The sequence below is a fragment of the Eleutherodactylus coqui genome, chromosome 3 (genome assembly GCF_035609145.1).
Source record: "Eleutherodactylus coqui strain aEleCoq1 chromosome 3, aEleCoq1.hap1, whole genome shotgun sequence".
Taxonomy (NCBI): Eukaryota; Metazoa; Chordata; class Amphibia; order Anura; family Eleutherodactylidae; genus Eleutherodactylus; species Eleutherodactylus coqui.
The window spans coordinates 173,049,283-173,121,371 of NC_089839.1; the positions used below are offsets into that span (position 1 = coordinate 173,049,283).

The 72,089-nt window shown below is 45.9% G+C and overlaps 1 protein-coding gene across 5 annotated transcripts; it reads left to right on the forward strand.

Moving 5' to 3' along the window:
- The first annotated feature begins 1,313 nt into the window (after positions 1-1,313).
- Positions 1,314-47,225, forward strand: CCDC66 (coiled-coil domain containing 66). 5 transcript variants are annotated; one of them, XM_066596546.1, is made up of 19 exons: positions 1,314-1,430; positions 8,749-8,813; positions 8,906-8,931; positions 9,008-9,419; positions 10,284-10,392; positions 15,212-15,303; positions 16,259-16,386; positions 19,983-20,141; positions 21,635-21,766; positions 22,364-22,578; positions 34,556-34,640; positions 36,338-36,499; positions 37,754-37,898; positions 39,763-39,900; positions 40,271-40,776; positions 41,976-42,016; positions 42,648-42,910; positions 44,533-44,660; positions 46,963-47,225. In XM_066596546.1, the coding sequence occupies exons 1-19, from the start codon at positions 1,420-1,422 to the stop codon at positions 47,014-47,016; spliced, it is 2,871 nt and encodes a 956-aa protein (XP_066452643.1). In that variant the 5' UTR covers positions 1,314-1,419; the 3' UTR covers positions 47,017-47,225. The 5 variants fall into 5 exon arrangements, with proteins under 5 accessions (XP_066452643.1, XP_066452644.1, XP_066452645.1 ...); XM_066596547.1 differs by having other exon boundaries at positions 41,979-42,016; XM_066596548.1 differs by having other exon boundaries at positions 40,271-40,767.
- The last annotated feature ends 24,864 nt before the right edge of the window (positions 47,226-72,089 follow it).

The window sequence follows — 72,089 nt, forward strand, 5'->3', positions numbered from 1 at the left end:
GAGAGACGCCGTATATTGGCCGGCGTGAATAGCCAGCCGATATACAGTCGTCTAAATGGGCCCTAAGAGTGTGGCGACATGAAAGCAAATATTTAAATAGAAAAGGAATTTTAGAGTGCAAAAACAGTAAAACATACAAAAACTGTATAAACTTGGTATCGCCTGAATCGTGCTGACCCAGAGAATAATGTTATCACGTTATTTATTTTACACACTGTGAAAATGAAATGCAAAAAACAAATGGCAGAATTTATTTTTTTTACCAAACCCCCTAAAAAAATTTAGCAATAGTTATATGTACCCAAAATAATGTAATTAAAAAATAAAACCTGTCCTGCAAAAAAACAAGCCTTTATATCGTTATGTTGACGGAAAAATTAATACATTACAGCTTTTGGAATGTGACAATGAAAAGAACTACAAAATGAGTTGGTCAGTAAGCCACAAACAGGCATTGTCACTAAGGAGAAAATTTAAATGAACTCAATATAATTCCTAAACATTCTGCACATCTCACACAAAAAGGAAAAAAAACCAAGACCTTATCCAAGTACTAAGGCCGCCTGCAGACGGGCGGAAATTCCGCGGCAGGATTTCCCGCGGAATTTCCGCCCTTGGAAGCTGCCATAGGATTGCGTTAGCAAACGCAATCCTAGGCAGACGGCCGCGTTTTGTCTGTGCGAAATCTCGCGCGGCAAACAAACCACAGCATGTTCTATTTCTCTGCGGGGCTCGCAAAGCCCCGCACAGAAACGTCACTGCCCGGCCGCCGGCTCTGGTCTGCGCATGCGCTGGCTGCCCGGCAAGCCGGCACATCAAACAGCCGGAGCCACGGGTGAGTACGCGCTGCTCTCTGCAGGCACTCGAGTCGGGTCCCGCGGCGAGAATCCTTGCAGCCGGATCCGACCCGCCCATCTGCAGGCGGCCCAAAGCAAAGAATACATTATGGATGCGGAAAGAAAAAAAAAAGAAAGAAATTCTGGTTCTTAAGAGCTTAAGAAATGCAGATTCTTTTCTCCATTTACTTTAACTGGAGAAAACCCCTGTAAATACATCGTGTTTTTTTTTACTGACAGAGCAGTGCGTGTTGCTGCCGCTCCGTCTTGTGTGGATGCGTTCTGTATCGTCGTCAAGCGAATACGTCACCTTCCAGAATCTCCCATAGAAGAACTTGCCCTTATCAAAGATGGCGCCGCTAAGATCAACAGCCGCTGGCGAGTAGCCAACCCGGCATGGGATCAGATTGCATTTCCCAACTGTCACCCTGCAAGTAACGCGAGCGCCGATTGGTCGTCCTGCGATCCAATAGCTCTGGGTGTGATTAAGCTGTGCCAGCAACCAACGTACACACTGGGAGTCCGGGAAGTGCTGATATTAGAATGTCTGCGGACTGAGGCTGCTGGAGTCGGGGAGCCGGCCATGAACCTGGGGTGAGCGTACAGCACCGCGTATATACCCGTATGGGCCCTGCTGCCCCTATAGAGGAGTGTTACAGTGGCAGCAGCTCCTTGTGTTTTACTGCATGCTGCCATTATAACAGCCTTCAGGTGGCACACAGGCTGGGGTGGAGGCTAGCTGACTGAGGCTGTGGGAGCCAATTGATATTTCACCATCCAGAAAACTATATCTTAGTTGCGCAGACGTCATGGCGGTAGATCCTGAGGCGGTTGCAGCATGTCTATGCGCCCATTACCAGCCAGTAATGTATCAAGTCTGCAGCCATTAGTTTTCCTGCAATCAGCATCTTTGCATAGGCTGCGTCGGAGTGACTTTCAGTAATGTGTTGGCGAGCTGTGGCGGGTAACGCATGGCGTCGCCCAATAGCTGCGGTAGATGGCATTCGCTAGAATGTAATTACACATCGCAGTACTGCTGGGCTGAACACCAATATTAGGGGTCCTGGAGACGCTGCGGAGCCGTAAACACTCGGTATGCTGCTGTATGGCGCACCGTCACGCAGTGTTTTACCGCTGTCAACCTGCCCGTGACCCTGCGTACGGCCACGTATGGCGGCAAAATTGATCTGCGCATGACTGCATAATCACGCACGTGCTCATGTGCAGCACCCCTGGCTTATATATCCCACACTGTCGCTTAGTGATGACGCGTATAGCTGCCGCCCATCCGCAATTGGTTCTCTTGCATATATGCGCGGCAAAATAGGACATGCCGCGTTCTATCTTGCGCTCGCGTATTATGCAATTCCGACACGCTAATGAGAGCGGAACTGTGTCAGGCAATGTAATTGATAGCCTGTGAGTTATAACACAGGGCCTGTGTAATACGCAATAATCATATGGCCGCGTGCGCAGGATAATCTGCAGCTACTTGCGGTGGACTAAGCCTGGGTTCACACAGGGCGGTTTTGCCACAGCAGATCCGCTTGCGGCAAAACCGCCCGCGGCCGCTAATCTCGGGATTAGCCAGCCATGTGGATGAGATTTCTCAGAAACCTCGTCCACACGGGACGGCTAATCCGCTGCGGTAAATCCGGTTGAAACCGCGGCTGCGGCAGCCGCGGTCTCCAAAGATTGAGCAGGTCTGTTTACCTTTCCTTTTTTGTTTATTTATGTTACGGCCGCGCTCTCCTCTATGGGAGCGCCGGCCGCAACGGAAAAGCATGCAGCCGAGCCGCTTCAAAGCCGCCGCGGCTTAAAACGCGGCGGTTCTCCCGGCGGCAATCTCGCGGTTTTTGCTGCGGCCAAACCGCGAGATTTCCGACGGGAATCCGCCCTGTGTGAACCCTGCCTTATTGGGCACTTGCTGCGGGTTTCAGCCTTTGCGTTACAAAAGTTGACATCTGCTGTCCCAATCCACGGCATAAATGGATTTGCTGCGGATTTAGAACCCATATATAATATACAATGCACGTTCCGTGCGCCATTTTTTTTGCTCTTTGAGGGTAAGATTTTTTAAAAATCTCAGCCACGTAATTTGTACCGTAAAGGCTGCAGATTTTCCACAAAATGTCGAGCCGGTATGAAAGCATCTCTAAGGTTCAGGCGGCTTCTCATCTGCGCTGGAACCTCCGTTTGGAGGCGCCATCGCAGATCCGGAGCAAAATAGGGGAAGAAAAATGTACTGCATGCAGCATTTTTTTCCCAATAAAATGACAGGCAGATGAGTGGAAACTGAACGGATCCCAGAAAAGTGTGGTGCTGTGCATTTTGTCATTCGTCCAGCGGATTCCCCTTTTCTGCTCCCCAACTGAACCCGCGCCACAGATGTGGAAGCCGCCTTCCACATCTGTATACAGAGACCAAGTCACCCCGCTGACACTAGGCGCATGGAAACACTGCTCCACTGATGTAACTGCCCACTCACGGAGCTTATTATACCTGCAATAGTCAGTGGGGGGTCCTAGGTGAAAAGCTCCCAATGTGATGTGAATGGGGCCTAAAGCAACACTGCGGCAGCTTCATTCTCCACATAGGTGGGGGTCCTAGAGATCGGACCACCACTGTGATGGGTATCCTAGTAATATTTCCATCACTTCTTAAAATGGAAATAACACTTAAAAAAGCGTTGTGGGGATAGTCTCCTGTAAAGTAGTGTTGTTACTGGAGGATACCTTTTGTTATACGATACGACCCCGGTAGCAGAGACAGCGAAGCATCTGCAGATACTGATCCTGAAGCTAGAAGAAGAAAGTGATAAGATGGGACTTCATGGATGGGCCGCGAATTACGGAGTTCTGTACACGTGCGCCAGCCGGCACTTCTGCGCACATCCGCAGCACAGAAAAGAGGAGACATGTACACAGGGTCCCCGGCCGCGGGCAGGTTCAGATTCTGCAGGGTTTCACATGCAGAATCCAACCTGCCATGAAGCCATAATGACCACTACCAACAAGGAAGTCCATATAAAGGTTAACAGCCAGGAAATCTAAGTGGTTAATAGTTTTGTATTCCTTGGGTTCGTCATCGATCATAGCGGCAGCTTGACGGATGAGATAAAGTGTTGATTAACAATGGGGCGTACGGTCATGGTGAGCATGGAGCCAATTTGGAAGTGCAAGGATGTCTCAATTGCCACCAAATGAAGGCTAATCACAGCAATCATCTTCCCAATTGCAATATATACTGTGAGACATGGACATTGGGGATAGCAGACAGAAGAAAAGCTTTCAAGCTCTGGTGTTGGTGAAAACATCTTTGAATCCCCTGGACAGCTAGGGTCACCAACAAAGCTGTCCTGGACCGCATCAGCCTGGAGGTGTCCATCGAAGGCAAGATCACCAGACAGAGTGACTTACTTTGGACACGTGAGGAGGGCAAATTCACTGGAAAAGAGATACTACTTGGAATGGCCAGTGGTAAAAGGAAACCGGAAGCAAAAGACACGTTGACTGGACACCATCATGAAGGCCACAAGAATGGACATCGGGAAACCAAAAGCAGCCATAGAGGATAGAGAAACATGGAGAGAACTGGCCTACAGAGCATCCACGAGTCAGACATGACTGAACGGATAACATTGGACCTTTTGTAATAGTGTTTAGATTAGTGCTGCTTTGTGAGTCTAAGGCCTTAGTCACACGGGCATTTTTTCGCGCGATTTGCGGATTGCATGACGGATGCGCATCCGCAAATCGCGTGACCGGGACCAAAAAAATCGCCCGAAAAATCTGCTCCTAGCCACGTTTCATTAGAAACGGGCCGGAGCTGTCCAGCGCATTGAATTCAATGGAGCCGGCAATACAGCCAGCTCCATTGAAAGCAATGGGTTGCCGGCGAGCACAGGATGAATTGTCGGGAAGGGCTTAAATATATAAGCCCTTCCCTGCAATTCATCCAGAAAAGTGTAAAAATAAAAAATATATATATACTCACCTGGTCCCGGCAGACGGAGTTCAGAGCGGCCGGCCTGCAGTGGGTGTGAAGGGGGTGTGAGTCAGACCTGCCCCCTGATTGGCTCAGCGCTTAAGCCCTTCCCGACAATTCATCCCGCGCACGCCGGCAGCCCATTGCTTTCAATGGAGCGGCTGTATTGCCGGCTCCATTGAATTCAATGGGCAAACATCGTTCTTCTCTGCCACAGCTGTTACAGCTGTGGGAGAGGAGAATGATTTGTCTTCTATATGTTCTCAATGGGGTCGGCGCTGCTGCCGCCGGCCCCATTGAGCGCATACAGAGAAGAATACAGGAATCGCAGATCGCAGATAGGTGCGATCTGCTATTTCTGTTCTATAATTTATCGGACGAGCGCATAAAAAGCGCTCATGTGTCCGATACCATTGCAAAGCAATGGTTTTAAAAAATCGCCGGACACATGCGCAAATCGCGGCTAAAAACGCCCGTCTGACTAAGGCCTCACAGAAAAAAAGAAGAAATTTGTATATGAAATTGGAGTTGTACAGTAATACAATGGGGCCTCCTAGACTTCTATAGGTGTCCTATTATGGCAACTTGTGTCATATGGCCGTTTGCATGAGGAAAGGGAGATGGGTGTTTCTCCAGTCCATTTGCCATTCTATGCTTTCAGTCAGAGGGCTCAGAGTTAATTTCCAACTGAGTAAGTGCAGTGATTATTCTAATGTCCGCAGTGCTAAGGACTAAGAAACGCCAAGAGTGGGAAGAGGTTAGTATTATAAGGGCTTGTTATTTTACCACATGGGGAGGGGGTTTTAGAGAATTGACTGATAATATGTAATCTCCAGAGAGCATACTGAGAGATCAGATTACAGTTGCCAATAGACGTCCATGGAGAGAGTAGGGTGGTGGTGGTGGTGGTGGTGGTGGTGGTGGTGGGGGGGGTTATAGCTTTCCATGACTTTGGACTGACAAATCAACAGTGAGCCATAGGACTAAACAAATGTCTGAAGCTAGGTAACTTAATGCACTAAAAATAATTGATGGGTTATTAAGCTGTCCGGACATGTTTGATGAATGTCAGCATCCTCCAATACTCATAAGTCTGTGGGAGGCTGCCATACTGGAAGAAGAAAATATAGTCAGCTCCATGGACTAAAGACAAATATGGTATTCAGGACAAAGCCGTGATCTGTTTATGTCCGCCATCCAAACACATGATGAATAATGTGACCAGATAGATAGGTCATCAATATTTTTATTTTTGGACAACCCCTTTATGTATTCTCCCAGAGAAGCTGATTAAGAGCAGGGGACTGATAGCTGCTGTCTTATTGGATGGATGCCAGGCACATTATACCTCATCCCTAACATTTTGGTTCTGTTTGTTAGGAACCTTTAGCTAAACCCTATATTGGGGTGTTATGGATAGCCTTGTTTAAAGTGTCTGTGACGTTTTATGATGTGCTGTTAAACTGTCTTCAGAAAATCCACTTCTGGTCGGCATTTCCCAATCTGGTCAGTATCATTGACTAATATGTAAAAAAATAAAGTTGCTTACAGCGAACAATAGAGTACATTTGCTGTTTGGTTAAATTCAGATAAAATAGGCTTAAACTGGTATTCCATCTTAAAACAATTATTGCATATTCATGCTGTATGCCATAAATGTCTGATGGATACGTATCCTGCCTCTCAATCTGCAGCTATCTTGTGAATGTGGGTTGTGTGATCTGCTTCGCCTGCTGATGCGGCCGTCGCATCCAAATGCATATGTGTATGACTTTTTCTATTCAAGACTGAGGGTTACAGGAAGAGCTGCAGCTAATGGCATATCTTGTGGCTTATGTCACAGTTGTCTATAGTGGGGATGCATCTTTAAGGCTTAGTGTCCATTTTAAAAGTGCTTGTTTCTGTATGTAGTGATAAAAATATAATATAATGCCGGATGCTCAGTGGATCAGGTTAGAGGTTCACTTAGAAAACTAGGACGTGTCTTTTCGTAGGCACTGTGACATTAAATTGGGATGTTTAATTAGTGTAATGGCTTGAAGCAAAACTATGCTGTACATCACATGCTTGAAATTTAATGAATTCTGCTTTTGTTGTTGACCTTTTCAGGACTGTATGTGGTTTAGACAAAGGCTGTGAAGGCACTGTGAGAGTTGTAGTTTTCCAGCCGCAAGGTGGAGACATCTGATGAGGAATTGGTGAATGTTCACAAGGCGGAATTCATTACGGAATATTTCATGTGAATTCCGCCTCAAAAAAAGTGTCAATCTGTGTCTTTTTGAAACCAAGTTTGGCGCAAATCTGCATGCAGAATTTGCACTGTCAATAGGCAAAATCTGTGTGCAGAATCTCGACTTGGAAACTAAAAATGGCGTTTCCCTGTGTGGATTTGTGCCGAAAACCATGTCAAAAAGATGCAGGTTTTTTGTGTGTGTGTGTGTTCCTTCTTTTTTTTAAGGCAGAACTCGCATTGGAAAATTCCTTGGTGAATTCTGCAGTGTAAATATATACCCTACTAGTACTTTTACACAGTCCGGTAGTCGCCTAAGTGATCGCTCAAAAGAGTGATGATTGGTGACCGTTGTCCCGTGTAAATACCTGACAGGGCATATGTGCAAGAATCGCTCACTTGTCAGTTGCTTGGTTTTCAGCTGTCCTAAAAACCAAGCAACTGTCGGCCGGTGTAAACAGGTGGTTGTTCATCTACTGCCTGTTTACTCTGAATGGAGGCTAGCGGGCGGCCGGCTGGAAGAGATCTCTGGAGCGCTCCGTCTCCATTCACTGAGTGATTATCTCTCATGGCTGAAAACACGGGAGTGATAATCCTTGGAAAGGCTGTTTGACGTTCAAGCGCCTGACTGTTGTGCTGTGCAAAACTCCCCTCAGGCCGGCTTCACAAGGGCGTATTTGCGCATGCAATATGCAGAGAATAGAACCCATTGCTTTCAATGAGTTCCTTCACATTTCTGTATTTTGCACATGCATTTCAGTCATTCAAAAAAAAAAAAAAAATAGAACATACCTTTTCTGCGTATTTTAGCACCAAAGGTTCTCATTGTTCTCATAAGTCAGTGGGGGGGGGGGGGGGGGTACGTAAATGCGTATGGAATACGCAAAGAGGTGCTTGAAACGCTGTGTAATTCTGCTAGGGAAAGAACACATCTGGAGCTAATTAGCCATTTTCATCATTGCGTCTTTGTTTGCTGTGCACAAATGAACATGCCTTGCGGGCGCAAAAAGTACAGTTAATTACGCTCATGCACGCAAAATACACAGCTCTCCGGTGCACACAAATACAGCTAGGGTTCACCAGTTTCTTCTTGCACTCCAAAAACATACTGAGATGTTAACAGGTTTCCTGTGAATTTGTCCTTTATGTCAGAGACCGTAGCCCTAGAATATTATATTGTGAGCCCCCCCTTGATAAATGCAAGTCAGTGCATTATGTATACAGCGCAGTAGGTGCTCTCTACTTCTTGCTGCAACGATGACCTCATCAATACCGGGGACATTCCAGGAAAAAGCAGCAATGCAGGACAGCAAACTCTGGTGCAAGAGCTGGTATTAAAACATCCAAAGATCTGTCTTTATTGGCTCACATATCATTAAAAGATAACAACGTTTCGGCTACCCACTGTAGCCTTTGTCAAGCTCCTGGAATGACATTTGGATTTGAATCCAGTCCTGGCGGGGCGTGAATCTAATACACGGGTGAGGGTGAAAAAGGCGAGTGCTGCAGCTTTCCTATTTCTTGTGGACCAATACCAGGGTATGTGACCTCTGTAGCCAGTTGTGGATCGCTTGAGATTAGCTGCAGGAACACGTCCCATTGTTGGGATGTCATCGCTGTAGTAGCATTACTATATCTAATATATAAACCTGTAAGAAGTAATTTATTTATGTCTCAATGTGCTTTATTTTGTAGAGATGGACTAATGCTTGAAACTCAGATTTTGAATGGCAAACCCAAGCTTATCGTGGCTCCCTATGGTAAGATATCTCATGACTTTAGAGTCTTACTTGGTTTCATTTCCTATTTCTATTAATAATTATATATACAAATTTTTTATTTTTTTTTACAGGGGTACAAGATAAGATGGCTAAACAGGTAACGTACTCTGAATCACCAATACCAATTTAATTCATATTTCCTGGCATTGCATTAACTGACTTTTCTATGACAGGCGGGTAACAAGGGAAGGACACACAAAACGTCTCTGAAAGGGAAGAATCCGGCTCAGGTCCTGCACGCGGTACAGAACAACAATGCCAAGACAGAGCAGCCGGTGCTGAAGGGCAGATCTGCAGTTGGAGCGTTGCCCCCTGGTAAACCTCCTGCCAATGTACTCAAGGAACTTGAAAACAAACACCATGACCAGAATGTGCAGCAAACACAGCTGGATCCTGGGCCAGCAAAGCCTGTGCCCAAAAAGATATCTAACATGCCAAGGCAGAGACAACAACAGAAGCCATCAATCTCTGCTGAGGAACTAAGGGAGAGTCTAGTATGTCTCACCCAGGAGCAGTTCCAAAAAATTCTAATGACCATCAATCAAGGTAGCAAACCAGTCACAACTGACCAGGCAGCTGACAACGGTAAGCCCAATTGTCTCTGTATGTCTAACTGTCTGTCGGGAAGATGGATTACTGCTTACTCATCTACTCACAGCCAACTGTCTTTAATTCTCGCCACTCACTATCTTGGGAATTATATAGTTAGTTTACGTGAATATTGCATGTAAATCTGGTACTTCCTGATAATCTGGCGCCAAATCTCAAAAAGATGGCCTCATCCATGTAAACGGGTCTAAGAAAATGCGCCAGTGTTCTCAGTTTTTTTTATTCTGCCCTGAAAATTTAAATGCATAATCTTCCAGGGCAGGAGATGTTCTAGGAAAAAAATAGATGCCAAGTCCCACCACAAAGCTGTTGCTGCATTAGACTTCCCTAACACACACTTTTTGTGCCTCTCCCCCCCCATCCCTCAAAAAAGCATCGAATATAAGGCTGAGCTCACACGACTGTATTGGAGTTAATATCATCCTATTGATTTCCAGCTGATGTCTGCCTGGTGTTAGGATGAAATCTACTTTCAGACGAGCGTGTTATGGGTGCACAAAAGACGAGTATCCCCCGTCTGACCACAGGTCACATGCAGTAGAGACCTGATGTTTCGCCTGGGACTTCACCATAACACGCTCGCTTGAACGTGGCCATAGAATATGGATATAAAATTTATTAACTTTTTATTTTTTTTTATTTTTAAGCATGGATATCGTTGGTATACATGCTTTTTTATCTTGATTCTGGTAGGACAGTATATGATAGTGCTAACTTTGTTCAAGGATATGTAGGTCTTCATGAGGCTTTTTACATCTTAATTATCTAAATTCTTACCTGATGTAAATATTATGTATTTTTTTATAGTATGTATTGTTTTTTTTTTTTTAAATATTTTAGATGAGGAAGATCGAGAAACAAAAGGGGAAAACATTGTAGAAAACGAAGAGGAGGTCAACAGTGGGCTAGCAGAGAAAAATGCTCTTCCTACCACTGAGCAGACCAATGCGTATGTATTTCTTGGTGCATTGTTCTTTAGAGTTGGTCAGACATACAGATTATTAATGATACAAACACGAACAATGGCTGTAAATGACTAGTTGTGACCATGGAGATATGCTGCATGGATCAGAACACTTGCCGTACCAGTTTTAAAACTTTTTTTACTTTGCGTTAAACAGTACAAGTGTAGCATTCCCTGTCGTTCTAGGACAGCGCATGTTGGCAGAGGCATAAACTGAAGTTCTTGAGCCCTAAAGCATAAGTGAAACTGTCTCACGTTTACAATGTGTCATTTTACTACTGCTGTTGTCTTAAATGGTAGAGAAGCCTTAAAGGGGTTCTGTCATTGGAAAACAAAAAAAATCAATACTTACCTATTCTAAGCCCTTCAGTCTTCTTACCGCATCTTCTCCCCACTGATCTTCTCCTGGCTCCCTAGGCTCACCTCCCCTCCAGCTGGCAGATTCTTCTTTTGGTGACAAAGCGTCCATTGCCGGCATTCTCCTTCCTGCAGGGCAATGTATGCTATGTCACTAGTGATGTAGCATTCATAGCCTGGCAGGGAGTGCCGACCTACTGCTGGGACTGCGCATGCGCAATGTCTCTGCAGTAGTATATGAACACTTGCGGCGAGACAACGCGCATGTGCAGTCTCAACAATAGATCGGCAGTCCTTGTTAAGCAGTTAAAGTTACATCACTAGTGACGTAACTTACACTAACCTGCAGAAAGAGGAATGCACAGAATGGACGCATTATAACAAGAAGAGGATCCATCCGGCTTGCGGTGAGGTGACCCAGGGGACTGATTAAGAACAGCGAGGAGAAGAAGACGGCCCATATAGAAATAGGTAAGATTTACTTATTTTTTTATGACCCAACCCCTTTAAGGCTCCGTTTACACAGCCTTTTTTTTGTGCAGGTTCTGCGCTGAAATACACATCAGTGACATTTTAGCATTCAATCGAATGCTATGGAAATCATAGTAGTTTATGTGGCACAAATTTTGAAATCCACTTTGCTGAGGGGGGGTGGAATGACATGTTCAATCTTGACTCTGTTTCTGTATCACGTGGCTGCATTCGAATTTACCCCATTGACTGATTAATTCTGCTTGCTGATTCGCATGCGACATCCGCAACATTCCAAAACGGCCTCGAATTTTGCTGCAGATAATCTGACGTTAATCGTGTTTTAATCCTTTAGACTCTTCAGGCATTAGGGCCTGAGTGTAAATGCTACCTTTACTTCCCTATGATGTTTTGATTAAATTGGAATCACACATTTAGTTTTTCATGCAGGTTTTTGAGCCAAATGAAGACAACACGAAGCAAAGTAAAGCCTGTAGATATGATACATTTTAATAGTTAACAAAAAGAAATTCTACAGCAAGCTTTCGAAAATACTTGGGTTTCTTTATTAGGCTTCTAATAGGATATACAGTGTTTCCCTGAAAATAAGACCTAGGTATCTGAAGAAGCATACTGTTATCTTCGGTCTAGAAGACACACCTCGGGTATAGCTAACAGGAAAAAAATACTTTTCATATGAAGTTGAACATCTAACATAGCAGAGGCGCTATCGTCATTAACTTTGGTGTTCTAATATAGAAGAGGGTGTTAACAGTAAACGGTCATCTCGAGTTAAACCTAGTATGTCCATTCAAATAATGGTGCAAGCACATAGGTTTACACTATACACAGCACTGTATATACACACAACGCACACAGCCCTGTAACATACACGCTTAATTGCAGCATACACAACTCTGCTACATGCACGTGCGCGCACACACCTACTGCAGCTGGCATGTTAACCCTTTGCAATCCAATTTTGGATTCGGGGTTTCCTAGGGGGTTTTCTCTTTCTGCCATTATACAATGGTACCACCTGCTGGCTAGAGCTAGTACTGCTGTATTGGACATGCTGGAGAGGCCTCCGACAACAGAGTGGCCAGTAATATACAGTAAGAATACCCTGCTGGACATTTTCTGACATCGGAAGCTGTACAGCCTTCAATCAGAATGTCTTCAGACGTCAGACAGTGGAGTGGAAAGTGTTAAACACTGATTTTAATAACCCCAAATCCCCATATACAAGTGTAGTAATACATGGACTCCCTCTAGCTGCTTCCTGCTCACATGGTTCTGACATCATCTAGGGTCCTGCTGCTACTTTAAGACCTTTTGGTCTTTGCTATTGTCTGTCCCTGTGTGTACAGAGGAGGACCCGCGGGAGATACGTGAGTGATCTCCTATGTTATCTGCTGGAGGGAGCTGATCGGGCAGGAGAGGAAGGACTGTGCAGTTGAGGTATGTATGGCTGCAGAGTTCTCCCGATGATCAGGCAGCGTACTGCATCAGCGCACTGCCGGATCATTAAGGTGCAGGCTCTTTTCGGCAAGATTTTATATTGCTGAAGACTGCATATTATAGTCAGAAAAATGCAGTGTATAATACACATAAAAGGGAACAGACATGGTTTGATTTAAATTGCACTTATAACAAGATGAGTAAATGCATAATTAGTCCACAGATAAGCATGTGAGAGTTTCATGGTCTCTAAATTTTAGTTTAGGGGCTTGGTGCCCCCACTATCTATGCACCAGATCTCCTGGCCCACCCTGCCATAAAACCCTGAGTAAAGGCCCTTTTACACGGGACGATTATCATTGAGTTCTTCAAATGCCCGTGGGGTTTTGAATGATAGTCGTCTCGTGTAAATGCATGCAGAGACTGAACGACTGAGTGAAGCCGTTCAGTTTCTGCATGCTGAAAATTAAACGACCAGCCGATCAGAACTGAACGGCTGCTGTTTACACTGTATGACTGCTTACAGTGAATGGAGGCGGGTGGGGGAGAACGCTCCCAGGCTGCTCCACCTCCATGCCGGCAGCGCTGTGAGCCATCCAGCAATACACGCTCCTGTGTGACAGGACAGGAGGGAGCGTCACCGAGACGCGCTGTTAGACATCATTAGCCCAACACTAGTCCTGTGTAAATGGGCCCTTATTTAGACCTGCGATTGAGCCTATCAAAGATGGTCAGAATTTATATTCCCAGATTATTCTGTCATTGGGATTTGAAGTTTCCTTTTACTATAACAACCTTCGTATGTTATGTCCTTGGCTACATAGAGTAAAACATATTAAGGTTATTCTAGAGCTGCTTCTTCAGATATATTCTATTAGAAGCCTGATTTAAGAAAACTTAGTAGTTTCAAAAGCTTACTGTAACATCATTATTTTTTTTTTTTGTTAACCATCATATTTACAAGATTACTTTTGTTTCTTACTGAGAGCACTGTACCAAACTTTAGTTTTTAGTTCTGTGTTGTACACTCATTGCCAATAAAATCAAGCACCTAGAAGTAGTTGTAGGAATCGAATGAAACTTTCTCCGTGTGATTGTAACGTTGATATAAGTAAGTGATTGCAATATCAGAGCAAACGGATCATTTGTTGCAGAAAATCGAACCCTTGTGGGGAGACTCTAGTACCCTGTTGTACAGCCTCTAGCTTGGATACAAGATGTGATAGGGGCAGGCATGGAGGCATACAGGTTTCGTATAGTATCCTGCAGCCTATCAGTCCACATTTGCTGTAATAGAACCTGTATATTTTGCAGACTTCTAGGCTGTCGAAGTTAGTCCCCCAGATGGTCCCATGCATATTCTATTAGCTATAAATCTGGTGGCTGGGCAGGCCATGGAAGTGTGTCAGGATTGTGGAGACATTTCTGTGCGCCCCTTGTGTGTGTGGCCAAGCTGTAATATGCCTCTTGGATGCCTTCACGAGAGACAACACATTTGCCTGCAGGATATTCTGAAGATATCGCTGAGCTGTCATTGTCCCTCGTACCACTACTAGGGGTGACCGACTGTCGTAAGCGATGGGGCCCCCCAGACCATCACACCAGCAGTGGGGGCAGTGTGCCATCTCACAGCAAAGGCAGGATTGAGGCGCTCAATCCTAGGTCTCCAGACACGAACACGCCTGTCATCGGTGCTCAAACTAAACCTGGACTCGTCGCTGAAGACAACCTGGTTCCAATCCATAGTTGGCAGTGCTGTCGTGAGCGACGAAACTGGACTCCTAAGTCGACAGTGTACGAGTGTGAAAGACAGTACGCATAATGGGTGTTGTGAGACCAAATGTCCTTCAGCCAAGCGCCTGGAAATGGTTCCACAGACACAGGCTGCGACCTGTCTCTGGATGGTGAACAATGAATCAGTTGGAGCATTTAGTACTTGTCAAACGATCCTCTTTACTAGTGGTATGTCGAGGGCCTCCTGAGCCCGGTCACCCTATGTGCATGCCCTTACGCATCCACTGGTCCCAACGCCTCCGAACAGTCAAGTCAGAATGGCCCGGTACCGGGCATTTTGCCAATACGACCATCCAGCTTCTCACATCCCAATAATACGGCCCTCTCAGACAGGTAACTGGGTAACGTCTCTTCTCTGCGTCGTAGAGGCGTCTAGTGGCCAACAAGCTCTACATAAGCGGAAGAAGAGGTCACTACACACAAGGAGCCTCTGAGAGCCTTATTATAGGCCAAGGGGGGAACCACTTTTAGGGCCTCAAGTGCCAAGACCGTTCATCTAATGATTTGCATATTTGCCTGAGATGTAACTGCATGCCGAGATTTGCAGCAAAACGACAACTTCTTCTAGGTGCTTGAGTGATTTATTTATTTTTTACAAAGAGTGTATTTGGAATGTGTGCTTTTGTAATACAATATGGCAAACATTACACTTGAACGTCGGGATACTTGGTTGCCCTCAACACTGTGTGACATAAAAAATGTTTTCTTCCAATCAACTTAGGCAGATAGTCAGCTTGTTGAGTGCGCTGGGAGAACGGGAGAGAGACAAGAGTCTGCAGGAAGCAAAGAAAGCCCAGTGGAGGAGAGAGCTGGGTATGTGCCCTGCACTGCTGATTGCTATGTTGCCTTTGTTGAGCTTTGTAAATGGCAAGACTTACTGCCAGCAGGAATTATCCGCTGACTGATTACATCTACAGCCAGGCAGTGCATATTACTTCATATGTTCCATCCCTACAGTCATAATTTGGTTTTATGTAAATAAGCTCAGCTGCTGAATACATTTAACTTCCAGCTGTTGAAATAAAGAAGTTTTACGTCCTATTCCCATAGATAATGCAAGGAATTGAGCTTACTAACTTGCTGCTGGGAATTGAAGACGACGTAATTACCTATGAAGCCTCGAGATCGTTTAACCCCCTGATTGAGTCACATGGGGCTGTCTTATTAAATATACAAAACCTGAGATTTCAATTACATAACCACATTTCTGCTGAGTTCTGTGGTAGCATCATTACATCTGCTTCAATTCGATCACAGTCCCTTCATAGGCTTAAGCCAATTAATTTTGCTACAATATGACAACTTTCAGTACTGTGTTTAGATTGTGAGAATAAAAAAATAAGTACATGCACAAGTACATTGCTTTTTTCGAAAAACAAGGAGCAAAGGTTAACATTAGCGATGAGCGAGTATACTCGCTAAGGCACTACTCGCTCGAGTAATGTGCCTTAGCCGAGTATCTCCCCGCGCGTCCCTAAAGATTCGGGTGCCGGCGGGGAGCTGCGGGGGAGAGCGGGGAGGAACGGAGGGGAGATCTCTCTCTCCCGCCCGCTCTCCCCTGCTCCCCGCCGCAACTCACCTGTCAGTTGCGGCGGCCCCGACTCTTTAGGGACGAGTAGGGAGATACTCCGCTAAGGCACATTACTCGAGCGAGTAGTGCCTTAGCGAGTATACTCGCTCATCCCTAGTTAACATACATTGGAAAGCTATTATATCCCTCTGTTTTTAGGTTTACAGTCAGTAGTTTTTGTATGTGTCTAATATATAGATGAACAAGTGGCTCTAAAGAAGAAGTTAAAGGAGGCTGAAAACGATGGAATTAACCTGAGGCATCGAGAAGCATACGGCAGAGAATCTTCTGTTTCAGAGAGGACACTCTCTTCTGATCTGCTAAAAGTAAATAATGCAACCATTTTTTATTACACATTGTTCAAAAAAAATTTAAAGGCACACGTAAGCACTACTGTATAACCCAAAGTCACAACCCACCCCTGCAGTGTTGGGTGAGCTCTGTTCGTTCCGCAGGAAAAGAGCATTACAGTTTTGGACAAGCAGGGCTTGTTTTACTTTAAATGGCTGTAGTTCTGGTCGCTACTAACATGCTTTTAATGTCATTTTAAAGTTAAGGTTCTTTGCTTCAGAGTGACACCAAAAGCATATTGATAGCACTTACAGAATCGGAGCTGCAGCCAATTTGCAGGGCAGTTAGGAATACTGAACTTACAGCTGTCACTTTTCAGTCAATGCAGAGCTGAAAGGAGGATAGGGGACTCTGCACCAGAGAAGACTTGCGATTTTCCTGTCTGTTCCCTCTCCCAGGGAAGGGGGAACATTAACTTTTATCACTACCTCCTTTCCCCAAACCAGAGAGCATATTCACTCTGTCACATATGAGGGTCTTTTTTTTTTCCCCAGAAAAGAAGTTTAAGGGGTTTTCCATGGAAATACTATTGATGACCTATGCTCAAAATAGGTCATCAATTGTTGATAGGCTGGGGACCATTGCTTGGGCCCCCCACCGAACAGCTATACGGGCACAAGCTGTCAACGCTGCAATAACACAGAGGTCGTAGCGGAAGCCTCCGCGCTGGTCTCCATGTGGTGGCTGGCACTTGAAACTGCAGTTACGGCTCTCGTTGAAATTAATGGGAGATGTGCCTACAGTTACAAGCGCTGGCCACTATAAGGAGGTCAGCACAGAGGCTTCCGCTCCGACTTCTGTGTATTTGAAGCTGAAGTCTATGCACTGACCTCTCATGTAGTGGCCGGCGTTTAACTGCAGGCACAGCTCCCATTGATTTCAGTGAGAGACGTGCCTACAGTTACAAGCGCCAGCCACTACATGAAGATCAGCGCCGATCGGTCGGGATCCCGAGTGACGGACCCTGGCCGACCAACTATTGATGACCTATCCTGATAGGTCATAAATAGTATTTTCCTGGAAAACCCCTTTAAATGATGAGGATTTTTTTTTCTCATCAACTTGCTACTCTAGACCTTTTAACCCTGCAGATGCTGCAGTCCTTGTTGACCATTGCATGTAAATGTTTTTACAGAAAAAAAATGGACAAACTTTCCCTCTTACATTTTAAATATTGAAAACCCCCAATAAAGGAAATATAATACTACCCATAATTGGTATTGCTACATCCATAACGACTCATACTATAAAATATTACCTTATTTATCTAGCATGGTAAACTTTGTGGGAAAAAAACAACAAGCAACATGCCAAAACAGCATGTACTGTTCATCTTGCTTTCCCAAAACAGAATTTAAAAAATACTCATATATATATATATACCTCAAAATGGTACCAATAAAACCTACCAGTTGTCCTACAGAAAACAAGTTCTCCAGTGAAAAAAATAAAAATGTTTTGCTTCTTGAATGTGGTGAAAGAAAAAAAATGTTTACATTGTGCAGAAGTAGTAAATTTGGTGTTTGTCAGAATCGTACTGATCCGTAGAATACAGTTAGAGAGACAGACACTGACCCCATTACAAGAGGTTTGCTATGTCACTCAGTAAAGTCTCAAGAGCATGGAGTATATTCCAGGACGCGGCCTGTTACACGAAGAGAGCTGGACAGGGTTAGAGTAGAAGGGCATGAAAAGGCGGTATCGGGACTGGAGGAGTCCTGCAAAATGACCACCAAGTAGGCTACTGGTCTCTACCGGTATGTATCTGAGAAAACTGAAAGGCTCCATGAGGGCCTTAAGTCCTGTAGTAGGACCTGAGCTCACAGACCAACGCTCGATTAGCACTTGCTTGAGAACACCTGAATTGGAGATCCGCTATTTGTGTCCCATTTTCTTTACAGATTAAAGCGAATGACAGATGTGAAAACATCTAGAGACACCATATTGAACATTTTGCTACTTGCAACATCATCCAGCATGACCAGTTGGCAGTTGCTCAGTTATAGTGTAGGGAGACATCATTGGAGTATTGGACTATTTACTCCATGCGAAAGTCAACGATACTCTAAATGCTGTTCGGTACCGGTATCTAATCTTCAGAACTTTACACTGGTGGAGTGGTCCCTGTGTTTTTCATGTGGTCGGTGTATAAGCAGTTACGAGATAACAAAGGAAGGCATTGATGCATTTTACGTGCCTTCCTGTTCCCCAGGCCTATAATCCATTTGAGAATCTCTGGGAAATTCTGTATCCGTGCCTCAAATGCCGCTAAGTAGCATCACAAGCTATCCAGGAGCTCACTGATGCGTTTATCCTTGTTTATGAGGAGATAAACCTAAAAATCTTTAAAGATGTTGTACAAGATCGGAAAAACGTTATTGCTTTCTTTCAGAAAAATTGCTATGCCAGTCCATAGCCTGTATCGGGTATGGCAGTTCAGCTTCATTGAAGTGACTGGGATTAGGCTAAAATACAATCCAAGTACTGTCTATGTCCTTTATACAGACTACAGCCTTTGTGTTGAGAAAGGTCTCTTGACCAAAGCGTCCACATATTAACATCTGCCTGTTTTATACTACCTGTACCAGTAAACTATGGTATTGCCTTGGCCTACTTCATCAGTGTCAATACACCATTCCAATAATTGCATCAGATATCTTGCATACTGTGAATTTATCTTCATGTTTCTTAAGTTACAATACCACACACAACCTGTGGACAAGCATGGCACAGTTTATAGAATAAAGTAGCCATGTTTTTCTAATCCTGAAGAGCCCCTTTAACATAATATAGTAACATAGGTCTTTTTGCCCTACATACTATGTCCATCCAGCTCCGCCTATTACCCCCTCAATGTTGATCCAGAGGAAGGCAAAAAAACAACCCATTGAGGTAGACGCCAATTATCCCCATTTAAGGGAAAATGAATTCCTTCCTGACTTCAATCTGGAAATTGGAATAAGCCCCGGATCCCCTAACCTTCAAAAAGGAACTTAAAAGGGGATTTCCATCACAGGCCATCATAGCCAAGATGGCAATACTGCTCTATCCTCAGCAGCCAGGCTGGCTGGGAGTAGGAAAACAGCTGAGCTATTCTGTTTTCTTAACTGTCTTTTTTTTGAATGGCAGTTAGAGAAAGAAGAATGCAGCACAGCATTTTGGGAATTTTGGAAATGGTGTAAGACGGCCCATTCTTGAGATAGGTGGGACCGGCATCTCTCAGAATTTTATGACCTATTCTGTGGATATGCTATAAAATACCACTTTAGTATTTGCTTGACCTTACGATTTAGATATATATTTTTCCTTTTTCTTTATATAACATGAACATATTTTCTAGTGCTGTCCATAGACTGTAAGGACTCCCTGTCCTTATCTTGGGTGGGCTCATAATTTGAATTCCCCGCCATAATAGCCTATCAGTCTAAGACACGTTTGGTTACTTGACCAGTGCAAAGTAATCTTTGTTTGGAACAGCACATGATATCTGCATATGTGTAAATCTACCATAGTTCGCTTGTGAACCAACTTACTATTCTGACATTGTAATAAATACTATTTGTTTTCCCAGAATACACCTTTCAATGATTACAGCACTCCAGACCAAGAAGATCCTATGCTAAAGACATCCACTGGTACAGAAACTAGCGAGTCCTCCCCATATGGAAGAGCTTCGTCTTTTAGCTCCCCTGAGCTTCCTGCTGCTATTCGTAGTGCATTTGTTTTAGGGGTAAGACAATGCCTTTTTAGATGGCAGGTTATGTAGAGTGATTTTTCGCTCAGTACCCTGTTGGGTCCCAAGTCAACAGTTGGCCTCCGTAAAGCCTCCCTTACTGACGGACCTCCTATTGAGACTTAGACTGTTTATATGTAGTGGGATGTAGAAGCTGCAGAAGACAAACTGTGCAAAATTCTTAATCAAACTCTTTTGCAAAAATGATTGACAGCCCTAAATACGTGCATTTAAATGGAAAAAAAAAAACTGATCTCCAAAGGTGTCTCTAACACTTAAGAAATGTATGGAACCCACCAAATAATATTTACCAATTTTCAGATATCTGTAAAGGAGTATTCCGTTTGTGAAGCGAATTTTCAAAAATTCCAGATATGAAAGGTGTTTGCGCCATGTTTATGCACAGCTGGTTATGGGTATAAATTGTTCAGCTGTTGCCTTCTTATGCTGTCCTCCATTTCTGATGTCTTCCCCACATTACTATTTTCCAGTAAGGCCCCCACATCCCTGCTGATATGCAGCCTGAAACTACATTTAGCACAATATCCTTCTCTGTACTTCCTCTCTGTGTGCGTCCCCACTAAGGGCTGCCCTCTTATTGGTTAACAATTCGGTCCCGAGAGTTGAATAGGAAAAAGCCGTCCCTGGTTGTTCTTAGAGAGCGAGCCCGACCTGTAACTCTGGATTGCCTACAGATCGTATCTAGTGACAACCTGTAAATAAACACTTCTGAAGTGCCGGAAGAAGGTGATGGTTTATAGAGCTACAGGCACAAAATTCAAAGCCGAACCACACTGCAAACTTTAATAACTTTTTTTGGTTAGCACTTATTTGACAGCAAGTTTTGCTGAACCGGAATACCCCTTTAAGTTGTTTGACTCTACTACAAAATGTTATCTAGTACTCAGCCAGTGTGTTGAATTTCTTTTTTTTTTTTTTTTTTTTTAATCCCTCACGTTTGCTGTTCTAATCTCAGGGTTTCCCCAACTTGGAGAGGGATATCACTAGAATGCTGTCTCTTGCTAATCAGTGAGGTCCGACTGTTTAGGTCTCCACCAGTCATATGATTGAAGACCCCTTTGAGAGTTTTCCTGCACAGAGCTGCTTTCGTCCAGGCACTGGAACCCAACTCTATTACGTTTACTTGGGCTTAGTTTGCAGGTCCTGTACAGGCTCAATCGCCATGTACCCTAATAGCATGCAATAAACAAAATTGCAATATAGAGGAGCAAAAGTGTTCATGTACAGACTAATGAGCAGCCAATTAACTCAACCCAAGGAGATCACAAGGTGTTCCAAGGTTGGGGCTTCCAGCGGTGACCTGTAATCTGTGAGGGAGCCTCACAGCAGTTGTTCAGTATCTCTGTCAAACCACCACAGGGCAAATTAAGCATAGTATTGTACCTGTTGAAATTGGGAACCAAACAACCCTTTTTAAAAAATATTTCACTTGAACCCCCATGATGAAGAATGTATATTTAATATTACAGGAAGCAGCTCCACTGGACCATCCTTTTAGTGCTGTAAAGCGTCAACAGCAAAAGAAATGGTTAGAAGAACTGAACAAGCAAAGGGAGGAAGATGCCATGCGTAAAATGGAAGAAAAGCAGAAGCTTCAAGAGGTATGTGAGATACGAATGAAATAATTTGTGACTGGCATAATAAGCATTCCAACTATTACCGCCATACAGTCTTCTACAGCCTGAAATTACACTACTGTGGATCACTCAAATTAACCCTTTGCAATCCAATTTTGGATTCAGGGTTTCCTAGGGGGCTTTCTCTTTTTGCCATTATACAATGGTGCCATCTGCTGGCTAGAGCCAGTACTGCGGTATGTGACATGCTGGAGAGGCCCCCAACAACAGAGCGGCCATTAATCTACAGTAAGAATACCCTGCCGGACGTCTTCCGACATCGGAGCTCTATCGCCTTCAATCAGAATGTCTTTAAACATCAGACAGTGGATTGGAAAGGGTTATGTCAGTTGGTTTTCTTTTTTCCCTCGGTGTATCTGCATGTTCTGGTCTTGTTCATGCAGCCTTGCCTCACAGTTTAGCTCACGCTTTTTATTTTCTAGGTTAAAAAAAGCCGCCTACAATTACCAGAGGTGGCACGATATAGCATTTTGCACCATGGAAACTGTAATATTATGTCTTGCGATGTTTCCAGTATACATGGTTATTGTATAGTTAGTGTCACTTCTTCATTTTATGCAGAACGTTCAGCAGGATCACTGGGCAATGCACTTTGATTCTTTTAAGAAACAAAAAAACTTCTGTCAGAATACTATGGTACTTCAGCAATTTGAAAATCCTCAAGCGACATCGGACCCGATGGAGAATATACCATCTCCTTCAAGTCATCGCCAACAGGAACAGTTTGAAACTATGAAAGCAGCTGAGCAAGAAAATGTTCAAAGTCAGAAAACTGGGTAGGCATGCTAAGTCTGTTCACTATGGGGAGCATTCAAGAGTTAAGTGTGGGTCATTCATGGCTAAGCATATTTTTACGGTTCTATAGACTCAGAATTAAAGGGATTTCAGCAAGCGCCCAATCAGCTGATTGGCTGGGGTCCTGAGCAGCGGATTCCAGCCGATCAACTATTGATGACCAATAAGGATAGGTCATCAGTAGCATTTTTACAGGAAAACCTCTTGAAAAGAAAATTACTGTAAAAATGCAAAACACTAAGTTTTATTGAAATGTGGTGTTGGCTAGTTAGACCTCCAAATAAGTTTGGGCTGTTGTTGGCAACAGAATTGCTGGATCTTCAAATACCTGTAGAGTCACTTACTATTGGTCACCAGCACTTTGTCCAGTGATTAGTTTGGTTTTTTTTTCTGCTGGTATGCTGGCCAACAGTAGAGTTTAATGAGGGATCTTTTGCCTCTTTGGATGTTTTCATTAGCGAAAAATTAAAAATCTATATAAAGAGATCCGTGTCAAGACGTGAAAAAAACACCTGTATATAATCCTGATGCAGTAACTGTATTAATGGATTCTACCCAGCCATCACCATGTGAATGAATGTTCACAACTGAATATATATGCCACAACTGAGATCAAGAAGATAAAGAGTAATGTCCCATTTAGACGTGACGACAGTCAGCTAAACAACTGCACGAGCGCTTATGGCACCGCTGGGTTGTTAGCACCTGTGCAGAGCGTTTAGACATCCTTGTTGGGTTCTAGCTGACTTTTCGCTTAGCGCTTCACATTCTATGTGAAGCGCTGAGCGAGGATTGTAAACAGCGAGGATTTTTATACTAGTTGAAAGTGAGTGACCAGCGAACTGTAAATGTCTAAGTGCACAGCAATAGTGCACTATTTAACGATTATTGCGCAAATTTGTTCGTTTGAACGGATTTTGTACGATAATCTTCCCGAGTAAATGGCCCTTAATGCATCAACAGTAAAGCTACTGATATATTCTCAAAAAGACAATCCAGAGTACAGAAACCAAATCTCTATCATCAACATTAGAGATGAGCGAACGCGTTCGTCCGAGCTTGATATTCGTGCGAATATTAGGGTGTTCGGGATGTTCGTTATTCGTAACGAACACCATGCGGTGTCCGGGTTACTTTCACTTCCTTCCCTGAGACGTTAGCGCGCTTTTCTGGCCAATTGAAAGACAGGGAAGGCATTACAACTTCCCCCTGCAACGTTTAAGCCCTATACCACCCCCCTGCTGTGAGTGGCTGGCGAGATCAGGTGTTCGCCTAATATAAAAGTCGGCCCCTCCCGCGGCTCGCCTCAGATGCCTGGTGAGTTAGATGAGGGACAGTGCTGTTTATACCGGAGCTGCTGTAGGGAAAGAATTGGTAGTTAGTGTAGGCTTCAAGACCCCCCAAAGGTCCTTATTAGGGCCACTGATAGCTGTGTGTTGGCTGCTGTTAGCAGTGGCATTTTTTTTTTCTCAAAATCGGCTCTGCAGAGCGTTGCACCTGGCATTAGGGACAGAAGTGCTGCATAGGCAGGGAGAGTGTTAGGAGTGAGTGTAGCCTTCAAGAACCTCAACGGTCCTTTCTAGGGCCATATTTATCCGTGTGCAGTACTGTCCAGGCTGCTGTTAGCTGTGCTGCATTTTTTTTGGGCTTCTCAAAATCGCCTCTGCAGAGCATTCCACCCTCCATTGATACTGCAGGGAAAGAATTGTATAGGCAGGGCCACAACACAGTTATTATTCATAGAATATACGCAGTGCTGCCTTTTGGTGGAAAAACAAGTGAAAACAAATCTATTTGTCCAGCCTCTGTCCGTCCTTACGGGCGGTGGACACGTGTGAGCTGCGTGAAAAGCATTGCTAAATCATACGCACCCAGCTACGCTTTACTGCTGGCTTCGCCATTTGCTTTCCTTAATTGGGAAAAAAAATACCTGCTCTGCCAGAGTTATAATAACTCTGCTACCCTCACGTTCTGTGACACATTAGCAGGGACACAGCACAGTTATTAAACTTCTCATGTTCATTGAATATACGCAGTGCTGCCTTTTGGTGGAAAAACAAGTGAAAACAAATCTATTTGTCCAGCCTCTGTCCGTCCTTACGGGCGGTGGACACGTGTGAGCTGCGTGAAAAGCATTGCTAAATCATACGCACCCAGCTACGCTTTACTGCTGGCTTCGCCATTTGCTTTCCTTAATTGGGAAAAAAAATACCTGCTCTGCCAGAGTTATAATAACTCTGCTACCCTCACGTTCTGTGACACATTAGCAGGGACACAGCACAGTTATTAAACTTCTCATGTTCATTGAATATACGCAGTGCTGCCTTTTGGTGGAAAAACAAGTGAAAACAAATCTATTTGTCCAGCCTCTGTCCGTCCTTATGGGCGGTGGACACGTGTGAGCTGCGTGAAAAGCATTGCTAAATCATACGCACCCAGCTACGCTTTACTGCTGGCTTCGCCATTTGCTTTCCTTAATTGGGAAAAAAAATACCTGCTCTGCCAGAGTTATAATAACTCTGCTACCCTCACGTTCTGTGACACATTAGCAGGGACACAGCACAGTTATTAAACTTAGATTATTCATTCACTAGAGGCAGTGGGGCCTTTCGTTTTCCAAAAAGGGAAAAAATTATATTTGGCCTGCAGTCTTGCGCCAATTTATTTCCTGCCTGTGAAATCAAATCACTGGTAATACAGCATGCTGAGGGGTAGGGGTAGGCCTAGAGGACGTGGACGCGGCCGAGGACGCGGAGGGCCAAGTCAGGGTGTGGGCACAGGCCGAGCTCCTGATCCCGGTGTGTCGCAGCCGACTGCTGCGCGATTAGGAGAGAGGCACGTTTCTGGCGTCCCCACATTCATCGCCCAATTAATGGGTCCACGCGGGAGACGGTTATTAGAAAATGAGCAGTGTGAGCAGGTCCTGTCCTGGATGGCAGAAAGTGCTTCGAGCAACCTATCATCAACACGCAGTTCTGCGCCGTCCACTGCTGCAAATCCGAATCCTCTGTCTGCTGCTCCTCCTTCCTCCCAGCCTCCTCACTCCACTACAATGACACCTGCTCAGGAGCGGGAACACTCCCAGGAACTGTTCTCGGGCCCCTGCTTAGATTGGGCAGCAGCGGTTCCTCTCCCACCAGAGGAGTTTATCGTCACTGATGCCCAACCATTCGAAAGTTCCCGGGGTCCGAGGGAAGAGGCTGGGGACTTCCGCCAACTGTCTCAACAACTTTCTGTGGGTGAGGAGGACGATGACGATCAGACACAGTTGTCTTGCAGTGAGGTAGTAGTAAGGGCAGTAAGTCCAAGGGAGCAGCGCACAGAGGATTCGGAGGAAGAGCAGCAGGACGATGAGGTGACTGACCCCACCTGGTGTGCAACGCTTACTCAGGAGGACAGGTCTTCAGAGGGGGAGTCAAGGGCATCAGCAGGGCAGGTTGCAAGAGGCAGTGCGGTGGCCAGGGCCAGGGGTAGAGGCAGGGCCAGACCGAATAATCCACCAAGTGTTTCCCAAAGCGCCCCCTCGCGCCATGCCACCCTGCAGAGGCCGAGGTGCTCTAAGGTCTGGCAGTTTTTCACAGAGACGCCTGACGACCGACGAACAGTGGTGTGCAACCTTTGTTGCGCAAAGCTCAGCCGGGGAGCCAACACCAACAGCCTCACCACCACCACCATGCGCAGACATATGATGGCCAAGCACCCCACAAGGTGGGACGAAGGCCGTTCACCGCCTCCGGTTTGCACCCCTGCCTCTCCCCCTGTGCCCCAACCTGCCACTGAGATGCAACCCCCCTCTCAGGACACAGGCACTACCGCCTCATGGCCTGCACCCACACCCTCATCTCCGCTGTCCTCGGCCCCATCCAGCAGTGTAGTTCAGCGCACCGTTCAGCCGTCGCTTGCGCAAGTGTTCGAGCGCAAGCGCAAGTACGCCGCCACGCACCCGCACGCTCAAACGTTAACCGTCCGCATAGCAAAATTCATCAGCCTTGAGATGCTGCCGTATAGGGTTGTGGAAACTGAGTCCTTCAAAAGTATCATGGAGGCGGCGGCCCCGCGCTACTCAGTTCCCAGTCGCCACTACTTTTCCCGATGTGCCGTCCCAGCCCTGCACGACCACGTCTCCCGCAACATTGTACGCGCCCTCACCAACGCGGTTACTGCCACGGTCCACTTAACTACGGACACGTGGACAAGCACAGGCGGGCAGGGCCACTACATCTCCCTGACGGCACATTGGGTGAATTTAGTGGAGGCTGGGACAGAGTCAGAGCCTGGGACCGCTCACGTCCTACCCACCCCCAGAATTGCGGGCCCCAGCTCGGTGCTGGTATCTGCGGAGGTGTATGCTTCCTCCACTAAAGCACCCTCCTCCTCCTCCTCCTCCTCCTCCTCCTCCTCCTCCTCTGTCTCGCAATCAAGATGTGTTAGCAGCAGCATGTCGCCAGCAGTCGGTGTCGCGCGGTGTGGCAGCACAGCGGTGGGCAAGCGTCAGCAGGCCGTGCTGAAACTACTCAGCTTAGGCGATAAGAGGCACACGGCCCACGAACTGCTGCAGGGTCTGACAGAGCAGACCGACCGCTGGCTTGCGCCGCTGAGCCTCCAACCGGGCATGGTCGTGTGTGACAACGGGCGTAACCTGGTGGCGGCTCTGCAGCTTGGCAGCCTCACGCACGTGCCATGCCTGGCCCACGTCTTTAATTTGGTGGTTCAGCGGTTTCTGAAAAGCTACCCACGCTTGTCAGACCTGCTCGTAAAGGCGCGCCGGCTCTGCGCACATTTCCGCAAGTCCCACACGGACGCTGCCACCCTGCGCACCCTGCAACATCACTTTAAGCTGCCAGTGCACCGACTGCTGTGCGACGTGCCCACACGGTGGAACTCTACGCTCCACATGTTGGCCAGGCTCTATGAACAACGTAGAGCTATAGTCGAATACCAACTCCAACATGGGCGGCGCAGTGGGAGTCAGCCTCCTCAATTCCTTTCAGAAGAGTGGGCCTGGTTGGCAGACATCTGCCATGTCCTTGGTAATTTTGAGGAGTCTACCCAGGTGGTGAGCGGCGATGCTACAATCATTAGCGTCACCATTCCTCTGCTATGCATCTTGAGAAATTCCCTGCAAACCATAAAGGCAGCTGCTTTGCGCTCGGAAACGGGGGCGGGGGAAGACAGTATGCCGCTGGATAGTCAGGGCACCCTCCTGTCTATTTCTCAGCGCGTACAGGAGGAGGAGGAGGAGCATGAGGAGGATGAGGAGGAGGGGGAAGAGACAGCTTGGGCCGCTGCTGACGGTACACCGGCTGATTGCCTGTCATCCTTTCAGCGTGTATGGCCTGAGGAGGAGGAGGAGGAGGAGGATCCTGAAAGTGATCTTCCTAGTGAAGACAGCCATGTGTTGCGTACAGGTACCCTGGCACACATGGCTGACTTCATGTTAGGATGCCTTTCTCGTGACCCTCGCGTTGCACGCATTCTGGCCACTACGGATTACTGGGTGTACACACTGCTCGATCCACAGTATAAGGAGAACCTGCCCACTCTGATTCCCGAAGAGGAAAGGGGTTCGAGAGTGTTGCTATACCACAGGACCCTTGCGGACAAGCTGATGGTAAAATTCCCAGCCGACAGCGCTAGTGGCAGAAGGCGCAGTACCGAGGGCAAGGTAGCAGGGGATGTGCGTAGATCGAGCAGCATGTACATCCCAGGCAGTGCAACAGTCTTTAAGGGCCTGGCCAGCTTTATGGCTCCCCACCAAGACTGTGTCACCGCTCCCCAGTCACGGCTGAGTCGGCGGGAGCACTGTAAAAGGATGGTGAGGGAGTACGTAGCGGATCGCACGACCATCCTTGGTGACGCCTCTGCCCCCTACAACTACTGGGTGTCGAAGCTGGACATGTGGCCTGAACTAGCGCTGTATGCCCTGGAGGTGCTTGCATGTCCTGCGGCTAGCGTGTTGTCGGAGAGGGTGTTTAGTGCGGCTGGGGGAATCATCACAGATAAGCGTAGCCGCTTGTCAACCGACAGTGCCGACAGGCTAACACTCATCAAGATGAACAAAGGCTGGATTTCCCCAGACTTCTGTTCTCCACCAGCGGACAGCAGCGATACGTAAGCAATACGTAGGCTGCACCCGCGGATGGAAGCTACGTTCTCTCTCACCATCCAAAACGGGGACATTTCTGCTTCATCAATCTGTGTCTAATATTCCTCCTCCTCCTCCTCCTGCTCCTCCTCCTGAAACCTCACGTAATCACGCTGAACGGGCAATTTTTCTTAGGGCCACAAGGCTCACTCAAATAATTTTTCAGAACAATTTTTATAAGTTTCAATGCGCTTAAAAGCATTGGAACTTTAACTTGAACCAATTTTTCGTTACACTGGGCTGCCTCCAGGCCTAGTTACCACTTAAGCCACATTAACCAAAGCGATTAATGGGTTTCACCTGCCCTCTTGGCTGGCCATGGCCAATTTTTGGGATGTACATTAGTACTGTTGATACAGCAATTTTTGTGGGCCCTCGCCTACAGTGTAATCAAATTAATTTTTAGGCCACCTGCATTACAGCTGACGTTACCTCAGCTGTGTTGGGCAATGCAATGGGATATTTTTATGTACCGCCGGTGGGTTCCAGGGAGCCACCCATGCTGTAGGTGCACACGGAGTTTTTAATACATGTGTCCACTTCTAAAGAACCCCAGTCTGACTGGGGCATGCAGTGTGGGCCGAAGCCCACCTGTATTACGCACGACATTACTACCTCAGCTGTGTTGGGCAATGCAATGGGATATTTCTATGTACCGCCGGTGGCTTCCTGGCACCCACCCAGGCAGTGGGTCCACAGGGAGTTTAACCTACATGTGTCCACTTGTAAAGAACCCCAGTCTGACTGGGGCATGCAGTGTGGGCCGAAACCCACCTGCATTAACCCTTTCCAGTCCACTGTGTGACCTGTGAAGACATTAGGGTTTAAGGCTGTACAGCTCCGTTGTTGGTAGACGTCCGTCGGGGTTCTCTTACTGTATATTGCCAGCCTCTCTGCTGTCGGAGCCTATCCTACGTGTCAGCTCATGCAGTACTGGCTTTAGCCAGCATATAGCGCCGTTGTATAACGGCAGAAAAAGAGTAAGCCCCCTAGGAAAACCATATACAAATTGGATTGGAAAGGGTTAAGCACAACATTACTACCTCAGCTGTGTTGGGCAATGCAATGGGATATTTCTATGTACCGCCGGTGGCTTCCTGGCACCCACCCATGCTGTAGGTGCACACAGAGTTTTTACTACATCTGTACACTTATAAAGAACCCCAGTCAGACTGGGGCATGCAGTGTGGGCCGAAGCCCACCTGCATTAAGCACGACATTACTACCTCAGCTGTGTTGGGCAATGCAATGGGATATTTCTGTGTACCGCCGGTGGGTTCCAGGGAGCCACCCATGCTGTGGGTCGACAGGGACTTCACAATAGGGAGTTGTACCTGCCTGTGTCTATGAATTAAAAAGCCCGGTCTGACTGGGGCATGCAGACACCTTGACAGAATGAATAGTGTGTGGCACATAGGTTCCCCATTGCTATGCCCACGTGTGCAGCTCCTGATGGCGGTGGCACAGGATTCTATTTCTCATTGCTTCTGTACAGCATTGTGGGCTATCGCTCCGCCACTTTTAAAGAGGGTCGCTGCCTAGCCGTGCCAACCTCTGCAGTGTGTGCCTGCGGTCCCTCGTCATGGCAGACGCAATTCTAAATAGACATGAGCGTGGTGTGGCATGAGGGCAGCTGAAGGCTGCGCAGGGACACTTTGGTGTGCGCTGTGGGGGGGGGGAGGGGGGGCGGTTGGGCAGCATGTAACCCAGGAGAAGTGTCAGTGGAGTGTCATGCAGGCAGTGATTGTGCTTTGTTGGAGGTAGTGTGGTGCTTAGCAAAGGTATGCCATGCTAATGAGGGCTTTTCAGAAGTAAAAGTTGTTGGGAGGGGGGGGGCCCTCTCTTGCCGGTATTGTGGCTTAATAGTGGGACCTGTGAACTTGAGATGCAGCCCAACACGTAGCCCCTCGCCTGCCCTATCCGTCACTGTGTCATTCCCATCACTTTCCTGAATTAGCCAGATTTTCACACATGAAAACCTTAGCGAGCATCGGCGAAATACAAAAATGTTCTGGTCGCCCATTGACTTCAATGGGGTTCGTTGTTCGAAACGAACCCTCCAGCATCACGGGAAGTTCGTTCCGAATAACGAACACCCGAACATTTTGGTGTTCGCTCATCTCTAATCAACATCCTTTGAATGCCTAAAGCTACCTACAGACCGGCGAGCGCGATATCTGGATCGCCAACGTGCGTTTTCACGGCAATGTCAGGTGTTTTTCACGCAAAAAACTCCTCCCATCACTTCTGTAAATTTTTCAGCCGTGTTGGAGGTTCGGCAAGTATTTCCCATTGTTTTCAATGAGTAACCTCGCATTTCACTCGTATGCACATCGCACGCCGTTCAATGTGTTTTACAGTCCCCTTGAAATAGGAAAATACCACTTGTGTGTGTGACTCCATTCAAAAGGATGGGGTTCATGTTCGTGCGTTTCGCAACGCACAAATCTGTCAGCTGTGTGAAAACGGCCCAAGTTAGATTCTATAGAGACGCAGAGGTGTGCTAAATAAATAAAGCAAATGGTCACAGTTGCAAGAAGATACATTTGTTGTGCTCAATATATATTACTATACATTGTTGTAACAGTATAGTTCAATTTATTAATGTTGCTCAGTAGCTAATTAATGGTAAAAACAGTTGTCACAAAGCTAATGCTGAACCATATCATGCATAATACTTATGTTAGCACTGAATGTCGGACCAGCAAAGTTGTATATAGGTGCAAGCACCATGTGGGACGCGCTGCTCTTGCATGGATACTGCCAGCCACTGAACCCGTGTCTCAAAGTAAAGGGAACCATTCAAAGAGCTACCAGAGTAATGATCACGAAGGACGATAAACATGTGGGCCGCTCCAGCTTGCAGAGACTACTCGCGTCCACATGACATGGAAGCTACTGAAGCCCAAAAATTATCTATGCATTTTGGAACAAACATGTTCCTTCCTCAGAGATGGGCAACGTGTAGCTCCAAGGCAGTCCTTCTTATAGCGATAGGGATCCCACAAGAGAGGCTCTGCCTCCTTACATTTAACCCTTTCCAATCCAATTTGTATCCTGGTTTCCTAGGGGGCTTACTCTATTTCTGCCATTATACAATGGCGCTATCTGCTGGCTAAAGCCAGTACTGCATGAGGTGACACGTTGGATAGGCTCCGACAGCAGAGAGACTGGCAATATACAGTAGGAGAACCCCAACGGACGTCTTCCAACATCGGAGCTGTACAGCCTTAAATCATAATGTCTTTAGACGTCAGACAGTGGATTGGAAAGGGTTAATGCCATAGTACCAAGCGCTTAATTTTCCTCATAAGAGTGATAAGTTGATAAAAATATATAAATATGTTCTGCACATTATTTTAAAAACTATCAAAACAAAGTCATTTTATGCAATCATTTAAAAGTGTAGAAAATATTTAAAAAAAACTTTTTTTTTCCTTAAATCATTAATTAGAAGCAAATAGTTTAATGCCCAAATTGAATCCCTTTTGGGCTAATGGTATCTAATTTAAAAATCTATTTGGATTCGAGCATGACTTTTTTTTTTCCCCCCAGATCTAATGCTAGGGTATACTCTTCTCAATAACAGAATTGAATACCATGTAAAGAACCCCCTGTGATTTTCTGCATATTGTTTCGATACGATAGGGAATGATCCAAGATTTTTTTTATTTTTTTTAAATGTTCTCCCATTCTGATTGTAAAAGTAAGCTTGGTACATTCCACACATTATTAGTTACAAGGACCTTCTATTACATATATCACTTCCTTAGTAGCTCAATTCATTTAATCCCTAATTATAAAGGAACGAGTCATGTCCCAATTGCCAATACTTCTGACGCGGCTACAGTTTCAATTATGCAGTTTTTGATCTGTCACAATTCCTGTATGGAATAAAGCTTATTCCTATACTTTTCCCCAAATGTTTTAGGGCTGTAAGCACTCTTTAAAAAATTACCTTGTAGTCTGTTTGCCTCTTTGAAATGGTCCACAGTGGTAGAACAGTTTCGGTGTACCCGGATGAACTGGCCTTAGGGATATTTAGAAGCCATGTCGGTAGGTGGAAACTAGACAGGGATATAAAACTATTTAATGTCAATTTACTTTCAATAATTTTTTGCACGTTTTTTCTGATCCTTATCCACATATATAGTGACGCTGAGGAAATTGACACTCTCCCTGCTTCTAGCATGGGGAAAACTGTAAAAAGAAGTTGTTGATGTTAATGTGTTTTGTTTTTTAGAAACTCATTAAAGGTGGTTTTCTGGTGCTTGGGACCCCGACCGATCAGCTGATTGTGTGCCCGACCTCTGTGTAGTTGCCATTGCTTGTAACTGCAAGCGCAGCTCTCATTGAAATCAACACGAGCCGTGCCTATGACGACAAGACTTCCGCTCCGACCCCTGTGTATTTGCAGTGCTGTCAGCGCACGCATATTCAGATGATTTGGCTGGGGACCGTCTCTTAGGCCTGGCCAATTAACTATTAATGACCTATCCTGAGGAGAGGTCCTCAATAGTATTTTTCCATCAGAAAACCCCTTCTAAGTGACGCCTCACCACCTTTCCATATAAATATTACATCATCAACAAATCTCTTTAAGAGGAACGGGCTTCCTAGCAGAGTGGCGTTACAAGCCGCCGTGTCACCTTGCCTCTTGTGTTTACAGCCCCTCGAGATCTTTACTTGGGTAGCTCTTTGAATGGTTCCTTTTTTCATTTTGCCGTTATTTGGAGCCATAGATTTGGTGTTGGGTAGTATTGTGTGTGGGAGCAGCATGTCCCGCATGGTGCTTGCGCCTATATACAACTATACTGGTGAGACATTTCATCCTGACATAAATAATATGCTTGATATGGTTCCTCGTTAGCTTTGTGACAACTGTTTTTACCTCCTAATTAGCTACTGAGCAACATTAATAAGTTGAACTATACTGTTGCTACAATGTATAGTAATTAGAGATAAGCGAGTATACTCGCTAAGGTACTACTCGCTCGAGTAATGTGCCTTAACAGAGTATCTCCCCGCTCGTCCCTAAAGATTCGGGGGCCGCCGCGGCTGACAGGTGAGTTGCGGCGGGGAGCAGGGGGGAAAGAGGGAGAGAGAGATCTCCCCGCTCTCCCCCGCGGCTCCCCACCCCTGGCGGCCCCCGAATCTTTAGGGACGAGCGGGGAGATACTCGGCTAAGGCACATTACTCGAGAGAGTAGTGCCTTAGCGAGTATACTCGCTCATCTCTAATAGTAATATATATTGAGCAGCACATATATTGTATCTCCTTGGAACTGCAGCTATTTTGCTTTATTTATTATCTATCAATCTATTTATTTACTTAGCACACCTCTGTGGAATCTAACTTAGGCCGGCCGTCCACAGGCGATGCGGTATCCCGCAGCGAAGCTCCGCCGCGGGAGCCCCCGCCGAATCTACACCGGTCAGCCCTATCTAATAGGCTGACCACGGAGAATCGGGGCAATTCGCAGCATGCTGCGAATTGCCGGCCGCGAGTGGAGAATCGCAGTGATTCTCCGCTCATGGACAGGTGCTGCTGCTTTCCATAGCAATGCTATGGGAAGCGTCGGCCGGCGTGGTTTACCACCGGCGAAATCACTGCCGTGGACAAGGGGGCTTAGGCACTTAGTAGATTTAAGGATGTTTTATACTGGAGATTTGGTTTCTAGACTCTGGATTGTCCTTTAGGTAATGTATAAGGAGCTTTACTGTTAATTGGTTTATTGTTGATTTGGTGATTTTGAAAAATTTAAAAACTGCATTTAGTCTTACTTAAATGATTTTGATTTTGCTTGTTTTTAGCTTCCTGCGTACTATGACCTCTTTGTTAGACCCTGTACAGATTGAGGAAAGGGATCGAAAGAGATTAAAGCAACTAGAACATCAGGTATGTGCACACGCTTTTATTTGTATGAACAGACTATAACCATTTGTGCCGTACTGATCTGATGACTAGATTTTCTATAAATTTCATTAATATTGTGAGGCACCATGTGCATTCAGCCTACCAATCAGATCAGTGTACACATTCAATCCCTTATGTGAATGTTGATATGGATCTCAGATAGCAGGTAGGCCATGCTGCAATACAGCACTGGTGAATCTTTCACTAGTTCTGTATTGCACCAAGGATTTCCAGCTTCCTCCATTACATTACATGCTGTGAAAGGCTTATCTAGGGATGGATAAATGTGCAGGGTGCTTGTCTCTTCAGTTGTTTCTTTACAAGAAAACAACAAATGTGACAGCTGCACGGCCCATTTATTTTACACTTGTACATGACCGCGCTGGCGTGGCCGACAGTAACCCCAATCGACAATCAAGTGCGGGGCTGTTGTATCAGCAGATTTCTTCCAGTACTCTGCTGTACCGTATCCCTGATTGCATCTTCAAGTACCCTTAAGAGAGAAAAATCAAGAGTTTTTAAAAAGCAAAAGTAAATTTAAAATTTAACAAAACCAAATGGTAAAGAAAAACACAAAACATGATTTTTCCTGTAAAATTAAAGGGGTTGTCTCGCGAAAGCAAGTGGGGTTAAGCACTTCTGTATGGCCATATTAATGCACTTTGTAATATACATCGTGCATTAAATATGAGCCATACAGAAGTTATTCACTTACCTGCTCCGTTGCTGGCGTCCCCGTTGCCATGGCTCCGTCTAACTTCGGTGTCTTCTTGCTTTTTTAGACGCGCTTGCGCAGATCTATCTTCTCCATTCGGCTCGGCTTGGCATCACCGGCATTTTGGCTCCGCCCCCTTGTACGCGTCATCGCGAAGCTCCGCCCCCGTCACATGTGCCGATTCCAGCCAATCAGAGGCTGGAATCGGCACATGTGACGGGGGCGGAGCTTCGCGATGACGCGTACAAGGGGGCGGAGCCAAAATGCCGGTGATGCCAAGCCGAGCCGAATGGAGAAGATAGATCTGCGCAAGCGCGTCTAAAAAAGCAAGAAGACACCGAAGTTAGACGGAGCCATGGCAACGGGGACGCCAGCAACGGAGCAGGTAAGTGAATAACTTCTGTATGGCTCATATTTAATGCACGATGTATATTACAAAGTGCATTAATATGGCCATACAGAAGTGCTTAACCCCACTTGCTTTCGCGAGACAACCCCTTTAAGCTTTTTATGGAAAAACAAATTGGGTATCACTGTTCGTAATTACAGTACTATAAAAATATTATGTCTGTTATCCTGCACAGTAAATGGCATAAAAGGGTAGGGGAAAAAAACTCCCAGAATTCCTATTTTTCATTGTTCCACCTCTCAAAAAACACGATAAAAAGCGCTCCAAAAGACACATGTTCCTCAAAATGGTACCAGTGGAAAAAAGACAAGACCTCGCATAGCCTTAGAATGCGACAAAGCAAATTGAGATTTTCATTTTTGGCAAAATCGCCCAGTGCTAACCCCAATGCAAAGTCTGTAATAAGGCCCAACTCCAAGCTGTCAGATGGCATTTTATGCCCTGGTGTCCTTGTTTGTGTCCCAGTACTGATTTGGATGGTGATCCTGATGCACATTGATGTCCCTGTGATATAACTGAACTTGACAGAAAACAAAATGTTTTTTAATTTGCCAGAAAGCCATAGCAGCTCAAGTGGAGGAAAAGCGCAGGAGAAAGCAGTTGGAAGAGGAACAAAGGCAAAGGGAAGAACAGGAGGAGGAGAGGCGACTGGCGAGAGAACGGGAACAGATGCAACAACAGTATGAGGAGGACTCGTTTAAACAGAAACAAAAAGAAGTACGACACCTTCATTGTATTTATTGCAATCCTTAATCTTACAACCTGTCTTAGGTTGTGCCAGTCATCTTGGGTGTTACTGATGTTGGTTGATTTATTTTAGGACATATTGCTTTGCATTTACTGAAGTAATTATGACAAGTTCTTAGTTTAGTGTACCATTTGTTTTCACTATTGAGGGTGGCCATAATATTTTCTTTTCACTTTTAAGGAGCTTTCCAAAATAGACAATTTATGGCATATGGTTTAAGATATGCTACCTCTGAGACTCTCTCCTATCGTGAGGAACAAAGGTCCCTTAACTTTTGTTAGAATTGAGGCATCTCATTGAATAAAGTTGTGAGCGCTGCTGAAATAAGCTAGGACTTGCATAGCTATGTTTCCATTTTTAAAGGGGTTTTCCAGGCAAAAACTATTCATGACCTATCCCGATGATAGGTCATCAGTAATGTTTGCCCGAAAAACCCTGTTAAATTTCTGCCTGGATCATGGTAGCTGCTTTACATGGTTGAGGTCCAAGAGTTGGGATTTCCATCAGTCATATAGCTATGGCCTTTCCTGTAGATCTATCTATCTATCTTATATATATATATATAATATATATATATATGACGAAAGCCCTCATTGACTCACTCACTGACTGACTCGCCACTAATTCTCCAACTTCCCGATGTCGTAGAAACATGAAATTTGGCACAAGCATAGATTATGTCCAAAATAGGAAAAGTAAAGGGGTCCCAACTTGATTTATTCAATTCTAGCGCAAAAGAACTAGCATCCAAATTTAACGTACGTAATCTAATTCTCTCACTTCCTGATGTCATAAAAACTTGAAATTTGGCACGAGCATTGATTATGTCATAAATAGGAAAAGCTAATGGGTCCCAACTCGATTATTCAATTCAAGGCGCAAAAGAATTAGCGTCCAAATTTTATGTAGAGCATCTAATTCTCTCAGTTCCTGATGTCACTTCCTGAGGAAACGTTGCATGGTTACCTCCACCTGGTGTTTCCTGGGTAATGCAAAGAACCATGCAAAATGGTAAGCATATTTTTTTTCTTCTGTATCTCTAAAATAACCACGACTTCATAAGATTTTCCGTGTGAACACCAGATAAACACCAGTACCAAATGAACTCGGGCGAAGCCGGGTATATTAGCTAGTATACTATAAATGTCCATGATTGTACATTTAAGGCTATGTTATTTATAACTCACTTATTTAAAGCCTTGCTTTTGTTTGTTGACTGGTAGGAGGTTCTTGACCTGAAGACGAAAGAATTGTACCACAGTATGCAGAGGGCACAAGAAGAAGCGCAGCGGCTGAAGCAAGAGCAGCGGATACGTCACTTGCTACAGAAGGGACACGATATATCTAACCTACAGAAAAGTGTAGCTGGTAAATTAAGTTCTGAAAATTGTGACAATACCATGATTTTATTTCTTAAAGCTCAATCTAATTTCCAATGGGAAACAGACTCTTGAAAGTTACTGATTCTCCTTGCGAGATTCAGTTAGTAGGGAGCGCTATCCTGTAGAAGAAAGCCAAAACTGTTTTTGAATTACCATTTTTTTTTTTGTTCTTTAAAGAACACTGTTATCAAACACTTTATATTGCGTATCTGCAAAGGTACAGCAATGGAATACTAAACAGCTATCTAGACGATGGTGCTCTCAAAGAGGGTGAAATTAAGGATGTGAAAATGCTTAGTCCTCTATACAGGCACAGATGTTCCAGCAAAAAGGAAGAACCTCTTGAATTGACTTTTGAAGCCAAGAGCTTTCAATGTTTTATTTCAGTTTTTCACATTGATTCACAACAACAAACGTCAATGCATATTCCACCCCGTGACATTTATAAAAAGTAGTAGAAGGAGCAACGTGGAAAATGTATTTTTTTTTCTGTCAGTGCTGTGTGAGGGTTTGTTTTTGCCTGATGAGCTGTAGATCTTGCCTATCTCACCCTAAAGGACGTACATGTACGCACTCTGGGTGTAGTGTTTGTCTGGAGCGGAATTGGGAGCCAATCCCACTTCATACATAGTGAGTTCCGGCCTACCTGCAACAAACGCGATTAGCGCTTATGCTAACTGTGACTGTTAACCCCTTAAATGCCACGATCAGTGTTTGACTTCCTCACGATGATATGAAGAGGTGCTGTTTGGATGTCATGGCAACCCAGGGCCTTTTGAAGACCCCCACGACTGTCATGTATTTCTGCCTACTAGGACTGCAATTATATTGCAGTATATGGTTTAAACAATCAAACAGCCGCAAGTTTAAGTCTCCTATGGGGGACTAAAAAAGAAAAGAAAAATAAGTGTGTGTTTGTGGGGTGAGGGGTGGGTGTTTTTTATAATAATAATTTAAAATATATTATATAGAATGCTAAAAGTTTCAAAAAACAACACTTTTCCTGTATTTTATAGAAAAAAAATTCACAAAAAAAACCCAGAACATATTTGGTTACACAGTGTCCTTTTAAAGTGCAACCTATCAAAATAACACATTATTTGTCCTCAGTGAATATTGTCAGAAAAAAAAATAGCACCAGAATTTTTTTTTTTTTCCTTTTTGTCACTGTCTCCAAGAAAAATTTTATAATAAAAACAAGAACCCACAATCAGAAAGCTGTATATACTCCAAAATAGTACTAATGGAAGCCACAAGTTGATCTGCAAAAAGAAAAAAAAAAAGTAATGGCTACAGAGGATAATATTTTTATTTTTTTTAAAGTAGTGCAGCAAACAAAACTAAATTTGTTATCGGAAGTCTACTGATCTACGGAATAAAGTTGTCTTGTCATTTTTGCCACAGTATGTGCGGCGTTATTACATTCCCCCCCCCCCCCCCCCCCCCCGTTTCTGTCAAGAATATTGGAAATTTTTTAGGTTTTTCCATTTAACTCCATTTAGGTATTTTGTAAAGATTTTTCAGTGCATTATATGATACATAATATAGTAGCATTGAAAAATTCAACTCTTCAACACAAATCGCAAGATCTCCAACCGCTACGTTGACAGAAAAAAGTTATGATTTTTTTTTTTAATGTGGGGAGGAAAAAAACAAACAAACAAAAAAAAAAAGGGGGTTGTAAATTCTGTACATATTTCAGTCCTGGTCATTAATTAAGGCTATTTAGGTCACGTTTCTTCTTTTGCCCATTCCTGGCATAGATTTGTTACTCTGTATGCGCCGTAATTATTTACAACATATTTTTAAATGAGACAAATGTGCTTTTTCATGATTTGATGTTTCTTTAGGTGACACTGTGCATCCGGAGATCAGCGGGGCTGCTATCTGCAACACTGATGTTATATCAGATCAGAATGTCGCCAGTGTTATGAAACAAGGCACTTTAACAGTTACTTCACCAAGAAAGGATACGGCTGTTCAGACAGGTGTGACTTGTTAGATCGTCAATATTGCAACATAGCGCACCTGTATAGCTGCTTCTCCATTTATGATATAGCCATTGGTATTGGAGGACCTCTATTTTCCCAGGTGGTAAGAGTTCCATCTCTGGAACCCCCACTCATCTGACTGTCATGGCATAAATGTCTAAGATTGGTGGGGAAGGGGGGCCCTTCGACAAACTACGATGAGAGATACAAAAATGAGTTGTGTAAACCACAAACAAAATTTCATAATTGCTTTTTAATAAGCGCTTATCTTTAACTTCATTTTCTAATGATTTTGTGCTGAAGAAACATCCTCTTCATTTGTGCTGCAGTCTGTCTGTTATATTTTTCTATGTACTTTTTTTTATAGATGACTTGAATTTTGTAATGAAGCCAGATCCTGCCTCATATTACAAAGAGACGACATGGAGACATGAGCGCAATGCCTCTCCTGATATTCCCATAGAGTTCAAGAACCAATCTCGCAAAGCTGAGGTACAAATAAAAAAGTCACATGTCAAGCGAGACAGAAATGACTCCAGCAAAGAAAACACAGATTCCTACAGTGATGTTTACGACCAGTTCGCAAGAACAGAAAAGCAGGGTAAAGAGCACGGTCGCAGACCGGACTGGAATAAAAACCGACCTCAAAAGAAATATATCCCCGCTTCAGATCGCTATCCCAGAGGGCTTCAGAAGCAAAGGGAGGAGAACAAAATGCGGAGACAGATGGAACTGCTGCATTTGGTGGAAAGAAATTCTAATAACTTGCACTTAAGAAAAGTCAATTCCCCAGAGAAACCTTCAGTTCCTCGAGAAGAAGCCAAGATCTCTGCACAACATGAAGACATAAAAACTATACAGGAGGTCAGAAAGGTAGGGAAATGGTTCTGCAGATAGAGCACACAAATGGGTTATGACAAAGTTACTAATATTTTTAAGAAATATGTCGGACATGCAAGAGCTTATCGGATCCTTACAGTGGAAGCTGAACAGTTACTAAATGTATTACGGCTTTTTACAGTGTTAAAAAAAAAAAAAAGTTAGATTGTCCAGTTGTAAACCATTTGCGTATTCTCTGAATAGGTCATCAAGTAGTAGATTGGCAGAGGTCTGCTACCTGAGATCCCCAACAATTAGCATTTTTCCAGGACAACCTGCTCGTGCACTGAGATGATTTCTACAGAAAGTGGACAGATCCATTTTGACTACGGTGGCCTGGCTTGGTATTTCAGGTAAAGTTTCCATTCACTTCAATTGGAACTTTGTAATACCAAGCCTGGCCACTGCAATGTGAATGGAGCATTTGGCTTCCTGCAGAAATTAACTCAGTGGATGAGCACATCGGCCTAGGGAACAACTAAACTAATCAGAGGTCCTAAGCAATGGACCCCATCCGATCTACTGTAGATGGCCATCAATAGTTCACAACTGGATAACCCCTTAAAGTTTTTATAATTGTTTGCTTTCTCAGTTACTGTTGCTCTAAGCTACAGATTGAAAATTTCCTGTGTTCTTTTGAGAATTATTACCTATGCTGTGGCCTCATTTTGTTGTTATGATGACGTGGTGTAGATCTAAATCCTTTACACAGGTAGAACTATTCAAGTCATCTCCACATGTCCAATGAGCAGCCTAAATCACCAGAGCAGTATGTGTTGTTGTGGACATAGGAGAATCACAGCTGCAGACTTTAGCATTGATAAATCAAAACTGCCTAGAACCCCTTCCAATCCTGAGAATGAAGGAGCTACAGCTGCTTCTCCTGCATGGCTGCATCTAGGCCACTTGCTTTGCAGAAAACTGCCCAGCCACATTCAATGAATGGTGTCTCTGTGAGCTAAAACTTAGGAGGGGACGAAGGGTTAAATCAGCACTTCAGCTCCTTCGTTGTGAAGATCCGTGAGGTCCCAGATGTTGGAACCTCCCCACCCTTTCTCCCACACACACACCTGGCGAGATGGACCGCTCAAAGGGAATTCGGTCTTGGCATTCATTTGAAAAGTTTTTGTTGAGATTGAGAGACTGGAGAAATAACTTTTTATTAAAATAACTTTTACCTTTTTTATTTTTAGCAGGAGGACAGAGTGCAGAAAGTTGAATCAAGTTTCAAGAGGTAATCTAATATGTCTTGCCTTCCTGCATATTGCTCTCTTCAAAGAGGTTTCCTGGACTATAATATTGATAGCCTACCTTGGACCCTGAGCCGGATGCACACTGATCAGCTAAGTGAAGGGGCTGCAGTTCTCCAGCCAATATTAGATCAGTGACAGTCCAACCTCTGGACCCCTAACTGATCAGCTGATTGAAAAGAATGTGTCCCTTTCACTGTTTACCAGGCACAGTGCTGTAAAATATATAGCTCCTATGCCCAGTACTGCTGCCTAGTTTCATTCAAGTGAAAGGTGTCATTGGCCCCTTGAGTCAACTGATCAGTGGGGGTGCAGTAGCTGTACCCCTACTGATCTGACATTGGTGGCCTATCTTAAGGGATAATCTGTCAATGTCAGTATCCCAGAAAATACTTTACATATTTCAAAACAAAATACATTAAAAGTCTTTGATATCCCAGTGATTGCTGGGATAGCATATATAATACAGTCCTTTTTCTTATTTCTGCACTGTGGCTGGTGCAGTCTGCTCATTTACACACACGAAGATAAGAAAACATCTGATTACGAGATTGTTCTTTCTGTGATCTGGTATGAGCGCTGCATGATGGTGATATTTTGCTTTTATTACATCAGATCAGACTCTCCACCAGTTCCTGCTGTGAAGAACAGATTAAATCACGCTCAGAAGAGATCCACACCTCCTCTTACTTCAGTTTACAATGGAAATACCGTGTCCATCCAAAGGCATGTCACCCCGGACCTTGAGAAATTGGAATCTGACCGACCTCCATCCTCACGTTTTGTTCCATATGTTCGGACAAAAGAGATTTATTATTTAGATCCTCATGCCCCTATGTCCAGACCTTCAACACATGAACCCCAGCACAATCTGACAGGTAAGAACCAAGTGCAATACAATTTCCATTCAACAATGTGGTCTTTTTCTAATCACTTGTATATGTGGCTCTCTTTATTAGAATTTTTGGTATGCCGAGTCATTTACAGACTGATCTAATTATGAATTCATTTAAATTTAATTTATGCTGGATGAACAGTGGAAGAGTGTCCTCATACAATATACCGTATATACTCGAGTATAAGTCGACCCAAATATAAGCCGCGGCACCTAATTTTACCTTAAAAAACTGGGAAGACTTATTGGCTCGAGTATAAACCTTGCTGTCAACGGGGCCACTGCTGCCGGCGGCCCCATTGAAAGCAATGGGCTGCATGCAGTAATTTTCAAGCAAGGGCTTTAAAAATATTCAATGAATGACCCAGCGCTGCCTGTGATTAGCTGAGTGCTGTGACCAATCACAGGCAGTGCTCAGCTGTCATTCAATGAATGGCTGAGCGCTGCCTGTGATTGGCTGAGCGCTTAGCTAATCAGATACAGCCCTTTCATCAGGTGGGGATTTTAAATCCCCGCCTGCTAAAAGAACTTCACTGCACTGCTGGAGGACCAAGCGGCTGGACGCGCCTGAGCCCCGACAGCGGGGGAGCGGTGAGGTTTTTTTTTCTTACACATGTTAGGGATGATTTTCAGGAAAGGGCTTATATTTAAAGCCCTTCCCCAAAAATCATTGCACGCAGCCCATTGCTTCCAATGGGGCCGCCAGCAGCAGCGGCGGCCTAATTGAAAAGCAATGGTACATGGACCCTCCCTCGAGTATAAGCCGAGGGGGGCTTTTTCAGCTTAAAAAATGTGCTGAAAAAGTCAGCTTATACTTGAGTATATACGGTAAATGTGTATTATACTATATCTAATCATCACTAAATAAATGTCATGTCTGGGAAAGAATACACATGTAGGTACAACTGAGTCACTGAGTCTTAAAGGTGTATTCCTATCTCAGATGTGACAACAGTGGAAAATCTCAAGAACAAAACTTACATTAAGAGATATAAAGAATTTAATTTGTAAAGTCTGGAGGAAAGAATGGAGAGGAGGACATGATGGAAACCTTTATATATGTTAAAAGTATAAATAAGGGTCAGGAGAGAAGTGGGCACAATATGAGATTGTGTAGGGGAAAATAGCATTGCCTCTTAGTGGCAGAAGCTATACCCAAGGTGTTGCTGTGTTCCCCAATGATACAGGCGAGAAAAACAAATTCAGGCTGCCTGGGATAAGCGTATATATATCCTAAGAAGAAAAAAAAAGAAAATTGACAGCGGAAAAAAACCACATGGTCCATCTAGTCTTCCCTTTTATATTTATATGTTATGGCATATCCACAGCATACCATAAATGTCTTGGTTCAGGTAACAAGCTATATTTTTATTTCAGTGGGGAGGGGGAGCGAAGTACCTGTAGTAGCTAACAACTTCTGAAAGTAGCTGCTCAACTGCAGAAACGAAGGATGTTTAAAATCAACGTGTCAGATACTACTTTCCCTCTGACATGAGTGAGTTCACACAATCTACAGTAGATAGTTTGCTAGCCCTGCAAATAATATCTATCATAAGTTGCTACGTGAAGGATTATCTGTTCTCTGACACTTTCTTTTCCCCTTAGGTAATGACCAGGAATCTCTACAAATGTTCAGCACTGATCATGCAAGAGACCCTTTGCTAAATCCTAATGTCATCAGAAATAAGGACCGACAGCAAGCCATACTAAGGGGATTGTCGGAACTAAGGAAGGTTTGTATTGTCTTCAGTCTGAAAAAAACCCCTGTGAATTGTTGACTCAGTTTTAGTGCTATTCATATTGTTTCTATATAATGGACTGAACCATAACTAATGCCAGGATGAGTAAATGGCGCACACACACGTGGGCAGGAGCTAACCTTGTGGATTGAGATAGATAGAAGATCAAAGTCTTAAAGTGATTTTCCATCAGTAGCTGATTGTCAGGAGCGCTTCACTCAGGACCCCCATTCATTAGCTGTTCATTGGGCCATTGTTGTCATGTACAGAGCTGGAAGCTGTTGCATCTGTGCAGGTATCACCCTCTTGCGTTGAGGCTGGACCAGGTTTGGGCAATATCTCTGCCTTTCCTGGGGCTCAGGGGCGTGGTGTCAGGCCAGAGCTATACTATAAAGGGCCCGACAACAATAACCAGGCGAGACCTGTCATTGCTTACCTGACACCACGCCCCTCGGCCCCAGGAAAGGCAGAGATATTGCTAAAACCTGGTCTAGCCTGAACGCAAGAGGGTGATACCTGCACAACTGCAACAGAAGCATTATGTTCTATACACTCTGTTTTTGGCTCCGTGCATAGTGACAGTGGCCTGCTGATCGGCAGGGGACATGAGTAGCACCCCCCATTCCCCTTTCTGCTTGATTACCTTCTGCAGACAGGTTCAGAGCTTGACTATCTCTTTAAAGGGGTTTTCCAGAAGATGCTATTGGTAATGTATCCTCAACATAGGTCATCAGTAGTTGATCCGGCTGGGGTCCACTGCTCCAATTCCTTGTAGCTGGCCTCTACATGTGTCGGAGCAGCAGCAGACACCCAATCGGCTGGGGTCCCAAGTGGCCGAAAAGAGACTATCAACTATTGATGACCTATCCTGATAATATGTTATCAATAGTAAGTCTCTGAAAAAACAGGATTTATGATATTTACCGTAAAATCCATTCCTCCATCCATTGTGAGACACAACAAGACCTCAAGTGTAGCTGCTGCCACTAGGAGGCAAGTGCTAGGCAATAAAAAGCTCCTGCTCCTAGCTATATTCCTCCTGCAGGCACTGAGTTAAATCGATTTGTACAAGAGCAGTAGCAGAATCCACATAAGACATGACCTCAATAATACAAACTATAATAAAAAAAAAATAATAGTATCATGGAAAAGACAGAAAAAAATGAGGATCTCTTCTGAGGAAACAACTAGAGCTTTTATTGGGTGGGTGCTTGCTCAATTGGGGTACATAGCAAGACCGTGGGGCTTTCCAAAGCAGTCTCCAAATGGAGGGTAAAAGAAGAGTGCAGGAAGCATGCTGCCACCTGAAAAGCCATGTAACCAAGAGATCCGCTGGCAGAGAAGGATTTCATATTGTATAACTAAAAAAAACTTTGGACCATGGGAAGGACCCAGTTGAACCCTTGTCCATCTACAAGGGAGTATTGCACTTTGGGCTCAAGAGTTACACCCCGCTGAACCATGATGTGGAAGGAGGACAGTGTACCAGAAATGGAAGAGTGTGAGACTACTTGGGAACCAGGGCGGATTATATTGAATTAGTGGAATCTGGAAAAATATCACCGCTCTGATCCATGTCCTGAAAAACAACCAGTGGACTAAAAAAGGTACATACAGTATAAGCCACCACTGCTCCCTTTCCTGCCTGTCCTGCAACCTTCTTGAAGGTGGAATTCTGTTACTTCCGAGTCTTGACAGAAATCTACTGCAACATACAAGATCATCTTTCCTTTGCTAATGGCCCAGGTATATCAAAGTTGAAAATGACTTTCTACTTCAACTCCATCATGGGGACAAGAACTCTCCCCCTAAGCTTGGTCGGTTCATGACTGCGGATGTTGGTCATCCAGTTGGCTACTTCAAGATTATAGCAGGTCAAAAGGGTTAAAGCATAGGACTTAATCCGCCACAGAATGCAAAGCATTTTTGATGTGGTTGTGTTGCTGCTGGTTTGTCTGTGATTGTCTAAATAGACAGTTACTGTTAAGATCTTCAGTTAAACCCAGCATTAAATGGACAACAAATACATTTGGTGTATGAGTGTTAGAATGGTGATCCAAAGTTCCCAGATAATGATCATTGGCTGGGGGGGGGGGGGATTCTTTTGCAGTTACAAGTTTTTCAAAGGTTTTACAAGTACACAACATTTTCCAATGTTGATCCAGGGGTAGGCAAAAGAAAACACCATTAGGTAAATGTCAACTTTCCTCATTATAGGGGAAAACAATGTGTATTGTCTGCAGTGCTTAGAGTTATGTTTATGCTGCTGTTATAACTTTTTGTTCATTTTCTTTAGGGCTTGCTACAGAAACAAAGGGAACTGGAGACCGGGTTGATACCAGACATCTAAGATGATGAAACAAGCCTCTGTCCAGTTGTGTGTTATAAGCTAGGACTGTGTGTGATTGTGTGTCATTATGTTAACTAGATGCACTGTATTGTGATCAATGTGAATTGTGTTTGCTGCTGTTTTGTGTATTTATCAGATTTTCTCATAGGAGTGTATGTCAATTTTGTAGACTTTTTTTTTTTTTGAATAAAAATTATTTTTGTAATGTTTATTTAAAATTTTCTTAAAGGGTTTTCACAGGCAAAGTCAGTGTGGAATGTCTACAGGTTCCAGCATGACATTATCAGCCAACAGCAATGACATATTGGGAATACTCGGATACAGCTTTTTATTGGTAGTGATGTCATACAAATGTGTGGAATGTTTTTTTTTTTTTGTTTTTTTTTTTTTACCAGCTTGTTATTTCCCTCACAAATGTGTAAGGTTGGCTGGTTTTGTAGCATGCTTCCAGTACCTTTTTAGACCATTGAAAATTCAACGTCAGAAAAAAATCTGCGCTCAAAACGGAGTAAACTGAGGACAGGTTCACATGTAGGTAATGGTTTGGTATAACACTTACTTGAAAGGAGGGGGGTATGATGTACAGATGCCCCCTCCTCAGAGTGTCCTCCACAAAATATAGAGCTATGCTCCAAGGTGCATAGTAATGATCCAAAAGTTGAAATCAAACGAAACTTTTAATAAGGCAACGCGTTTCGGTGCAAAGCACCTTTCTCAAGCCATACCTTGGAGCATAGCTCTATATTTTGATTTTTTTCTGACGTTGCATTTTCTGTTATATCTGGGGGAGTTCTGGTCTCAGACCCCCCAGTTTGTATCGGCAGCTCTCCTTTGATTCAGAGGATTGGATTACTGAGGAAAAGACGCATCGTGATTGCATCCGCATATTCCAGCAAGTGTGGATTGGATCTACCTGTGGTGCTCTCTACCATTTTTTTGAACTTTAGACCATTGAGGAACTTATTTATTTTTTTTCTCTTAATAATAAAGAATGGCACTTGGTACCGATATTAACAGTTAAACATTTAACACACTATAGTATTATTCATTTTGTATAGAACTGGCTGTGTCCTTTTAAGCAGGTGCATCGCGTAGCCCGAAAAATCTGGGTATTTGTCGCTGGGGGGCACAGCTGAAGACTGTGGGTATAGCTACTGCCATTAGGAGAATGGGCTCGCTTTAGGGATACTACTCTTGGCCTCTTTTTATATTGCTTTCCTCTCTGCTGACCTCTCTATCATCGCCCAGGGTATCTGCCAGGCATGAGGTGTTGGGTGGGTGCTGCATGGTGGTTTTCCATGATCTGGGTGCTGTATCCCGATACTGAGACTGCTGCCCACGCTATGGATGTGTCGCCTGCTCAGCATCGGCATATTCCTCTTTCCACTTACATGTAGGATGGGGAATACCTCCTTGCTGGTAGAACGCCAGCCACAATAGGAAATTTAGCCCTGACTTTGGTCCTAGTCAGGCCACGCCCCCATGATGTATGTACATGTAGCACCAATCACTGTGTTTTCACGGAGGGCTTCCCAATTCAGTTTCTCATCTATGTTATTGGGTGACATGGAAACCTTGGGATATTCAAACATAATCCTTGAAGAGTAGGAGCAAAGTATGCAAGGCCCCATGCAGTCAGTGTAGTGCTGCTTGCAGAACTCTGTGACCAAGCAACACATCCAAGGATGCAAAGGTATGTACGCTGTAGAACTTTGAGAAAGTATGGAATGATTACCATGTAGACCCTTTACATAGTGGTAGAGCTGAAGCTCTGTGTTGGTTAGACCAGGAGGCCGTTACTGCTTGAGTGGAATGAGCTATGACCCAAAAAGCTTGGTCTCTGCCTTTTTGGATTGGTATGCTTTAACCACAGCTGACAATCCAGCAAGTTATGCTTGATTTGGATGTTTCTGGACCCTGTCTGTGTCCATTAAGGACCACAAAGGGTTGAAGCGGCAGAATGAGGAGATAAATCGGCAAGGCCTGTATTAGATCCAGGGGGTGAAGTGATCATTTCTTAGGATGGGAAAGAGAGTGGGACAAAAAGGAAGTACAATTTCCTCATTCATGTAAAAATTAACCAAAAATTAGCTTTGGTAGGAAGAATGGCACCAGACGTAATAGTACTGCGTTTTAACTATAGAACATGCATTTTATGTCCCATAAAATCTCTGTGCATAATTTCTGGCAAATGTACCTTTTTATAAACACTTGCTGTAAAATCTTTGTCTCATTCATTGGTGGACACAGCTGAGGCCCATGGGGTTATAACTACTGCCAATAGGAGGTGGACACTTGGCAAAAAAGTATTAGCTCCTCCTACAAGCTATACCCCTCCTGCAAGCACTAAGCTAATTTGTATGTAAGAGTTGGAGCTGCAAAGTAGGGTAGGAAGAGAGAAAACGGGTAATGTGAAACCTTAAAGCATTAAAACCTTAACACAGTTTAGAACTATGTGCTACTGAGGGGAGGACACCCCAACAAGGAGGGAGATATTGGAAAGCTCTTACAATTGAACTGAGTGGCAGCTGTGTCTCCCAATGAACGAGATAAGGAAGATTTTACAGCAAGCACAAAAATCTGTTTTTCTTGTCCGGACCATTGGCGCGCACAGGGTAGTCTCTGGGGGTCATTTTATGGTAGTCTGTAAAACGACCACAAGAGGCATCCACAGATGTAAAAGTGTGCACCTGGTAGAACCACACGTAACGGCCTTACAAACCTGAAGGGCGGAAGCACCCTTGCGTACTGCCCCAGAGGCACCCACTGCCCAAGTAGAATGTGCACTAACATGGAAGAGAGGCTCTCTGTACTTGGCACGGTAGTCCTCAGCCACCGTTGAACTGCTCCAATGAGATATGACAACTTTGGAAGCTGTAAGGCCACATCTCGGGCTATCTAAGATCGCAGGAAAAAAAAAGTCTGAGTGCATGGAAATTGATGTCTGAGCGGTAGATCTGCAAGGCTCAAACTAAATCAAATTTTTGGAGAGCAACTTCTGGTTCCGACCTCAGGCTAACGTCACAGATGGAGAAGTGCAGCATTTACAGTACAAGTCAGGTGGAGGACATTTCTAAAATCTCCAGCACACAGAACGGAAAGTTTCTGCATGGAGCAAAGCAGCATTTTTGAAAAGCATTGCAAATTCTAAATCTACAGCATGCCTATTTATGCTACGGGTTTCAACCATTGAAATACAAGGTGCAGATTCGTCCACTACGCTTTCCAGCGTTTTTGCTGCAGGTTTTTTGGGGTTTTGTTTTTGTTTGTTTGTTTTTTTTTTGCTGTGCAAAGCCCTACTGCTAAATGGCCACAGTAGGAAATTGAAGTAAAAGAATGGATCATAAACCCACAGGAATAATGGCTTTTCAGTCTTAACAAAAATAATATATCAAGCTAAACACATTGTTACAGAGAATGGCATTGAGGCTTTCACTGGTTCGGCAGCATGGTGCTACAGATTCATAAAAAGGTGTGACCTTGCTATGCGCACCAAAACTAGAATTGCTTAAAAAAAATGCCAACAAAGTAAAAGTCAAAAGATTTTTCTCTTTCCCAAAATTTGTATTTGCTAGGAGGAAAAACGGATTTGAGCTAAGCCAGATTGGGAACATTGATCAAATGCCTTTCACCTTTAATGGTCCATCAAACAGGTGTGTTCATGTGAAGGGTGCTAAAACCATAACCGTCAAAATGTCAGGACATGAGAAAACCCATTACACTGTTGTGCTGTCTTGCTGTGCAGATAGTACTAAACTGAAACCAATGATAAATTTCAAAAACATGCCAAAAGAAGCGATCCTACAAGAAATTGTTGTGCTTGTTCATGGATGGATGGATGGATGAAGTTGGTCTGGCTTGAAGAAGTATGGTCCAAACGTCTTGGAGGGCTTCTGAAAATCCTGCCCTATTAGTGCTTGACAAATTTATGGCACATATTAGTGAAGCCATGAAAAATAGATTTAAAAAAGTAAAGACTCAACAGTCAGCTGCAACCTTAAGATGTCTCCATTAACAAACCATTTAAAGTTTTTATGCGAGAAGCGGGGAACAAATGGATGGCTGCTGGTAATCATGACTTGACACTGACTGAACAAATGAAGAGGCGCACAATCCCACAAGTTTGTTTGGGGACTGCCACTTTATATCCACTCTGTGTGGGAGTATACACCAAGCAGCTACCCTCCTCTATATCAAGAGGCAGTGTGAGTGGGTATCTCATCGTTGTCCCACACAGGTGCAGTTGGCTCCCACATTTGGTGGTCTGCTACCTGCATGGTGAGAGGATGCATCTATATGCATTCCTTAGTAAGTATATGGCCGTTTTCTGTGATTGTTTTTATGTTTCTATATTTCCCCTTCTGTGATGTATGAATTAGTTGTAAGATCCTTAAAAAAAAAAAAAGGGTCATTAACAATACTCTCGATGGCGTTAAAGATAAATCTCCTTTATGTAGATAGTGAAAAAAGTGATTCCAGTGAATGTGAGCTAAGCTTCCTAAACTCAAAGCAGTGTTAACGAGTTTTTAGGTTAGCCTGACGAGTAGCAGAATACTTGAAGATTAAATTTCCTCCCTTTTATCTGCTTCCTAAACCTTTATATTACTGATGATGAGTTGGGTTTCTACCTCTTTTGTTCATGACAAAATCAACTTTTGTTGTCCCTTACATTGTTCAAAATATCAGCTTACTTTATTTCATTGGAAGTACTTTTTCCCTTACGCCTGTGACAGCACCAGTGAGCGAGCAGCTTCCCATCCAGACGCGAAACGGGAACCTCCCAGATCTCTTTAACGGCCGGCACACCCTTCACCTCCTTAGTTCCCATTTCCTGTCCATAAGACAGGTTTAAGGAGGTAGCTGCTGTTTGGCTGCCTCTGCTCTTCAAAGGATTCTTCCAGATCTCTTATGTTGGTGGACTGCAGAGCCTCACTCTGAAACTCGATAGCATGAGAGGTTACCTGTCCCTGATATAAGAAGTGTGTTCAAAGAGTATTCAACCTTAATTTTTTGTACGCAAACAAATGAAGCTATGAAAGCGTGCACGTATTTAAGGGACTCTAACGCGCATGCTGTGATCGCAAGACAGACAATGAAGAAGTGTAAGTGAGTGCTGTCTGATTTTCTTTTTTGACAAAATGACAGAAAAACTTGAATGGCGCTACTCCATTAATTTTTGTGTAAAGCTTGACGATTTCCAACTGGAGACGATCTGCAAGATTCAAAAGGCCTTCAGGGACACAGAAAAGGAGTGGTACAACCACTTCAAAGATGGGTGCCCAATAGAGATGAGCGAACGAACCCGTCCGAGCTTGATACTCGTTCGAGTATTAGCGTGTTCGAGATGCTCGTTATTCGAAACGAGCACCACGCAATGTTCGAGTTACTTTTACTTTCATCTCTGAGACGTTAGCACGCTTTTCTGGCCAATAGAAAGACGGAAGGCATTACAACTTCCCCCTGCGATGTTCAAGCCCTATACCACCCCCCTGCAGTGAGTGGCTGGCGAGATCAGGTGTCACCCGAGTATATAAATCGGCCTCTCCCACGGCTCGCCACAGATGCGTTCTAACAGAGATCAGGGAAAGTGCTGTCTTGCTGGAGTTGCTATAGGGAGAGTGTTAGGAGTATTTTAGGCTTCAAGAACCCCAACGGTCCTTCTTAGGGCCACATCTAACCGTGTGCAGTAGTGTGGAGGCTGCTTTTTGCAGTGTTGCACAATTTTTTTTTTTTGTATATCGGCCGTGCAGAGCATTGCGCCCTGCAGTAATTATACATAGTCCAGGGCCAGTAGTGGTGGTGAGGCAGGGACAGAAGACATATTTATTGAATATAGGCAGTGGGCCTTTCCAAAAACATTTGGGAAAAAAATCTATTTGGGCTGCCTGTGACCGTCCTCAGTGTACTGGGTCTGTGCTGGGGGTAGTTGTCCTAATTCATACGCAGCCAGCTAAGTGTTACAGCAGGCTTGCGCAAAATTCTTTCCTGGCTCTGTGTTGGCTCTTACATCACCGCTGTATTCCAGTCCACAGTGCAACAGTTTGCAGTTATTTTACATACTCCAGGGCCAGTAGTGGTGACGCAGAGAGAGAAGACATATACAGTGTATATAGGCAGTGGGCCTTTCCAAAAACATTTGGGAAAAAAAATCTATTTGGGCTGCCTGTGACCGTCCTCAGTGTACTGGATCTGTGCTGGGGGTAGTTGTCCTAATTCATACGCAGCCAGCTAAGTGTTACAGCAGGCTTGCACAAAATTCTTTCCTGGCTCTGCTGTGCGTTCCGTAAGCGAAGTCAGCCTCCAACCACAGGCCAATAAGCGGCACTTTTAATTACAGCGTTCTGTTTCTGCACTACTGGTAATACACCATGCTGAGGGGTAGGGGTAGGCCTAGAGGACGTGGACGCGGGCGAGGACGCGGAGGCCCAAGTCAGGGTGTGGGCACAGGCCGAGCTCCTGATCCAGGTGTATCGCAGCCGACTGCTGCGGGATTAGGAGAGAGGCACGTTTCTGGCGTCCCCACATTCATCTCACAATTAATGGGTCCACGCGGTAGACCTTTATTAGAAAATGAGCAGTGTGAGCAGGTCCTGTCGTGGATGGCAGAAAGTGCATCCAGCAATCTATCGAACAGCCAGAGTTCTGCGCCGTCCACTGCTGCAACTCTGAATCCTCTGGCTGCTGCTCCTCCTTCCTCCCAGCCTCCTCACTCCATTACAATGACACATTCTGAGGAGCAGGCAGACTCCCAGGAACTGTTCTCGGGCCCCTGCCCAGAATTAGCAGCAAGGGTTCCGAATCCTCTCCCACTGGAGGAGTTTGTCGTGACCGATGCCCAACCTTTTGAAAGTTCCCGGGGTCCGGGGGATGAGGCTGGGGACTTCCGGCAACTGTCTCAAGACCTTTCAGTGGGTGAGGAGGACGATGACGATGAGACACAATTGTCTATCAGTGAGGTAGTAGTAAGGGCATTAAGTCCGAGGGAGGAGCGCACAGAGGATTCGGAGAAAGAGCAGCAGGACGATGAGGTGACTGACCCCACCTGGTTTGCTACGCCTACTGAGGACAGGTCTTCAGAGGGGGAGGCAAGGGCAGCAGCAGGGCAGGTTGCAAGAGGCAGTGCGGTGTCCAGGGGTAGAGGCAGGGCCAGACCGAATAATCCACCAACTGTTTCCCAAAGCGCCCCCTCGCGCCATGCCACCCTGCAGAGGCCGAGGCGCTCAAAGGTCTGGCAGTTTTTCACTGAGAGTGCAGATGACCGACGAACAGTGGTGTGCAACCTGTGTCGCGCCAAGATCAGCCGGGGAGCCACCACCACCAGCATGCGCAGACATATGATGGCCAAGCACCCCACAAGGTGGGACGAAGGCCGTTCACCACCTCCGGTTTGCACCGCTGCCTCTCCCCCTGTGCCCCAACCTGCCACTGAGATCCAACCCCCCTCTCAGGACACAGGCACTACCGTCTCCTGGCCTGCACCCACACCCTCACCTCCGCTGTCCTCGGCCCCATCCACCAATGTTTGTCAGCGCACCGTCCAGCCGTCGCTAGCGCAAGTGTTGGAGCGCAAGCGCAAGTACGCCGCCACACACCCACACGCTCAAGCGTTAAATGTGCACATAGCCAAATTTATCAGCCTGGAGATGCTGCCGTATAGGGTTGTGGAAACGGAGGCTTTCAAAAGTATGATGGCGGCGGCCCCGCGCTACTCAGTTCCCAGTCGCCACTACTTTTCCCGATGTGCCGTCCCAGCCCTGCACGACCACGTCTCCCGCAACATTGTACGCACCCTCACCAATGCGGTTACTGCCAAGGTCCACTTAACAACAGACACGTAGACAAGCACAGGCGGGCAGGGCCACTATATCTCCCTGACGGCACATTGGGTGAATTTAGTGGAGGCTGGGACAGAGTCAGAGCCTGGGACCGCTCACGTCCTACCCACCCCCAGAATTGCGGGCCCCAGCTCGGTGGTGGTATCTGCGGCAGTGTATGCTTCCTCCACTAAACCACCCTCCTCCTCCGCAACCTCTGTCTCGCAATCAAGATGTGTCAGCAGCAGCACGTCGGCAGCAGTCGGTGTCGCGCGGCGTGGCAGCACAGCGGTGGGCAAGCGTCAGCAGGCCGTGCTGAAACTACTCAGCTTAGGAGATAAGAGGCACACGGCCCATGAACTGCTGCAGGGTCTGACAGAGCAGACCGACCGCTGGCTTGCGCCGCTGAGCCTCCAACCGGGCATGGTCGTGTGTGACAACGGCCGTAACCTGGTGGCGGCTCTGCAGCTCGGCAGCCTCACGCACGTGCCATGCCTGGCCCACGTCTTTAATTTGGTGGTTCAGCGCTTTCTGAAAAGCTACCCACGCTTATCAGACCTGCTTAGAAAGGTGCGCCGGCTCTGCGCACATTTCCGCAAGTCCCACACGGACGCTGCCACCCTGCGCACCCTGCAACATCGGTTTCATCTGCCAGTGCACCGACTGCTGTGCGACGTGCCCACACGGTGGCACACAGTGGAACTCTACGCTCCACATGTTGGCCAGGCTCTATGAGCAGCGTAGAGCTATAGTGGAATATCAACTCCAACATGGGCGGCGCAGTGGGAGTCAGCCTCCTCAATTCTTTACAGAAGAGTGGGCCTGGTTGGCAGACATCTGCCAGGTCCTTGGAAACTTTGAGGAGTCTACCCAGATGGTGAGCGGCGATGCTGCAATCATTAGCGTCACCATTCCCCTGCTATGCCTCTTGAGAAGTTCCCTGCAAAGCATAAAGGCAGACGCTTTGCGCTCGGAAACAGAGCCGGGGGAAGACAGTATGTCGCTGGATAGTCAGAGCACCCTCCTGTCTATATCTCAGCGCGTTGAGGAGGAGGAGGAGCATGAGGAGGATGAGGAGGAGGGGGAAGAGACAGCTTGGCCCACTGCTGAGGGTACCCATGCTGCTTGCCTGTCATAGTGCTGCTTGCCTTTCAGCGTGTATGGCCTGAGGAGGAGGAGGAGGAGGAGGATCCTGAAAGTGATCTTCCTAGTGAGGACAGCCATGTGTTGCGTACAGGTACTCTGGCACACATGGCGGACTTCATGTTAGGATGCCTTTCTCGTGACCCTCGCGTTATACGCATTCTGGCCACTACGGATTACTGGGTGTACACATTGCTCGACCCACGGTATAAGGAGAACTTTTCCACTCTGATACCCAAAGAGGAAAGGGGTTCGAGAGTGATGCTATACCACAGGACCCTGGCGGACAAGTTGATGGTAAAATTCCCATCCGACAGCGCTAGTGGCAGAAGGCGCATTTCCGCGGCCCAGGTAGCAGGGGAGGCGCGGAGATCAGGCAGCATGTACAGCACAGGCATGGGAACACTCTCTAAGGCCTTTGACAGCTTTATGGCTCCCCAGCAAGACTGTGTCACCGCTCCCCAGTCAAGGCTGAGTCGGCGGGAGCACTGTAAAAGGATGGTGAGGGAGTACGTAGCCGATCGCACGACCGTCCTCCGTGACGCCTCTGCCCCCTACAACTACTGGGTGTCGAAGCTGGACACGTGGCCTGAACTCGCGCTCTATGCCCTGGAGGTGCTTGCTTGTCCTGCGGCTAGCGTCTTGTCAGAGAGGGTGTTTAGTGCGGCTGGGGGAATCATCACGGATAAGCGTACCCGCCTGTCAACCAACAGTGCCGACAGGCTTACAATCATAAAAATGAACAAAGCCTGGATTTCCCCAGACTTCTCTTCTCCACCAGCGGACAGCAGCAATACCTAAGCAATACGTAGGCTGCACCCGCGGATGGAAGCATCGTTCTCTATCACCATCAAAAACGGGGACCTTTTAGCTTCATCAATCTGTGTATTATATTCATCCTCCTCCTCCTCCTGAAATCTCACGTAATCACGCCGAACGGGCAATTTTTCTTAGGCCCACAAGGCTCAGTCATATAATTTTTCTGAACAATTTTTATACGTTTCAATGCTCATTAAAGCGTTGAAACTTGCACCTGAACCAATTTTTATTTTAACTGGGCTGCCTCCAGGCCTAGTTACCAATTAAGCCACATTAACCAAAGCGATTAATGGGTTTCACCTGCCCTCTTGGTTGGGCATGGGCAATTTTTCTGAGGTACATTAGTACTGTTGGTACACCAATTTTTTGGGGCCCTCGCCTACAGTGTAATCCAATTAATTTTTGCCCACCTGCATTACAGCTGACGTTACATCAGCTGTGCTGGGCACTGCAATGGGATATATTTATGTACCGCCGGTGGCTCCCTGGCAGCCACCCATGCTGTGGGTCCACAGGGAGTTGTAACTACATGTGTCCACTTCTAAAGAACCCCAGTCTGACTGGGGCATGCAGTGTGGGCCGAAGCCCACCTGCATTAAACATGACATTACCTCAGCTGTGATGGGCAATGCTATGGGATACATTTATGTGCTGCCGGTGGCTTCCTGGCACCCACCCATGCTGTCGGTCCACAGGGACTTCACAATAGGGAGTTGTACCTGCCTGTGTCTATTAAATAAAAAGCCCGGTCAGGTTGGGGCATGCAGTGTGGGCCGAAGCCCACCTGCATTTAATCTGACGTTAGCTCTGCTGTCCAGGGCACTGCAATAGGATACATTTATGTACAGCCGGTGGGTTCCAGGGAGCCACCCATGCTGTGGGTGCACACGGAATTCCCATTGTGGAGTTGGGGATTCCCAGTTGTACCTGCCTGTGACTATTTATAAAAAACCGCGGTCTGACTGGGGCATGCAGACACCTTGACAGAATGAATAGTGTGTGGCACATAGGTTCCCCATTGCTATGCCCACGTCTGCAGCTCCTGATGGCGGTGGCACAGGATTATATTTCTCATTGCTTCTGTACAGCATTGTGGGCTATCGCGCCGCCCCTTTTAAAGAGGGTCGCTGCCTAGCCGTGCCAACCCTCTGCAGTGTGTGCCTGCGGTTCCTCCTCATGGCAGACGCACTTATAAATAGACATGAGGGTGGTGTGGCATGAGGCCAGCGTGTGGCATGAGGGCAGCTGAAGGCTGCGTAGAGACAATTTGGTGTGCGCTGTGGACACTGGGTCGTGCGGGGGGGGGGGGGGGTAACCCAGGAGAAGTGGCAGCGGAGTGTCATGCAGGCAGTGATTGTGCTTTGTTGGAGGTAGTGTGGTGCTTAGCTAAGGTATGCATTGTTAATGAGGGCTTTTCAGAAGTAAAAATTGTTGGGGGGGGGGCCCACTCTTGCCGCTATTGTGGCTTAATAGTGGGACCTGGGAACTTGAGATGCAGCCCAACATGTAGCCCCTCGCCTGCCCTATCCGTTGCTGTGTCGTTCCAATCACTTTCTTGAATTGCCCAGATTTTCACAAATGGAAACCTTAGCGAGCATTGGCGATATACAAAAATGCTCGGGTCACCTATTGACTTCAATGGGGTTCGTTATTCGAAACGAACCCTCGAACATCGCGAAATTTTTGTACCGAGTAACGAGCACCCGAGCATTTTGGTGCTCGCTCATCTCTAGTGCCCAATAGTGGAGAGTCGGGTTCTCTACTCTCCTGCCATGGCTCCATCTGACTTCTGGCTTTTCCCCAAGCTAAAAATGCTCCTAAAAGGAACCAGCTTTCAGTCCAGAGAAAGCATCATGCAGAATTCGACGGACCAGCTATGCGCCATGTCAAAAGAGAAATTTCAGCAATGCTTTTGACTGTGGCAGAAGCGTTGGGAGAAGTGTGTGGATGCCCAAAGGGACTACTTTGAAGGGCATTAGTGTAAGATTGTTATCTCTGAATACAAATATTTTTTATGAATAAAAGGTTGGTTACTTTTTGAACGCACCTCATAAGTCTCCACTAGGAGCCCATGGTTAAGCCTGTAATTATCCTTTCATCTCCTGCAGTGGATGCTGTACTCCCCTGACTCTAGAGGGAAGTCGCTTTCTCTACTTCATGGGATTCTTCTCCTGCAGTTGTGGGAGAACCCTTCAGTGGTGGTGTACTCCCGGTGTTGTTGCACCTGAACTGGAGGTTTGTGGTGCTTTCATCATCAGATAGAGTTTAGGTGTGTACTACTATGGGTGTTTTCTTACTTTCTTTCAACTAAAACTTAGTTGTGCCTTATTGTCCACAAAATATGGTACTTTGTCTTGGTGGAATACCAGAAATTGTTACCTCCATGATGATCACTGAAGTACCCAGCAGTTGGTCCTTTACGTACAAGTATGTAAAATTTATCAACTATCTTGTGAATAGATTATACATTTTAATAGTGGGAAACCCCTTTAAGTGACAAAGGCAGCTTCCCCCTTCCCACATTTGGTTCTAATTACTTCAATGTCATGAATGCATGAAGACTGCAATGTGGATTCCAAAAGAGGTAAAAGGACTGTGTCTAAAATATTGCAACATTTCTATTGTCTAGGGAGAATAAGAAATGTTGCAAAAGTCAGCTAGTATTCCCCACTAGATGGCACACTTGGAACATATGTAAAAAATCTTGCATTATTGAGTTCATAATCATAACCTAATAAAATGACAGAAAGAATGCTCACACGGAAGAATGTTTTCAAAGAATTCTGCAATTTCATGTAAAATGAGATGCGAGACGGTTACTAACTCGCCAACCTAGTTCCTCATTCCTTGAACAAGGACTAGATCAGACCACAAATCTTCAATCTCATGGTAAACCAGGAGTGATCTGCTGCTTTGTATCTCTGTCATCCAGTTTTTAAGACGCCCGTTTCTATACCTGGAAAGATATAATGTCTCAACATAAATTTGGCGCATTTTCTTTACTAATTTTTATGTCCCTTTCTTACCTCGTTGTTTCTGAATAATTCTGTGATGCGAGTGGTAATAAATGTACTGCAGGTTCAGCTTTAATGGCGTATTGATCAAGTGATTTATTAAATCATACCTCAGCATTCAGCAAGCCTGACACCTGCAGTAAATATCTCGTAGCAATACTGATGTATGCAAATGGATAATGGAGCAGTATAGAATTTCAATAATGAATTACATACAGCATCATGGAAGATGTTAAAGGAGATGTCCCGCGCCGAAACGGGTTTTTTTTTTTTTAAACCCCCCCCCCGTTCGGCGCGAGACAACCCCGATGCAGGGGTTAAAAAACCCACCCGCACAGCGCTTACCTGAATCCCGGCGGTCCGGCGTCTTCATACTCACCTGCTGAAGATGGCCGCCGGGATCCTCTATCTTCGTGGACCGCAGCTCTTCTGTGCGGTCCACTGCCGATTCCAGCCTCCTGATTGGCTGGAATCGGCACGTGACGGGGCGGAGCTACACGGAGCCGCTCTCTGGCACGAGCGGCTCCATAGAAGACTACAGAAGACCCGGACTGCGCAAGCGCGGCTAATTTGGCCATCGGAGGCCGAAAATTAGTCGGCACCATGGAGACGAGGACGCTAGCAACGGAGCAGGTAAGTATAAAACTTTTTATAACTTCTGTATGGCTCATAATTAATGCACAATGTATATTACAAAGTGCATTATTATGGCCATACAGAAGTGTATAACCCCACTTGCTGCCTCGGGACATCTCCTTTAATCTAGAGACTAAATATGGCTATTAATTTGTGGACAATCATATACAGTTGGCATATGAGATGGATAATTAACTGATGTGGAACTACAACTGCTGAAATGCCCTGCCATACCTAGAGAGAGACATACAGTAGAGATGCTGCATGGTGGTAGTACAAAAAAGAAGTAATATTAATGTACATAAAGCAGTCAGATTTAGGCTGCATGCACATGAGTGCATTTTGGTTACTATGCAGAGAATGGAACTGTATTGCAGTTCCCAGTGAGGTTCTGTAGAGGTTTCCTCTTGAAGCACAGAAATAATTGCTGGCGGGGGACAACGTGGTACAATATACAGCCTGCAATGGAGCATGCAGCAGTATAGCGCTGCTGTAATGCAGTAATATTCCAGAGAGGCCTGCGCACTAGACTCTGTAATACTCAATGTTCATACCCCATAATAAACAGTATGTTAAAACTCATTCCTAGCTTATTGGTCCATTGAACAGCTGCTCAGAGTTAAGGGAGTTGCTCATTGTGACTTATATAGGGCAAAACAAGTCTTCTTGGGTCTCAACAGTGGAAATTGAGCCCCCTGAGCATTGGCAGTAGAGAACAACATGTCCATTAACATTGTGTTTTATAGTATTGTGCAAAAGGTTTTGACAGGGTTAAAAAATGCATTGCAAGTACTGTTACAATCACAAGTAATAATGCTTGAAAGAGGATTCAAGCCTTGATTCATCTGTGACGGTCACCCAGCCAAGTGTCTGGAGGGGAAGATGCCAACAGCTTCCTATATTCGAAGCGATCTAAAGGTTTCGTATTCTTATAGTGAGCAGAAAACCAAAGATATCTTCACACAAATTGCTTTATTGACATATTAGCCTATGAAGTCCTTTCCTGTTTTTTTTTTCTTTTTTGAGCTACAGTAATCACAAGTAATACTAGTAATAGTCTGTATTTATGTACTAAATGACCACTTTATTACAGACACCGTCTCTTTCACAATTACAGCTTTCCTATATGGAAATTAGGCCCATGAGCTGAATACTACACTGTTCGAATAGCTAATGTGTTCAAATGCATGACTTGTCGTTCCTTAACACGGATGGGCTATAATAGCTAATGACTAGAGATGAGCGAACGTGTTCTTCCGAGCTTGATATTCGTGCGAATATTAGGGTGTTCGGGATGTTCGTTATTCGTAACGAACACCATGCGGTGTTCTGGTTACTTTCACTTCCTTCCCTGAGACGTTAGCGCGCTTTTCTGGCCAATTGAAAGACAGGGAAGGCATTACAACTTCCCCCTGTGACATTCAAGCCCTATACCACCCCCCTGCTGTGAGTGGCTGGGAAGATCAGGTGTCACCCGAACATAAAAGTCGGCCCCTCCCGCGGTTCGCCTCAGATGCCGTGTGAGTTAGATGAGGGACAGTGCTGTTTGTACCGGAGCTGCTGTAGGGAAAGAATTGGTAGTTAGTGTAGGCTTCAAGACCCCCCAAAGGTCCTTATTAGGGCCACTGATAGCTGTGTGTTGGCTGCTGTTGGCAGTGGCAATTTTTTTTCTTCTCAAAATCGGCTCTGCAGAGCGTTGCACCTGGCATTAGGGACAGAAGTGCTGCATAGGCAGGGAGAGTGTTAGGAGTGAGTGTAGCCTTCAAGAACCTCAACGGTCCTTTCTAGGGCCATATTTAACCGTGTGCAGTACTGTCCAGGCTGCTGTTAGCTGTGCTGCATTTTTTTTTGCTTCTCAAAATCGCCTCTGCAGAGCATTGCACCCTCCATTGATACTGCAGGGAAAGAATTGTATAGGCAGGGCCACAACACAGTTATTATTCATTGAATATACGCAGTGCTGCCTTTTGCTTGTAAAACAAGTGAAAATAATTCTATTTGTCCTGCCTCTGTCCGTCCTAAGGGCGGTGGACACGTGTCGGCTGCGTGTGCAACCTGTAAAAATCAGACGCACCCAGCTACGTTTTACTCCTGGCTTCGCCATTTGCTTTCCTTAATTGGGAAAAAAAATACCTGCTCTGCCACAGTTAATAACTCTGCTACCCTCACGTTCTGTGACACATTAGCAGGAAAACAGCACAGTTATTAAACTTCTCATGTTCATAGAATATACGCAGTGCTGCCTTTTGGTGCAAAAAAACGGAAAATAATTCTATTTGTCCTGCCTCTGTCCGTCCTAAGGGCGGTGGACACGTGTCGGCTGCGTGTGCAACCTGTAAAAATCAGACGCACCCAGCTACGTTTTACTCCTGGCTTCGCCATTTGCTTTCCTTAATTGGGAAAAAAAATACCTGCTCTGCCACAGTTAATAACTCTGCTACCCTCACGTTCTGTGACACATTAGCAGGAAAACAGCACAGTTATTAAACTTAGATTATACATTCACTAGAGGCAGTGGGGCCTTTCGTTTTCAAAAAAGGGAAAAAATTATATTTGGCCTGCAGTCTTGCGCCAATTTATTAGCTGCCTGTGAAATCAAATCACTGGTAATACAGCATGCTGAGGGGTAGGGGTAGGCCTAGAGGACGTGGACGCGGCCGAGGACGTGGACGTGGCCGAGGACGCGGAGGGCCAAGTCAGGGTGTGGGCACAGGCCGAGCTCCTGATCCAGGTGTGTCGCAGCCGACTGCTGCGCGATTAGGAGAGAGGCACGTTTCTGGTGTCCCCACATTCATCGCCCAATTAATGGGTCCACGCGGGAGACGGTTATTAGAAAATGAGCAGTGTGAGCAGGTCCTGTCCTGGATGGCAGAAAGTGCTTCGAGCAACCTATCGTCTACCCGCAGTTCTGCGCCGTCCACTGCTGCAAATCCGAATCCTCTGTCTGCTGCTCCTCCTTCCTCCCAGCCTCCTCACTCCACTACAATGACACCTGCTCAGGAGCGGGAACACTCCCAGGAACTGTTCTCGGGCCCCTGCTTAGATTGGGCAGCAGCGGTTCCTCTCCCACAAGAGGAGTTTATCGTCACTGATGCCCAACCATTCGAAAGTTCCCGGGGTCCGGGGGAAGAGGCTGGGGACTTCTGCCAACTGTCTCAACAACTTTCTGTGGGTGAGGAGGACGATGACGATCAGACACAGTTGTCTTGCAGTGAGGTAGTAGTAAGGGCAGTAAGTCCGAGGGAGCAGCGCACAGAGGATTCGGAGGAAGAGCAGCAGGACGATGAGGTGACTGACCCCACCTGGTGTGCAACGCTTACTCAGGAGGACAGGTCTTCAGAGGGGGAGTCAAGGGCATCAGCAGGGCAGGTTGCAAGAGGCAGTGCGGTGGCCAGGGGTAGAGGCAGGGCCAGACCGAATAATCCACCAAGTGTTTCCCAAAGCGCCCCCTCGCGCCATGCCACCCTGCAGAGGCCGAGGTGCTCTAAGGTCTGGCAGTTTTTCACAGAGACGCCTGACGACCGACGAACAGTGGTGTGCAACCTTTGTCGTGCAAAGCTCAGCCGGGGAGCCAACACCAACAGCCTCACCACCACCACCATGCGCAGACATATGATGGCCAAGCACCCCGCAAGGTGGGACGAAGGCCGTTCAGCGCCTCCGGTTTGCACCCCTGCCTCTCCCCCTGTGCCCCAACCTGCCACTGAGATGCAACCCCCCTCTCAGGACACAGGCACTACCGTCTCCTGGCCTGCACCCACACCCTCACCTCCGCTGTCCTCGGCCCCATCCAGCAGTGTAGTTCAGCGCACCGTCCAGCCGTCGCTTGCGCAACTGTTGGAGCGCAAGCGCAAGTACGCCGCCACGCACCCGCACGCTCAAACGTTAACCGTCCGCATAGCAAAATTCATCAGCCTTGAGATGCTGCCGTATAGGGTTGTGGAAACGGAGTCCTTCAAAAGTATCATGGAGGCGGCGGCCCCGCGCTACTCAGTTCCCAGTCGCCACTACTTTTCCCGATGTGCCGTCCCAGCCCTGCACGACCACGTCTCCCGCAACATTGTACGCGCCCTCACCAACGCGGTTACTGCCAAGGTCCACTTAACTACGGACACGTGGACAAGCACAGGCGGGCAGGGCCACTACATCTCCCTGACGGCACATTGGGTGAATTTAGTGGAGGCTGGGACAGAGTCAGAGCCTGGGACCGCTCATGTCCTACCCACCCCCAGAATTGCGGGCCCCAGCTCGGTGGTGGTATCTGCGGAGGTGTATGCTTCCTCCACTAAAGCACCCTCCTCCTCCTCCTCCTCAGTCTCGCAATCAAGATGTGTTAGCAGCAGCATGTCGCCAGCAGTCGGTGTCGCGCGGTGTGGCAGCACAGCGGTGGGCAAGCGTCAGCAGGCCGTGCTGAAACTACTCAGCTTAGGCGATAAGAGGCACACGGCCCACGAACTGCTGCAGGGTCTGACACAGCAGACCGACCGCTGGCTTGCGCCGCTGAGCCTCCAACCGGGCATGGTCGTGTGTGACAACGGCCGTAACCTGGTGGCGGCTCTGCAGCTCGGCAGCCTCACGCACGTGCCATGCCTGGCCCACGTCTTTAATTTGGTGGTTCAGCGCTTTCTGAAAAGCTACCCACGCTTGTCAGACCTGCTCGTAAAGGCGCGCCGGCTCTGCGCACATTTTCGCAAGTCCCACACGGACGCTGCCACCCTGCGCACCCTGCAACATCACTTTAAGCTGCCAGTGCACCGACTGCTGTGCGACGTGCCCACACGGTGGAACTCTACGCTCCACATGTTGGTCAGGCTCTATGAACAACGTAGAGCTATAGTCGAATACCAACTCCAACATGGGCGGCGCAGTGGGAGTCAGCCTCCTCAATTCCTTTCAGAAGAGTGGGCCTGGTTGGCAGACATCTGCCATGTCCTTGGTAATTTTGAGGAGTCTTCCCAGGTGGTGAGCGGCGATGCTACAATCATTAGCGTCACCATTCCTCTGCTATGCATCTTGAGAAATTCCCTGCAAACCATAAAGGCAGCTGCTTTGCGCTCGGAAACGGGGGCGGGGGAAGACAGTATGCCGCTGGATAGTCAGGGCACCCTCCTGTCTATTTCTCAGCGCGTACAGGAGGAGGAGGAGGAGCATGAGGAGGATGAGGAGGAGGGGGAAGAGACAGCTTGGGCCGCTGCTGACGGTACACCGGCTGATTGCCTGTCATCCTTTCAGCGTGTATGGCCTGAGGAGGAGGAGGAGGAGGAGGAGGAGGATCCTGAAAGTGATCTTCCTAGTGAAGACAGCCATGTGTTGCGTACAGGTACCCTGGCACACATGGCTGACTTCATGTTAGGATGCCTTTCTCGTGACCCTCGCGTTGCACACATTCTGGCCACGACGGATTACTGGGTGTACACACTGCTCGATCCACGGTATAAGGATAACCTGCCCACTCTGATTCCCGAAGAGGAAAGGGGTTCGAGAGTGTTGCTATACCACAGGACCCTTGCAGACAAGCTGATGGTAAAATTCCCAGCCGACAGCGCTAGTGGCAGAAGGCGCAGTACCGAGGGCAAGGTAGCAGGGGATGTGCGTAGATCGAGCAGCATGTACATCCCAGGCAGTGCAACAGTCTTTAAGGGCCTGGCCAGCTTTATGGCTCCCCACCAAGACTGTGTCACCGCTCCCCAGTCACGGCTGAGTCGGCGGGAGCACTGTAAAAGGATGGTGAGGGAGTACGTAGCGGATCGCACGACCATCCTTGGTGACGCCTCTGCCCCCTACAACTACTGGGTGTCGAAGCTGGACACGTGGCCTGAACTAGCGCTGTATGCCCTGGAGGTGCTTGCTTGTCCTGCGGCTAGCGTCTTGTCGGAGAGGGTGTTTAGTGCGGCTGGGGGAATCATCACAGATAAGCGTAGCCGCTTGTCAACCGACAGTGCCGACAGGCTAACACTCATCAAGATGAACAAAGGCTGGATTTCACCAGACTTCTGTTCTCCACCAGCGGACAGCAGCGATACGTAAGCAATACGTAGGCTGCACCCGCGGATGGAAGCTACGTTCTCTCTCACCATCCAAAACGGGGACATTTCTGCTTCATCAATCTGTGTCTAATATTCCTCCTCCTCCTCCTGCTCCTCCTCCTGAAACCTCACGTAATCACGCTGAACGGGCAATTTTTCTTAGGGCCACAAGGCTCACTCAAATAATTTTTCTGAACAATTTTCATAAGTTTCAATGCGCTTAAAAGCGTTGGAACTTTAACTTGAACCAATTTTTCGTTACACTGGGCTGCCTCCAGGCCTAGTTACCACTTAAGCCACATTAACCAAAGCGATTAATGGGTTTCACCTGCCCTCTTGGCTGGCCATGGCCAATTTTTGGGATGTACATTAGTACTGTTGATACAGCAATTTTTGTGGGCCCTCGCCTACAGTGTAATCAAATTAATTTTTAGCCCACCTGCATTACAGCTGACGTTACCTCATCTGTGTTGGGCAATGCAATGGGATATTTTTGTGTACCGCCGGTGGGTTCCAGGGAGCCACCCATGCTGTAGGTGCACACGGAGTGTAACCTACATGTGTCCACTTGTAAAGAACCCCGGTCAGACTGGGGCATGCAGTGTGGGCCGAAGCCCACCTGTATTACGCACGACATTACTACCTCAGCGGTGTTGGGCAATGCAATGGGATATTTCTATGTACCGCCGGTGGCTTCCTGGCACCCACCCAGGCAGTGGGTCCACAGGGAGTTTAACCTACATGTGTCCACTTCTAAAGAACCCCAGTCTGACTGGGGCATGCAGTGTGGGCCGAAGCCCACCTGCATTAAGCACGACATTACTACCTCAGCTGTGTTGGGCAATGCAATGGGATATTTTTATGTACCGCCGGTGGGTTCCAGGGAGCCACCCATGCTGTAGGTGCACACGGAGTTTTTAATACATCTGTACACTTCTAAAGAACCCCAGTCTGACTGGGGCATGCAGTGTGGGCCGAAGCCCACCTGTATTACGCACGACATTACTACCTCAGCTGTGTTGGGCAATGCAATGGGATATTTCTATGTACCGCCGGTGGCTTCCTGGCACCCACCCAGGCAGTGGGTCCACAGGGAGTTTAACCTACATGTGTCCACTTCTAAAGAACCCCAGTCTGACTGGGGCATGCAGTGTGGGCCGAATCCCACCTGCATTAAGCACGACATTACTACCTCAGCTGTGTTGGGCAATGCAATGGGATATTTTTATGTACCGCCGGTGGGTTCCAGGGAGCCACCCATGCTGTAGGTGCACACGGAGTGTAACCTACATGTGTCCACTTGTAAAGAACCCCGGTCAGACTGGGGCATGCAGTGTGGGCCGAAGCCCACCTGTATTACGCACGACATTACTACCTCAGCTGTGTTGGGCAATGCAATGGGATATTTCTATGTACCGCCGGTGGCTTCCTGGCACCCACCCATGCTGTGGGTCGACAGAGACTTCACAATAGGGAGTTGTACCTGCCTGTGTCTATGAATTAAAAAGCCCGGTCTAACTGGGGCATGCAGACACCTTGACAGAATGAATAGTGTGTGGCACATAGGTTCCCCATTGCTATGCCTACGTGTGCAGCTCCTGATGGCGGTGGCACAGGATTCTATTTCTCATTGCTTCTGTACAGCATTGTGGGCTATCGCCCCGCCCCTTTTAAAGAGGGCCGCTGCCTAGCCATGCCAACCCTCTGCAGTGTGTGCCTGCGGTTCCTCCTCATGGCAGACGCACTTCTAAATAGACATGAGTGTGGCGTGGCATGAGGGCAGCTGAAGGCTGCGCAGGGACACTTTGGTGTGCGCTGTGGGGGGGAGGGGGGGCGGTTGGTCACCATGTAACCCAGGAGAAGTGGCAGCGGAGTGTCATCCAGGCAGTGATTGTGCTTTGTTGTAGCTAGTGTGGTGCTTAGCAAAGGTATGCCATGCTAATGAGGGCTTTTCAGAAGTAAAAGTTGTTGGGAGGGGGGGGGGCCCACTCTTGCCGGTATTGTGGCTTAATAGTGGGACCTGTGAACTTGAGATACAGCCCAACATGTAGCCCCTCGCCTGCCCTATCCGTTTCTGTGTCATTCCCATCACTTTCTTGAATTGCCCAGATTTTCACACATGAAAACCTTAGCGAGCATCGGCGAAATACAAAAATGCTCTGGTCGCCCATTGACTTCAATGGGGTTCGTTGTTCGAAACGAACCCTCGAACATCGCGGGAAGTTCGTTCCGAATAACGAACACCCGAACATTTTGGTGTTCGCTCATCTCTACTAATGACCAGTTCCAGTGCCATTGCTATCTAACAAAAACAGAAAGGCAAGACTCCAGTGGGCAAAAAAGGACAAAATTGATCACTGAGCAATGGGAAAACATTGTGTGATCACATGTATCCAGATTTGAGACACCGTGCTAATAGGAGGGTCAGAATTTGACGCAAGCAGCGTGAAGCAATGAAGTGTTCGTGTCAGGTGTCAGCAGGTGGAGTAATGGTGTGGGGAATATTTTCTTGGCACACCCTGGGTCCTCTGATCCCTGTGAATGGACACCAAGATAAATTGCACTGGTTCTGAAAGGCAAATTAGTTTCAACATGATACCAGATAGGTGTCTCTAAGAAAATCACATGTTAAACTGCAACTTAATAATTTACAATTCAGACAACAGGAATTAGGGGCAATGCTTGAAGCATAGTCCCTAATAGCTTAAAATCTATGAGCAAATAGGGGTAAATGATTGACCTAAAATTAACTATTGCTCTTCCTATGTGCAAGGATCTGATTGTGTGGCCATACACATTAGCCAAATGTCAAGCATTGACAATTGAATTTGTATGAATACAATCTTGAATTGAGTGTCTTCTATTAGTTTTTCTTTTTCTCCAGGAGGGTACATGCCACAGTATCAGAGTTTGGGGAATGATTTTCTTGTTAATGTTGTCATAGGCCTCTCCAAGGAATTGTTAGTAATCCATTCTGTAGTCTCTGCTTTTCTCCCAGGTCCTACAGATGAGTGTCACACTCTGAAACCAGGTGACAGGGTCTATGTAAAGAAGTTTGAGAGAGAAACCCGGTTTGAATGTCCCTACCAGATGTTGCTCACCACCCGAACTGCAGTCAAGCTCGAAGGAAAGCCCACTTGGATCCACACTTCGCATTGAAAGAACTCATGATCCTGCATATCCTTTACATGCTATAATGTGGTGCAATTCCTCTAACACACACTTTTGACTACTGTACACTAGCCCCCTGTTTCTGGGATCAGAACAAATTAATACAATCAAATGTGCAATATGAAGCCTACACTGAGGGTGAGAATCCAACACCGCATCGTGCTAAAAGAGAAGTTGACGCTCCAGGTGGTAACTTTGATCCACATGTATACATAGATGCAATAGGAGGAGTGCCAAGGGGGGTGCCAGATGAATTTAATTCTAGAGATCAGGTTAAAGCAGGTTTTGAGTCCTTATTTGTTATTGTCACTGTTAATAATAATGTAGATTGGATGAATTATATCTATTACAATCAGCAGAGGTTTGTAAACTACACCAGGGATGCTTTGCAAGGGTTAGTTGACCAGTTAGGGCCCACTGCATCCATCGCGTTCCAAAATAGAGTGGCCCTGGATATGATTTTAGCAGAAAGAGGTGGGGTATGTAACTTCCTGTATGTGTATTATCCCTTTGATCAAAAAGAGTACGAGTAAGGGACTGGATAATGTGACCAAAATTTCCCTTGTTTGAAAAAAAGATGAAGAGCCAGTTCCGATAATGCCAACCAGATACGTTACCAGAAGAATTGAGAGATGGACTAGTACTGCACCACCTCGGTCTCATAAGATGAATTGTCAGTGGAATTCCCATTTGCCTAGGGTTAGTGCAGAAGACCTTAGGTGCGAGCGAGGGCACACCCTGTGGGGTGTTAACTTGTACAGATAGAGGGTATGGATGCCCGGAAATAAGCCCAGGGAATCCATAGCCTCCTTCTGAGGTGAGGTAGGGATCCCCCCTCCTAGGAGTAGGGACTTACGGGCAGTGGGGAAACCCTGACGCAAGGGAGAGGCGACCGAGGGAGAGTGCGAGGCCTGGTGCTTGATCTCCGTATTAAGTTTTTAGGGGGGTTTGAAAAGGATACATATATATCCTTGTATGTAGAAAAGAAAACACTGGAATATATACATTTATATAGATATAGTTATGTGCCTTTCTTTTTATATGCATACTAACTTTATTCTCATATGTACTAACTCTATGAAAAACTTAATACTTCGCCTTATACCAGATATTCCAAAGGCCTTGCCAGGCGAAGACAAAATGTATTTTAAACACAGCAAAGAAGAACCAGACACAAGGCCGTGTACTTGGCCGTTTCCCCAGAAGCACCATATCTAGATGAAGACCGTTCAACTACGCATCTGAACTTTCACTGTCTCAGGCCGGAAATCCGGACTTTCCATATATGGTTATGCTGTGAATTTGAGCCAATGAGCCCATCACCCATCCCTGGTGATGGGACCAAAGGGTATAAGATCCCATGTAATCTGTAATAAAGTGCGCAGTCATGTCCCCGTGTGAGGAACTATACCAGACCTCTGTGTGGTGTCTCTTCTTTACCGCCGGCAGCGGGGCAAGTGGGGTGGGCCTGATTGGTGCTGTACGCAGAATTTACCCTGACACTGTGAGAGAAAAAAGCGCCTGGGAGAAAGAGGTCAGGGGTGTCTGGTAGCAGTGCACTCCTTACCATATGAAAGGTAATCTTCATATTGGCAAATAGTTTTTCTGATTAGGGGTTGAAAGATTCTGCATTCTTCAAATTGTAGTAAACAGAAGTTAATGTGTAGAAGCTTCGGGGATGTTTCTGAATGATCTATGTAGTCTTGTGCTTATGTTTATTGTCAATGTGTTCCATGTGCGTGAATATGTGTATTGCCTAACTGCAGCACTGAATGAGTTACTGTCTGGATTATGTCTGGAGAAGTATCTCTCTGTATGTCATGTGATCTTGTTTTATATATATATATATATATATATATATATATATATATATATATATATATATATATATATATATATATATATATATATATATATATGTGAATGCAAGGTACATGAGTGAGCTTTTTCCTTGCTGTCTTTCTGTTCTGGACTTTCCTATCTGCCTTGGCTGAGAGGAGGGGGTCTGCACACAGATACCTTTAATCTGTGTGTGGTGGATATGGAAGAGGCTGAGAGGATAGGATTCGTGCCGTGGACCCTCTTCTTCTTCCTGTATGGAGAAATAGGAGAGTTAAAGGCCACAAGAAGTGCGAGTTCGCTCTGTGCAGCATTGAGTACAAATCTACTACTCCGTGAATGTGTACCGGTAAAGAGTCAGTGAATGTTCGTAAGAAAGTGTCTGGGAACAGAGATATGTTAGCCTGTGCAAGTCACTCTGTCCTCCATTCTCCCATGTTTCCTCCCTGTCACACCACATGTTCTCCTGCACTACCTATTCTGCCAGTGGATGTCAAGTTTGAACTGTATTGGAGTTTATTGCAAGTTGTGTTTGAGTAAACGGCTTTACCGACCGTTCTCGGTTCTGCCTTTAAACCTCAACTCTGCGTGTGGACTCTTTCTTCTTACAC

Coding starts and splice junctions, on each gene's coding strand:
- CCDC66 (XM_066596546.1), top strand. Junction 39,901..40,270: donor GGATACGGCTGTTCAGACAG/GTGTGACTTGTT, acceptor TTTTTTTTATAG/ATGACTTGAATTTTGTAATG. Junction 40,777..41,975: donor CTATACAGGAGGTCAGAAAG/GTAGGGAAATGG, acceptor TTTTATTTTTAG/CAGGAGGACAGAGTGCAGAA.